Source organism: Argentina silus, assembly GCF_951799395.1.
Source record: "Argentina silus genome assembly, chromosome: 17".
Lineage (NCBI taxonomy): Eukaryota > Metazoa > Chordata > Actinopteri > Argentiniformes > Argentinidae > Argentina > Argentina silus.
In genome coordinates, this window is record NC_139671.1 from 3,334,851 (window position 1) to 3,386,251 (window position 51,401).

Below are 51,401 nucleotides of genomic sequence, written 5' to 3' on the forward strand. Positions count from 1 at the left end.
TCTGCGAATGTTCCATTTGTCAGCCGGGGGGCAGGCTGCCCTCCAACTGATAGAAACGCACTGAAAACGCTGTGGTTATGTATGGTTTATATCAAATAAAACCACTAGTATCTGATGTAATATGGTTGAGGACAGTCGGAAGAGATTTCCCACATAGGCTACAGGTCGATAAAAGTGGCACTGGCCTCTCTACACATAAGTTCAACATGCCCCTAATTATGACACTTTTGATCATTAAACATTTTCGGCATATAGTGGCTTCTGTAGCCTATCAAAAGTTATCACTGCCATATCTAATCAATGACAAATGAGGCTAAATCAGCTGGAGGTTTCTGCAGTGGATCTGTAGTGAAATTCATACAGGCCATAAGTTCACTAACAAGCCATTCTCTGTTAGTTGAGAGAGAACATCCACTTGGCCAGCTTGCTCGGCCACCTCATGTTTACTTCAAACCCTTAGGCCACTGTTAGCTGGTTTAGGCAGCTAGCCTGAACTTCAACTGTCAATAGTGGATTCGTCAGTTATCACTGGCTGGTACGCTATTTTTGTTCACTTATGTCACTTGTGACATAAACACTCCCTGTAATATTGAGGCCGATATGAAATAACAACCAAACTTACTTCCCCTCACAGTTCAGCCACAACTGGGGATGACATAAATTGCCACAGTGACACGCGTGTTTGTTGACGTTGCTACATTATAGTAGTTGTTGTTGATGACTCTCCCTCGGCAAATGGGAGGCAATTGAGTGCCACAACATTAGCAGCTCCATTGGTTTTCGTCGGGGACTGACACCTTGCTGAATTCCTGCAGTCCATTTGAATGGATTCCTATTACCCAGAAGGCCCTCTGCTTTCGGTAGTGATGTTGCTGAAGCATGTGAGGTCACAGCTGAGGTCGTTATTGTGCCACTGCAGCCTGAATGCATCTCCCCTCAGCCTGAAGATACACACACACATACAGACACACAGACATACACACACACGCACACGCACACACATACACACACACACACACACACAGACATACACACACACGCACACACACACGCACGCGCACACACACACACACGCAAACACACACTGACACACACACAAACACATATGTATGCTCACTCACACAGACACAGACACAGACACACACACACACACACATACAGACACACACACATACAGACACACAGACATACACACACACGCACACGCACACACACACGCAAACACACACTGACACACACGCAAACACATATGTATGCTCACTCACACAGACACAGACACAGACACACACACACACACACACACACAGACACAGACAAAGACACAGACTCAAACATGCAGGCAGACTCGTTCACACAATCAGTCCCTCATAATTTGGTCTGTATGTTTACGTGCTTCCCATTCAAATCAGTAGTGTACAATATGTAGCTGTGCGTGTCGCTGCGCCCGTTTTCTAATAGCGGCAAACAGCATATCCTTGTAAACAAAATCAGCACGTAAAGGCCAGTGTCATACCATGACACCACTCTTCACTGAAAGTTCCTCATCATGTGATCTCATTCCTTGATGGCTACCGATGTATTGTTGCCATTTAGCACTATTTTAAGGCTAAAACCTACATCCTGGACCTTTAAGTAAGATTCCAGACAGACCTTGTGTGTGTTGCTCTCTCAGATCCCGTGCACGGCGAGACGACTAGACGGGGTCTCCCGCTCCCTGCATCGCCGGGGTCCTAGACGGCCCTTTAAAGGCTGTCACATCCAGCCCCCTGTACGGGGCGACGCATGAGTGTTCAGAATGGCCCAGACCGTCTAATTGCATTACCTTCAAAGGCCACATCTGAGGATGGGATCGGAGCATGGTTCAGAGCATTGCTCATTTACATTCTCCAGTCGCTCTCGTTCTCCACCGCACCCCCCCCCCATCCCCCCCCCCCCCCCATCCCATCCCATCCCATCTATCCTTCCTCCAATCTCCACTTGGAGTTGACATGCTGATGATTTTCTACTTGTAGGGCAACGCTATCTTTTGTCTTATAAATCACCTGTGAGGGGGTCAGTGATATTCAGAGTCATGTGTTTGTGTTCCCTGACAAAGGTCTGTCAAAAAAAGTCCTAGAAGGAGCCATTTTGGTTGATGTTGCTCTTGAAGTCCTTCAGCGGTTAGAGCAACATCTGCTTCATTAGTATGGATGACTTCATACAGGGGCCATACATTACATGGATGGGACCTGTGTTTCAATTGGAGTTGCATTGGAGCAGACAACAACAGATATTAAATCACTACTAGGTCAAAAATATGGCTGCTTTTTAAAGGAATGCTGTCATACGGTACACTAGCAAAACACACAAACAAACGCACGCACGCACACACACACACACACACACACACACACACACACACACACACACACACACACACACACACACACACACACACACACCTCTTTGATTGGCATACAGCTTCACAGCTGTCAGCTTAATTGACCTGCGGCGGCCCTGTGATAGCAAACAATTTTCCTTCCGAAGGCAGCCCTTTGATTGACAGCAAGGCCTTTCTTTCATGGAGGAAGGAGCAGCGGGTATCACCGGGCCATCCATCACCGTTTGACGTCTTTTGGGGAAAGTCGCAGCGTCTAATGAGGAAGCGAATATTAAATTCGGGGTTGGCTCACGTTGACACTTTGCTGATAGGATGCTTGATTTTATGTTTGGAAAAAGGCAGCAACAGCTTGGTATGATTCACAACTGCTTTATTGCCTTTTATTGACACTCCGTTCTGGGAATACTCCTTTGCATCTGGTGAGGCCTAAGGATTTTTTTGCCAAAATGTATGTTTTGGTGAAGGTTGGATAGTGAGAAAGCAGCATGGAATGGCCCATTGCCCTAATTACGAGGCTGTTTTCTTCTTTTTAATCTAGAGATCTCCTTTTCTGACCCAAGCCTTGTTTCTGCAGCTTTTCATTCAAACTTATTTTACAGTATCTTACTTTGCACTCAAAAAGTTTAGATTTGAAATCAAACAATTACTATGAGGTTAAAGAGGATGAGGAGATTTGATTTCATGGTATTTGCGTACATCTTGGTTTCACCATTCAGAAATACACCATTCAGAAACACCTTTTTTAGGATAACTAGTGGTTTGCAATGAAGTGTCCGTAGTTCGGGGGGGGGGGGGGGGTGCAATAAATTACATTCCAACAATTGATGAGAATTGATTGCATGGCAAATAAATAGTCTTTCTTTCTTTCTTTCTTTCTTCCTTTCTTAAATGTATTACCATTGTCATGAAATAAATGGTTAAACTGATGTGAGCGTCCAGACTGAACCATGGGTGACAGTTTCTCCTGGCCAATGGACTACTTTCAGGGTGAGGAAGCATCTGACTATGAGATTTAAAAAAGTGAACTATCCCGTTAACGTTATGATCATCATATTTTTTGTGAGTTCAAAAAGATGGACCTACAATGGAACAAAAATCAACAATACATAATATTCAATTGTACAATTTTATTTAAAACTAAAAAAGTCAGCATGTTGCAATTTAAATTAGTTCAATGCACAAAATACAGTGCCCTGCGTAAGTAATGGGACAGTGGGACATTCTTTCTTCTTTTGGCTCTAACTCCAACAGTTTGGATACTGTGAGGTTAAAGTAGAGATCCTCAGCTTTTATTTGATGGTAATTGTGTACGTATTGGTTTCACCATTCATAAATGACATCAGTTTGTACGCATAGTCCCCCTATTTCAGGGTACCCAAAAGTGATTGTGTAATTGTGAGTGTAATTGTTTAATTTCCAAAATCCAAACTTTTGGAGTGTAGAACCGAAAGAAGAAAAAATGCTTAAATGTCCCATTACTTACGCAAGGCACTCTATTTGTTTAATGTTTTGGTATGAGATGCATACATTGTGCAACAACCTTTATTTACTCCCATGTACACTGATGGCTTGTTCCAGACACACAACATTTACTCAACTCAGATTTTTAGCATATCAACGTTTTGTCTTAATATATTTAATCCTATAAACATATGTTCTTTACTTTGTACAGATGATAGACAGTCAAGAAGGCAAATCTTTTAATATTGATATTTACATCCATGCAATACTATTTCAGACTTACTTTGTACATTATAATACACAGTTATGTTCATGAAGTGGTGTTTTCTTGTAGGTTTATGAGCTAAGATGGGCAGACCTGGGTTGAGATAGTGTTTGATTTTCTTCAATTAGGTGAGTTGCACTAGATTTAGTTTACCCAGCACGCCGAGTGGGCCGTGTTTGCACTCTTCAGACTGTTCCATCGATTATGTTGCTAAATCAAGTGCACCTTAAGTACTTGAAAGGGATGGGCCAATTACTGCAAGACTGACAGGGGCATGATCGCTTGTTAAACCATGTAAATGTACAAAGATCACAACTGAAGATCATCTCAAATTTTGCCAACATTTTGCCCGTTCTTAAAGCGATGCTCCACTACATTTACATCTAATAGTTGTTTTTCTCTAGGATTTGATGTGGTTAATGACCTTTAGTCAGCACGTTTTGCCCATTGAAGCCCATTCATTCCGTAACAGACTAAAACAGAATCCAAACACTCAAATCAAGGATATATTATGACAGTGATGCTTCTGAATAATTTGTCTGTATTACTTTATCAATAAGTAATTTATAAACCCACTTTTGAACATCATTTTGTTTAAAGAAGTTCCAATCCAAATTTCGTCGGTCACATGCATCACTTGTTTTCAGTCCACACGTCTGACTCCTAGCCAATAGGAAGGGACCTCTGATATCCACCTCCCGCCAATCACAACTGCTGCACGAGAGGCAGCTCCCTGCGCATGTCAGGAAATAAGTCCGACGTATTTCGTACTGCGTGTTTAAAACAGAACAGAGCATTTTATTTAGAAACTAAAACGGACTAATTTTACATTACATGGTTTCAAAAGTATTTCGCAGTTGAATTTGAGCGTTGTTATGGACCTTTTTAAATGATAGCGATTCTGACAGTAATTGAGAACATCGAAGTATACAATTTATCTCTAGGCTCGTATGTTGGAGCATCACTTTAAAACTGACCAGCATTTGAGGTCTGGGTGAAGTTGTTCCTGATTGCTGCCAACATTTTATTTAATTTTTTAGCGATATCTGACCCCAAGTGGGATATAAGATAGGTTAAAGTAAACCAGCTATTTCACCAGACTAAGCATTTGACAATGAATCACCTCTATCATAATAAAGTAATTCCTCTTTTACCATTACATTTCACTCAGACAGCTTATGTCAAGATATGGTAGAACCTCACAAGGAATTATTGTTGCATTTAATATTCATGTCGGACATTTTCAATTTTTGCCAAAATAGTTAACATTAGAACAACTTAGATTTTTCCTGAATAACCTCTTTTTGACTTAACATTTCAATTGTCTGAATATTCCACCATAAATTTGGGGGGTTAATTTAGGTTATACGATGCAAACTTGATACCTGATAATTTCACATACCATTGATCTCCTATTACACAGGTTTAACTAATAAGATCTTAACACACTTCTCTATGTGTAGTCAGCTTGTTTAGTTGCAGCCCCCCCCCCCCCTGTATATGTTCAGCATGCTTTTTAATGATGGAAATATAGTTTACACATACGGCAGCCCTGTTGTCATTGTATTTCACTTTACTTGTGATGCATGTAAAAATTGGGATTTCATAGAATTCAGCATGCCAATCTAATTATGATTCCCTTCCTCCATCAATACAAGAACAATGCCATAAATATGCTCTCCTCTTAACAATCTTTAATGACTATAGGACCTTGTGAAGACATCTTATGTGAATTTGCCTAATAGTGGAGGTGCATACTGTATGTCACTCCTCAATGGCCTCAAGGTCACACAATCACTCTTTTACGATTTAGCTAATCGCCATGTCAATCAATTCGAACTTAACATATAGCCTATGCAAATACTCCACATTAGCTCAGGGTAGAAGTTGTCCCTAAACCCAGATCTACCATACTGTTTCCCCAAACCTTAACCATTAGGAAGAGGAAAAACATCTGATCCTGTATCAGTGGAGGAACTTACAGTGTACCTATTCTTCCGGGTCTCTGCAGTAACATTGAAGTCATGCTCTCTCATTGCATTTGCTACTTTAGGGAGAATCTCATATTGCTTGGAAACCAGAGACATTGAATTTAGTATTTTTATAGCATAATTGTTTACACCAGGTGTTACAATTATTCTGATTCTGTAAGGTTGGATGTTTCTGGCTATGTATAGATAGGGAAAGCCTGTTTTCAAATGCATATCTGGATCCTTCTTGATGAGATTTCAAAAGTAAAAGTTGTTTTTAAGTGCCACAGTTTGTTTCTTCTTCACACCAGGTTTAGACAAGGTCCAACAGTATGGAGATGTAGATTACAAGAGCAACTACAACGATCCACCAAAATGATACTAGAATATTATTGTAATCGACCAAAGCAACAGTACAATAACTGACCTTGTCAACAATGTGGTACCAGAAATGAATACAGAGTAATTTACTGGGGTAGCTGTCAGCTATATAGTAAACTGCCTGTTTGACAGCAAATGCTAGGACAACATGCTAAGATAACATGATGTCCTCAGTGCACATACTGTAACACGGAGGTAACAACCTAAAACCTTGATTCCTCTAGCCAAACTGTAGACATGTATAGAGGGGGGGGAACCTTGTTTAAAATCAAAATAAATACAGAACCAATTTAAAGGGGAAACGCTTGCATATATCAGACATACTGTAAAGGCTTATTCAGGGGTATAATTTAGCTGTCTTTCGTAGCAAAGCCCTAAGGTAACAGTCTTTGAGTCACTTCTGTGTATTGGAGTTCTATAGGCTGTCTGTGTGAAATAAGAGATTGGTTTGCAGTGCTTTAGTTGATTAGTATCGTATAGTATAGCAGAGTACACATACATCAACAATGGCAACGCGGATCCAAATTGGAAAGCACAAAACGATCTTTCATTGATTGACAGAAGGACACGCTCACTATTTTCATGTGAATTAAACACCTTGGGTTCATATCTCATTCTTTCAAATTGCATAGTCAGAGAGCAGAAGCAATCCACTCAACACTTCAGGACAACCAATTTCAAATATTCCCTTATCATATTTAGTTTACGGGCCACTGGATTCTCTGCTTGCTTTTTTAAGAGAGTGTCAATTTATAAAAGGCTGATTTGTCCCTTGGTCATCATAAAAACGTTCAGAGGGAAAGGGGTGGGGGGGGGGGGGGGTAAAGACATTTAAATTGAGGGGGAAAGTGCAGAAAGAGAAAGACACAAATCAAGTCATTGCATTCAACAGAAAGTGCATGCAGTTTTTTTTATCATCAGTATTTACGTATCTCCTCTGTCCATTGATGGGTCTCCAAGGTGATTGATGGACTGACATATTCAGCCAATGCGCTGCCAGTTGTCACCGCGTCCCCACCAGACATCCAGTCCCCACTAGACATCCAGACCCCACTAGACGGAGCCAGCACGTGAAGGGTTCAGTGCCAAGCCCTGCAAGTAAAGGAGTCCCTGTGCTCCAAACCCAGCTAAATATATGATCAATGCTATGCTCTCTCAAGGGCCCATTCTATCTCCTTTGTAATTTTACCACAATGGCTGAAGCATGACTTGCTATTCTATCTCCCTTCTACGAGCCCCCCAGTCTCCTCAACCTTCAGGAGGATTGCTTGTCATTTCTAGTGGGTTGGGTTGAGGTTTCCGTGTCGTTCAGTGTGGGTACTCTCTACACCCCTGTGTTGTTGGTGTCCACGGTCTTCTTGCTGCGTGAGCTCATGGCATACTCCCCCCGGCTTGTTCCATTCTCCTCCTTCCGTAGGGGTTTCCTGTGACACGTAGTACAGAAGAATAATCAAATGTTAACGTTTGAACAATGTTGCTGCTGTGACTGCATCTTAAAGTGGTTCTCTGTCTAGAAATGATTGTCTTCTAACCCCCTGATTGTTTTGAAGGGTAAGCCTTGTAATTTATCTGCCTTTAAATCAACCAACACCAATCAATCAATCAATCAATCAATCAAACTTTATTTGTATTGCACATTCCATACACAAATGCAATAGGCAATGGGCGTTAGAGGAAGAATACACAGGAAGAAAATAAAAACAAAATGAGACAAATAAACTAAGTACAATAATAAATATATGATAGCCATAGAAGTTCAAATAGTAAAAACTAAAAATGCCCACTTTAAAAAACGTTACGATTGACAATACCAAACATGCAATAGGGGCTACGAAAGCATGAAATCTCATTTGAAGCATAGCTGTACTATGAACATAGTCTCCAAGGTACTGGCTGTGTACAATGATTTAGTGATGGAAAATATGACCAATACGCTTCCCCAAGGAGGTTTATTTCCCTGCAGATAGTTAAGACATACATCTACATAACAGCTTTCATTTGTAAATATTAATTAGAATTCCCAGGGTGAATTTGAGAGAGGAAGGCTGGCCCACAGCTGCGAAGGGTAATCAAAGCGAGTTGTCCTCCTCTTGAAATGACTTTCTGTCACCTTTAATGGTGGACTGAGTGAATGCAGTGGCCTCCTCCCCTAACTCAACCGACCCGTCCTGCCTCTCCTTAATTAAAGATCCAAGATATGTGACCTTTTAAGGCAAGGACCAAAATAACTCAATTAAGGAATTGGCTGCTTGATCAATGAGACCAAAAGGACCTATGAGGGCTCTGGATTCATTTTCCCCATGATGTCACTTTTGGACATTACTTGAAGATCTTCCGTCTGATCGTACTGCAGCATAAAGACTGCATACTGTACCACCAGGTTCAAAGCGTGTTTCTACCCCTAAGCTGTAAGATGAACAGTTAATTCTCCCATATAACACTCTACATGTGTACACTCTAAATACATTGTGCTACTACTGTGTTCCTGCGCAACTACTGTGTTCTTCTGTGTTTTTGAAGAGGAGGGCTTGCGAGTGAGAATTATTGTGCTGTCATACATTCCCCTTGTACATACGACAGTACAACCAGACCAGAAGGCTTGCTCGCATAGAGGAGATGTCTGCTTGTCAATCCACTATTCTACTGTTATAATCTACTATTGCACTATTATTTGTACACAGAATACACAGTATTTGGCTGCTACTTACTGTCTTTACTGACTGTTCTTTTTGCACTGTTTAAATTATTTTTATTGAATGTTTTACTTTTAGTATGTCTTGTCTTATCTGTTGTGCCTGGGCACTTTATCTGTCTCACCGTGGGAGAGTGAGAAACGTCCTCTCGATGTCCTTTGTATGTCTTGACATGTGAAGAATTGACATTAAAGCCACTTTGACTTTGACTTGCTGCTACAGTACATGGAGAGCACTCACTGTCAGCCCAAACCTTGGCAACCAGTCTCTCTCTCTCAAGTCAATAGCTTCATACCCGCGAACTTTTATACACTCCAAATATCCCCCATCCATTATAAATGTGCATTCTCTCATTACCATGGTAGTCTAGGCCTCACTTTAATGCCTGGCTCTTGACGTGAAGAATTGACAATAAAGCCACTTTGACTTTGACTTTGACTTTGTCAGGGAAGGAGAAGCAAACAGAACGAACCACCTCTGTTGGGGTCATAACATGATCGGGAAATCTTTCATATTCCATTTCTGTCCATATACTTCCACATGCTTTGTGTGAAGAAGCGTCGGGTCTTGTGAATAGCCTGGTCTGTGAGAATGCTTTACATGAATAATAAAAGATTAGGCTATCTATTTTCCCTACATTAGACACCTCAAATGCCTTCTAAAGAAAACAAGCAATGCCAGCACTGCAGCACTTAATAATGAAGATGTTGAGACACAGGGCCTCTCAAAACCTTTAATCAGAGACTTCTAAAAGGTTTCCTCAATTTCATAACCACACAAACCACATAGGCCGACTGTACAGATATTGTACATCTCACAAGAGGGTCACTTTTTACACAATCTAGTGGGACCGGTTAGCTCCCCTATGAATTTCAGTAATTGTCGGAATGCTTTAGCTACTTTATGTTGTGATAAACACTCTTGGTCCCTGGGGAAGGGTGGAGGAGACATTTCCTGTGGGGAGGCCATCTGTCGTGAAAAACAGTGGGAGCCGCCTGGGGCTGGAGGGCTTTCCTATAAAGACATCCCTGTGTGTGATTTACACTTGGGCAACATCCTGGCTCCTCTGATTTACCCCTGGAAGCAAAGACAGAGAAAAAGAGAGAGAGAGAGAAGGAGAGCTTTGAAGCAATGTGTCTCTGTCATCAACACATCGACAGATGACACAAAGGACCCAACTAGATCAAAACCATAAGAAGTTATTTTTCGTGAGTTTCTGGGTTATAGCAAAACAACTTTTTCCCACAAGAAGATTTGTTTCTTTCTGTTCCACACTTTGAGCGTAATTTCACTGATGACATGAATCCTAAACATGCTTTTTCACAACATGAGAAGAAAGTTAGTTGTGTGTCTCACCTTTATTTTGTTGGGTCTCCCTTTTCAAAGACTTCCTCAAGATGCAACAACAACAAAGATAATTGATTGGCATGTTAAGAAGGTGTAACTCTTGCTCAAAACTGAAAAACTCTCCTCTGATGCTATACATTTTTTGTTCAACTAGAAGTTACAACAAGCTATTGTGAAATGGAAATCCTTTGTCAATAGTCTCCTATACTGTCTTAAAAACTCATGTGAGGGACCCCAGATGCTTACATACTCTATAGTGACAGATTACCGGGCCATCCAGGGGTCATTACCTCAGTCCATGCAGCAGGGGTCCATCAGAGAGACAACAAGGATCATTGCTGAATGTGAGTCAGGGAGCCAACTCACAATCTATTAATGTCAAGACAGACGCTAACTCCTTTTGCTGACCATATACTGTAGCAGCCTCGAGTCTTCAGGGTTGTCACTCTGTGTCAGAGGAGTCGGTGACACCTTGATGGGGGGAATATTCTTGAAGAAGCTATGGGTTCATGATTCATATTCTATCGTCACTACCTCACTACTGTCTGATGCCTGCAGTATACAAGCAGATATAAAGAGCTTTGAGAGTGATTTGAATAGACTAGACACACGCTCAGACAAACACGCAGAAACACACAGAAACCTGACTTCATGTCTGAATGATTCTGGCAAGTAATTTTACTTTCAGTTGAATCACACATTGATTCCCACTCTGTTAGTGGAAACAGTGCTTGGAAATTGAAAGCCTTCCAGGTACAGCTGTCATACAATCAGAAGGCTGTCATTCTTTGTCCTCCAGAGGGGGTGAGCGACAGAGTCATCAGAAGGAGGGTGAGGAGGCAGCAGCCATTTCTCTGTGATCTCCTCTTCAGTGTCTCACTGAGAAAAAGGTCACGTTTGTATACATCCTAAGGTGAACAACAAGGAGGTAGGCTGTACTGTTGATTGTTATTGTAGGTTTCAAAGGGTGCATTATCACATAAAATCTCAAGAGTACAGAAAGGCAGTGGTAGTAGTTGTTTTGGTGCATGGTTGTAGTAGTTCTTGTTGTTTTTGCTTGACACTGATCAAGACATAGGCTACCCTGTGCTTCTGAACATATTTTAGGGGATAGTGGAGAGGATAGTGATATATCTGTCTCAAAGTAAGTTTGTGTTTTAAATTAACTCAAAGATTAATTCAAAGGCACCTCTCAAAGTGTGATCCCCAGAAACAGTTTTCTCAACAAGGCTCATGACCCACTGTTATGAAATTGAACATTTCCAGGCAGACGAAACAGTGGTTACACTGTTTACAGAAGTGAGCTTTGCACAAACCTGTGAACTCCTCAACTGTATCTATCCACATGCTAGATTAGACTGCAGACTTTTTAGGTACTTTTTAGCAAACTGTAACCTGACCATCCTTTTTGAGGATATCTAGTGGTTTGCACCTTGCAGCCTCTGTAGTTTGGCTGGTGACGTATTCTGCAGATGGTCTCTGGCACATTCTCGCCTACCTCCTGCAGAGTATTCTTGATCTTTGGGACAGTTGTTTAGGGGTTTTTATTAATTACGGTGAGCATTCTTTGGTCATCCACTGTAGAAGTCTTCCTTGGCCTACCAGCCTGTTTACGATTGCTGAGCTCACCATTACTTTTTTTTCTTTTTAATGATGTTCCTAACTGTTGATTTTGGCAAAGCTTAGAATCAATACTTGACTTTGGCAGTTCTCTTATGCCTGCACAAATGATGTTACGGAACACAGCTGGCTAACCAGAAACCTGCCCAGCCAATTTTCCAGTACTTTTGGTGCCCTGAAATAGGGGGACTATATATAAAAAGGGTTGTCATTTCTACAATGCTTCCTCTTTCCAATATTTATGGAGGGTATGTATGTCTATGCTTTGAATAAAAAGCATAGACAAAAAAACCTGCTAAATGGCATATATTATATGAATACCCACAGATATGTCTATTTATTTCTGTCTTTCCTCCTAGCCTGGCTCATTTTGGAATTAAGTGCTTCTATTTTTAACCCACTTGCTAGTACCTGAAATAAAAGCATCCATGTCATGTGTGTACTACACATAATTAATGTTGTGTAGTACACACATGACAGGTGGCTCCACAACACATTGCAGGTGGACTTGAATATTTCACACACAGGCTCATTTTAGCAGACCCTCAGACTGGGTTTGTAATATTGTGTTTTCAAAAAAAGGTACTGCAAAGGTTGCTCAGGTAACAAACTGTGTACCTACATCATTACAAACACATACTACAACACATACGGTGTGAGTGTAATCTCGTGTGATTCATTCCAGGAATACACTGTACAATTTAAATCCTAATGTCTGTGAACATATTCGTCTTGAGGTTTTCAAGGTCGGTAGAAAGTACACACTGTGCAATGGAGGCTTTCACATTCCAACATTTCATGTTGACAAATGCGCCAACGGATAAGAACCGTTGATAGTGATACAATGAGAAATGACAAGCCAAAACGAGCATTTGATCGATAGCTCATACAAATGAGAGGAATATACAGGATGATTGAACGTGCAACATTGAGCGTTTGACAAACACCAGAGAATAGTTTAATGCCATTTGATTTATCTCAGGTAAAACCAACGGTGCAGTCTGATTTCTTCTTTTACCAGTTCAGTTTACCATCTGCCAAGGGTTTTTATTGTGACACTGGCCACATTGCATGAGCAACAACAACAAATTCAGACATCCTGACAAAATTCAGAAATGTTGACATCGCAGAGTGGTCTGGACAATCATTCTGATTGTTGACCCTTGCACACTGTGCTAGTAACAATCACGCAATTCTCACCAATGACAGAATTTCATCCCTCTCTTGAAAGCCGGTCGATGACAAGTGAATCTTTCCGAAAACGTTATAAAATCACCCTGTGTATTCCCGGCATTAGATATATCTAAACATGTTATATCTAATACTGAAAACACTCCATAACTACTCAAAAAAATGTATTAGCACTAAACAGATAAAGTAAAGTAAAAAACTCAAAAGAGTGCCTGTTCTGTTTTGTCTGGCCTTCCCTACCAACATAAGTCAATGACAGCACAACAACAAATGCCTTTCCAAGATGGAGGGGGTGGGTTTGTTTACCTCCAATAGCCCACTGCCAAGAAGAGGGATGCCCTTATTTTGTGTGTTGGTATCAGTCCCCCAGGAGCGAGTCTTTTCATGCCACCTCCACCCCACCAATCAACTCCCCTTTCCCAAGTCTGTCTCCACCCTGAACCACCCTCTTCGTCAGGCTGACAAATGGCTTGTGGGAGAGACAACACATAACAGAATGAAAATGGCTAGAATAACAGTGATCATACTGCCAGACCCAGACAGAAGCATCCTTCAGCAATAACCTCTCCTCCCTAATCTCCTTCCCCCAGGCATCTCTCCCTCTGGTGCCCTGGCAATAGCCTGCTCTGTTTTCACTGGGAAAGCCCATGGCTGAGGTGCTGTGGAAAAGTTATATACAGTATAACTTGGGGCTTTTTCCACGGCCTAACCCTCTCCATACCACACAAGCAGGATTTTTGAGTGATATTTCAATTCATGAATGAAACTTGAACTTGGAACTTTACAGTATGTTGAGCATATCTAAAAAAATTCTCACAAAAACAAAGAGTACACAACCTTACAGTAAAGTGTGTCTTCAGTTTCACATGACTATATAATCAACACAACAAGCAGAAGCTCATCTGCATATCAAATGGGGCCACAATTCATCCTTAAAGTTATTTTAGGGCTTTAAATGTAGGCCATGTATCTGACTCTACTGTATCAGCGTGCAATAGCATTCAGCTTGTACAAGCATTTGGGTACATTCAAGCTACATTCAAATTACGTTCACCAGCTTGTTAACACAATATAATAAACAAAATAATTTATGCACAAACAAATTCAAACTTCTGGCACCTCCAGGCTCATCATTAAATCATCCAGAAGTCACAGGATACAGCACAACACCACTCTCTAACACTTTGTGTCACAGTCCAATAACACCAGAAAGTGTGCTTTGCTGCCACATACAGTAATATACTTCAATACATACTCGGGAAATACCAGTTGATTTAGAACAGCAAAACAAAGTGTTATCCAATTCCCTTGTGACACTTTTGATTTTTCCTCACCATTTAATTTAATGGTGGCAATTCACCCAAGCTATTCACATATAGAAACAGTAAAACAGAGTATACCGTATCGCCAATGTGTCTGCTGAGATAGTTTGTCATCTGTTTCAGACACTATAGCTCGGCGCGATTTCCATTGCGCTGTTCATTGAGCGTCACTGAATAATGGTTTTAAATGCCCATAAAGGGAGACATTAAATATGTTTTTTCTGAGTATGCTAGACTGAGCATGCTCATTAGCGAGAAAATTGCTGCCAGCTGGGGTTCCCATCCAGAGTTTATTTGCCCCCACTTCAATTCTAAGGCACGGAGAGACTACATATGAATGAACGCACTCTAGCTCATTTCCATTGGATGAATATGTGAAAAAGATTGAGCGTTTTCTACAAATACCTTTTCTTAAAAGGTATGCATAGAACATGTTGTGAGAAAAGTGTAGGCTACAGTACATCAAGTAGGTAGCTACTAGTAGTAGCTGCTAGAAATACAAAAAAAACATCTCTTTTGTGTCTGTAGAGACCTAAAGAAAGGATATATTTAGCATCCTCCTGACCCTTTGCGGAAGAGAGTTTGCCTGTGTTCCCCTTTAATTTAGAAATGAATTCCCTTGATGGAGCAGTGATGAGAACAGGGCTGTGTAATATGGGGTGTAATAGGGCTGTAATATGGGGTGTAATAGGGAGAGGGAAAAAGCTTATGACTAACGATAGGCCAAACAAAGGTATGCTGTCACTGATCGTCTCAATGCTTGAAATGTGAAAAAGAAGGCAGAAAAAAAAAAAAAAGGGTGTTCCTCCACCTAACACATAGAAAGGTTCTCAGGGCATGGAGAAGGATATGTCTTGATGGTTGATTCAAGGCAAGCAGGCTGAGGTAGCTGACATTCATTGCTCTTTTAGGAATGGTTGCATTTAAACAAATGGAAGTCCGATAAAGAGAGGTGGGGGACAGGGATCTAGCTCAGTGGTAGAGCGCATGTTTCACATGTATGACATCCTGGGTTCAAACCTCAGCTTCTCCATAGGAATCTCTTTACTTGTAGATCGCAAATGTTACAGGAAACATTCCAACTGAATGACGATCTTAGCAGCTGTCAAAAACAGATCCTTATCAGGATAGCGACATTTGTTTGAATGTTTTCAACCTCGTTTCAACACAATAGGGAGGACAGGGGAGTGAAAGGATGTTTTGTTTTCCCGAGGGGCTTCGTACGGCTATGTTAGGCAGCCTTAAACTCTATGTGAACTAGACACTGATGATACAGTTGTGTCATTTTCTTTTTTTGTATTCAATAACAAAAAAACAAAAAAATACACGCACTTAAGCTCTGAACTCCAATGTATGGATGAGAATAGATAGAAAAACAATTCATTTGAGTATTGCTTCACCTGCAATTGGAACTAGGAAGTTTAGGGAGTGTAAGGTGATATACTGTACCTACAGTACGTCTGCAGATCTCCACCTGATGTCCCTCATCACCCCAACAACAAATTCCCTGCATAGCCAAGAGTATATGAATATACAGTGTAAAATTCCCGAAAACATTGATAGCTTCAGGACATGACCCCCTTGCATATAAAACTTGGCATACACGCAGTGATTATGCAAATTAATTCATAAAACATGACTTGGGTCTGGGGCTGCAGTGGGCCATGTTGCTGTCAGAACTGGAATTGCATTAAACACACCCTGCCAGAAGTTGGCACAGACAAACACACTGCATTCCTGCCACAGTTTTCAAGCTTGTCATCTTTTCACCTACTTTCTATTTTTTAGTAATGGGAGGGGAGTCTCCCGATGCTAACGTTGAGTGACACATGAGTTGTGCTGGTACGCAATAATGCACACGGGCTCTCCGCGGTGTCTCCACTTCGAGCAAATAGGGCAGGAGACCAAGCGTCAACCACTGGCGCGGCTCGTAGCCTACAGCCCCGAGCACAGGCGCAGCATCTTCTCCTCCAGCCACCTCGGAGCAGCGCCGCGACAGCGGGGGAGACTGTTGAGTAACCGCAGGTCATAAACAGGGTTGAGCAGCTGCAATAAGGTGAAGAGCTAGCTTGTGCTAAGCTACAAACTCGTTGCAACGAAATCCCACCTAACCGTTTGTTGGCAACTGTGTTGTCGGCTATGTGGTCCTAGCAAGATGATGGTTGTTTTCGATGCGACTTTGCTCGCTAACACAGTTCTTCAAAGTGATGTTTAGCGAGCATATCAGTTTAAATCACGATAACACTAAAGTTGGGTCGAGCGAAACAAAATCTTCTTGATTGAATTTTCAGGTGAGTTTGTAAAAGTGTTTCTCAAAGAAGAGAAAGATTGCCCCTGATGATGAAGAAGCTGAGAATAGTCATGGAGGAGGAAGGGGGGGGGGGGGGCTTGGGGCTCTTGAAAATGCCTGTGAAATTTCGAAGGGATACAAAGAAATGGTACCCTTTAAAATATTGAGTGGCAAGTTAGCTAGTTGCTACAGGAATTAAATGTTCTTAGAGGTTGCCTAATAAAATACTTTACTGAATTATCCTAGACCTGTAGGGTTGAGGCGATTGCAGCAAGGGAGAGATGAAACAGGAGAAGAGGGTGTAGAAGGAGAGGAGAGAGGAGGAGAGAGACCACCTTTGTCTGGGAAGCACAGACTGAAGATCTACGCATTTGGGATGGGACCCCAAATGGGTGGATCTTCCAAGGTTTAAGCCATGGCTCTGCTCCACTGATCATGGTGAGTATTCAGCATTACACCATGTGTCTTAAATGGCAATAAATATACAGTGCCCTACGTAAGTAATGGGACAGTGAAGTATTTTTTTTCATGGCCTACATTTGACCGCAGAGAGAATATCATTCAATGACTTTTACCTTTGCAGTTGAAATGAGCATTTCTCTCTCTATGTTTTCTCACTGTTGACATTCAAAGTCTTTTTGACATTAAAATACCTGTTAGTTTTGCAGCAGCCCATGTGTAGGCTAGCAGGTACCCCCAACTACCAGCTTACAGCTGCCTCTGTATCTCGCATTATTTTCATGTTTTCATTGATTGTTGGGTATGTCTTACCAACAGCTTTTCAAAAGTTTGGTGTGACTGCCGTATGTTTTCCACTTAAGGGATAGTTCAGGTTTTTGTATGTTATACAGTAACTCATTTTCCACTTACTTGGGGTGTTGACTCATCCATATACTTATTAAGTTCACAGTCACATTCTTGAGTAACGTTTGCTGGGCGTAGCCGCTAGCATTAGCCATGCTAGTGGAAGTGGACGGAGACAGCAACCAGTGCTCTCAGTATGTGGGGTGTAATAGGGCTGTAATATGGGGTGTAATAGGGCTGTAATATGGGGTAAGAGGGCGTGAGGCCTACCTTTTTATAGCTTTATAGCAGATAACCGTTAGCAGGAGGAAGGCAACCGCGGCACAGCCCACTGTTCCCAGCACCACGATCTCCTTCCACCATAGCCTTGTTGGGGGCACCGTGGAGGGGGCCACTACAGAGGAGGCGAGAGGGAGGAGGAAAGAGGTGGGGGAGGACAGAAAGATACACATTAGAGTGTGGACAAAAGAGGCCCAATAATGGAGGTATTGCTAATGCTTCGTCTTCACAGTCCTGTCTGTTTATTTATTGCAGAGTGTGAAATGGAACATGATGGTGCATTTTAAATGAATACTAAATGTAAAAAAAAAAAAAAAAAAAGTGCAATCATGGTTTCTTTCATTCACCGGCCCGTAGAACAGTCTCTAACCTGGCAGGTAAAAAAAAAAGGAATCACATTTGTTACCTGGCCCAATGGCACAGACACAGCACCCCACTCCCAGACCGTTCATCAAGCCACAGCCCCAGAGCCCCATATGTAGGATCATTACACAGCCAGCTCATCCAATACCGTGTTATCGCCTTAGGGTCCTGCGCATCCTGTGCCACTTCAAAGTTTAGATTAGTTTTTCCTTTTCGGGGGGGAAAGCCGGTGTGTTTTATCGAGCATGCTTTTGAATGGAACCATAAAAGAGCACGATCATCCACAATGAGATGACTCATCTGTAGCTTAATAGCCTAGATGATCAGATGGGGAAACAGCCTGCTCAGCAGTCACATCACTGGCTGACTGAATGTCTGGCTATGGCTGATAGCCATAGGCATAGAGTATGGTGAGGTATTGGCTCTTTTGCCCCCCCCCCCCCCCCCCTCCCTCCCATAATTTTACTGGGGCTAATGACCCCCGAGTGCATATGCAGTTCCTTTATATTACCTCTTTCTAAGACACATCTACTCCCCTGTGGGCTGAATTTCGTTTATGGGCGCTGCACTCGTCAATATTTTTTTCGTTGAAATAGAGCAGTGATTAACCAGTCAAGCCATGGTCCCTTTTGTGTCACAGCACAGTCCTTCTCTTTCGTCCGTTCATGTTCAACATCCCCTTCTTTCCCCTCCTGCAATCCCTACTGCAACAGAAAATGCACAGCAAGTCTAACCCCCCCCCCCACACACACACACACAAAGTGAGGTACTATATAGATTTTTTTTATTTCCACAATGTGCCCTTGCACCATGCCAAAAATAACTCCACTTGTTTATATGCCATTGTATAAATGTAGTACAGCAGTGATTGGAGGGTAAGATGGATGTTGAGGCCAGCCCTGCCCAGGGTTAATTGTTTCCGGGAACACTCCTAGCTTTCTGGATGATAATCACCTCACTGGGTGGATAAGTCATACATCTCCATCTCATCCCTGACAGCTGATAAGATCCCTCTGATAAACTGGAAATGGAAGGAAAGCCTTAATCAAGTATGTGACTAACACACCTGTTGCTTATTTATGTCATGCCACACACACACACACACACACACACACATACACACACACATACATGCACGCACGCTTACACATACATACGTGCATGCACACACACACACACACACACACTCATGGGGAGGATTTTCAAAACTACCTTGCCTGATTGTTTTATGTTGATTAACAACATTACTTATTCGGTAGGGATCCGATACAGCCAGACTGCATGCATCCCTCCAGTTAATCATCAAAATGGATTTTGACAGTCCCTGTAATAGGAATGGATTAAATTACACAAATACAACTTTTGGTAATGATTCAGCCAAGGTACGTTTTGCTGTAGTGCTTTTTTTACCATAAATGTTCCTTGTATTGATCTCTCTGGGCAGAAGGACCCTTTTTTCAGAAGGAAACACACAATTGCAATGTAATAGTAATGTATGGGCTGATATCATTGCCAGCAGAAATTGCATTTGAATTCAACAGATTGGGATTTGCATTTCTCAAATTTAAATAATGCCAACAGAAATTGAATTATTGAGTGATTGATGCACTGAATTGTTGCTATCTTTTCTCCTCCACTGTTCTTCGATTGAGAAACACCCTGATGTTTTTTTTGGTATTTAATTTCAAGCACAATATGAAACTTGGGTTAAACTCAAAATGAAACTTTGTAATCTTGGATATGAATTACATTTCAATATTCAAATGAATTGGAATTGAATGACAAAACTTGAATGCAATATTCCGTCAATTACATTTAAAGAAGTGAAATACAAATACAACGTATACATTCAATAATACATTTCGAGCAATACAAAATCATAACTACTGAATCAAAATTCTCTTTGCTGGCACAAATTCAACTTGAGTGATACAAATAAAAAACTATTCAATTTAAAAATAATTTCTGCTGGCACCAATCTCCGACTTCGATTTTTCTCAGTAAAAGTGTATATTAATATCGATTTGCTATAATGACCACCAAGATTCCGCTCCAAATTTTCAGGGTCAGCCCAAAAAGTAGCATTGTTGCTCTTTGCTATCCTGTCTGTTATCAAATGCATTTTGTTGACAGCTGAAATGTTATGAACATATTAGACACTAATTAGGGTAAAGAGAAATTCCACTGCACGTGTAAGGCATTCCGGAATCTCCAATGTGTTTTTCACATTGCACCCCTGCAATCTATTGCACAAGGATGGGTATAACTTGAGTGGACTCTTCGCAACTAAAACAATCGTGGCAATCCTTCCTACTGCATCTCTTTGGGCATTCTCAAATGTTAGAATGAGGAGACTGGGGACAGTCTAGTACTAGAAATCAGTTACACGCTGTGTTCTTCAGGCTGTCACAACAAACTGAGATAATGGAGAGGAACAAAACTGCCTCAAAGTTCAATGGCTGAGATGGAGGACTGTTGATGGAATTTTTACTTATGATAACTTTTCTTTTTTTTTTTTTAAATGTCTAATCAAATTCAGAAAATGTGTAGAATTTATTTTCACTTTAAAGGTGTCCGGTAAGCTATGTATATCAGGAGGACAAATTTCATGTATTTGAATATCAGGCTCTGAGGCAACAACATGAAGATTGTGCGGGAGGATGAGTACTTTCACAGCGCATTATAGAAATGGATCCATACCTCAAGTACCACCTAAGCACACTACTTAGGGTATGACACATCCCTGATTCCATCTGCATACAGGAAATCACCAGATGGTTCTACTCCCGGGTGATGAAAAAACACACACACACACACACACACACACACACACACACACACACACACACACACACACACACACACACACAATCACATGCAAGTGCACTTGAATACATGCACATGGATTAGATAAGAAAATCAAAAGTTACACAACCACAGAGAGGGAATGGCCTGCATTTCAAGCATTCGAGGGAGAGAGAGAGAGAGAGAGAGAGAGAGAGAGAGAGAGAGAGAGAGAGAGAGAGAGAGAGAGAGAGAGAGAGAGAGAGAGAGAGAGAGAGAGTAGGAGAGTGCACAAGCTAGCTGAGATCTCCGACACCGTCCCTAGTCCCTAGTCCCTAGTCCCTAGCCAGGCAGGGATGTCATTGTCCATCTCATCCACCTACCACTAAAGACAATGCCAATATTCACACACACACACAGTAAAATTCTTTCTTTCTCTCACAAACACTCACTCATCCACACACACAGACACAGACACACTTGCACACACAAAGACTGTTGTGATTCTGCCAGTGCCCGAACGTACACTTATTTGGAGTGACTTCTGCATATGCTGTGGCTGGGGTGAGAACCCAGAGCAAGGAGTGAACTGAATAATATTTGGCTAATGAGAGTGGCATGGCAGTCCCTCTGGCTGCAGCCTATCAGACGGCGCCACACGCCTGGCCCCTGTCCTCGAAGGACTCCTCCACCTCAGACGCCCTAACCCTCACACTCAGTCACCGCCAAAATAATATGGCTGCCCATGGCGCAGAAGAGGACTGCGGGGCTACGTGGCCGTCTGGCTCGAGTGAACCCGATAATTGGGCTGTCTCAATTCTCCAGGGAGGGACGTGACCAACGCGAGAGACACAACAGGAGCAGCGGGAGTGAGAGGGGAAAATGCACACTGCTAAATGATTGGTTCCTGCTTCCAAAACATTGTCATAAACATATACATTGGCTAAACCAGTGTTATTACATCCCCCGCATTCAAAATGGAGCGTCATTATGTGAGTGTGTAAGCCTCTCAATATGTACAAATTACACTTTCTTATTGATACTATTTCACTTTTTTCTTTCATGTTACTTGCGGCTCGCTCATTTGAATGATACATGCCTTCAGATAAGACAAGCTACTGTACACAGAGAGAGAGAGAGAGAGAAACTTTTCACAACACAGCTAAATATGAAAAGAACATCCCTTATTTCTTTCCTTCTGAATTCACTCCGGGAAATCACAGTGTAAACATGGACAAGCATTTCCTGTTAATGCAACAACCATTATCTCTTTCACCCTCCGAGGCCCCAGAGAAAATGAAATCACAGAGTACACAACCCACAGGAGATGCTTCACACTGTTGTGGGCTTGTTCAATGTCTGCTAAAGTTATATGTGAGCATACCATGAGTGTGTGTACAATTGTTAAAGTTAGCAGTCTCTCACTAGCAAAAGTCATTTTTCTTCGCCAAGCAGGTTTGTCTCCGCATCCTGTAATTTACATTGTACCATTACCACAGGTACCTAAAGTTGATGAACTGACTCGGGGAAAAATGACCTTGTTTCCAAGGATTGCCTCATTTTGCCATACTGTACACACACACAATTTACAAGGTTCAGTTTTCTCAAAAATGCATTGTGGTTTAGTTCAAGAGCAATTAATTTAATTTTCGTCCTTCATCTGCTGCAGTCAATCACTATGATGTCAATCGTGGTCAATACCCAATAGAATGAAAAACACAGACAAACATCGGATTGCTCGACCCCACTCCCCCACCTCTGCACAACCTGCACCATCCTCCCTCCATCCTCCTGGATGACACACTTGGTAAGGAATAACTGTGACATCTTCCCCTCTGTAAGGGCACAGAACCAGGACTTCAGCGAGAGAGCCAAGGTTATTAGATTAGGCTATTCTTATACGTGGCCTGGAGGTTAATGGAGTTAGGAGGCTCTGGATTGCCCTGGACAAACTGATTGCAGAACAAGAGGGACTGATAGCACGCAGGATACAACAAAAAAAACAGTCCTCAGCCAACAAGGATTTTTATCAACAACATCACATGCAGGGGCTGCTTATTTCAACTGTGTCCTTTTTGGTCTGCTTTAACCATAATTCATGAGCCAGTAAGTGGATTTTAGTTTAAAGACCAACTCCAGTGGGGGCCGTTTAGAGCATTAAGAGACACATTTTAGTTATTTTCTACACAGTAGGCCAGGGTTTAGAAGTTGGCCGCCGGTGTGACGACGTCGCAGGCGTACTGTGACATCACAAGTGAGTTCTATTCATTCATAGTTGGCTACAAACGAAGTACTTTCATAGAGGTGTAATAGAAGCCTTGCTGTAGCCTTGGACAGTTGTCTATATGTGTGAAATTCATGATCTGCAGCCTACACATTTTGATTCAGCTCCTGTGTGTGTTTGCATGCTTGAGCTCCGCTTACAAACCCATTAACAAACAAAAGCATGACAATTTATCTCGCCGCTAGAGAGGTACGAATGAGAACAACCCAACCCGACTCCTTCCCTAGAACAGTAAAGTTATTCATTTAACGAATTCCATAGTTCATAGCAGATTGACATGCAAACACCCTTCCGATGTGCCTGGTTGTTTTCATGAAAATGTTGAACACATGGCAACTGTATAACCCTAACCCTAACCCTAACCCTACAGATTGACTGAGTAAACCTCCAGCTGATTAAACTATATAAAGTTAAGATATACAAAATAAATTATTATTATTATTATTATTATTCTTACATTGTGTGAACAAGAGAAGGTCATGCCCTTGCTGAAAATATGGACGTTCACACTCTAATATGACAGTTTTAATGTAGGCTACTTTTCTATCTAGTCTCAATCCCGCTGAAACCCAACATCCTTACTCCTGTGTTGCATGGAAATTCCTAACTTCATTCTGTAATCAATACGTTATATTATAAAAGCCCACTCGGGCTCATTCATGTCAGACGGCGCTAAAACATTTCCCCGTTTCTCTGCGTTGAGAGAATGGTTGATGGTATGAGAGGAGATAGGAGTCGGTCCCATTGCTCTTAAAATAACCTGATATTTCACCTATTTCCACTCTTCATCTCTGCAATTGATGAGCTGCTATAATAAACTTGATTTTGCCAATCTATCTGAAAGGCAAGCTGATAAAGCAAACCATTCTCTTTTCAAACATCCTTCACAGCTCTTGTCACCACCTTGTGGTGGCTTTCTGCAGCACCTCACACCGTGTGTCTGCTGCAGCAGTGGCATTGAGGTATAGATTCAAGAAGATTCAAGATTCTTTATTTGTCACGTGCATACAAGTATACAGTGAAATGCAAAAATGTACCCCACTGTGATGTCGGTGTGCTGGTATTAAACACTGGCCAACTGTACCAGGTGTTGACAGACGTACTGTGATAAGATTGTGATCTGATCATCAAGCCTGATTGAAGTGGCTGGTGTACACATGGCCAATCTTACTCTGTTACAGATTCTTATTATTATGTGGTAATCAAAGCAAAGCAACAGGATGGGGCAAAAGTCCTTGCTTCAGCAAGCCCACTACTCTACTCGTGTCCTCATTTCGTTGAAAAAGCCAACTTTATGGAGGACAACGTGTCTGTCCACTTCATAGTGAACAGAATCATGTTCCTCTCCACAAACCGATGTCGGTTTCACATGTTAACATTGGGTCAACTGAATAACAACATTAGAACAACGTAAATAGCAATTTTGCCCCCCCAATTTTGCCCCTGTCTGCCAAACCAATACATCAATCAGGGCATCTGGTAGTTCCAATGCAGAGCCAGGGTGGGTGTGGCATTGGATGTTTCAGTAGAAACTTCCAACTGCAGTTGGTTGAATAGGGGGCTGTCTGCCCTGGGGGTCCAGGGTCGAAGGTAGCTGGACTGGACTGAATACACCCCCGGGGGTTCCACTTGCCAATCCCAGAATCCCTTGCATCGGCTCAGGCTCCTTGACCGAGGTGGCTGATCATCGGGCTGACAGGGCTCCAGCCAAGCAACTGAGTCAGCGCCACGGGGTTGGAGGGGGATGTTATGTAGCATTGTCCCAGCAAACAGTAGACGTTTGTTTAACACTTCTATATGTTTTCTTCAGGTTTTCCTGGGTTACAGTTGGAATGTTGACATGAATGTTCCAAAACCGTTTGGAGGGCGTAGCAAGTAGACACAATTGTGATTAACACTGCAAGAACATTGCCAGGATAAATATTGTGTAAAAGATCTAAGGGTGCTTTTTATGTGTTCAAGCCAACATTATTTGGGTCACATAAAGTCCTGGAGATGTTACAGGAATGCTATTTACACGGTGTTCTAACTGCAAGAAAAAGTGACATAATTGCAGTAATTTCTGAGAATATACGGCAACCTTTGGCAAGTATCTGAGGAACATCTTAAGAACCTGCATGGAAGTACTTACAGTACTGTGGCATAATAACTCATAATAACGTTTTTTACCAATGGCTAAATGGTTGATACTTTCAGTTTTCAGAATAATAACCTTAAGCCAAAACAAAATAGCCTCCCTACCCTATCTCATCTTCTGTGTCCATCACTTTGTCTGCTCATGGGGAGGATGAAGAGAGGATGAAGAGAGGATGAAGAGAGGAGGAAGAGAGGAGGAAGTAGGGAAGAGAGACCTTGTTTAAGCATTTCCACATATGGAGGAGGGGCGTCATTGTCTCGTGGGTGGCTCATCTACACACTCCAGCGTGCAGCGGAGCAAAGGTCAAGGCAGCACCCGCGGCTCCGCAGCTTACCTCCCCCAGCCTGGCGAACTCTCTTAGTCATCACACGGCGGAGGAAGAACACTGGCTCCATGATCATCATCTCCCTATCCACCATGGTCAGGAGTGGGAAATACTGTAGTGAAGGGTGAACACACTTGAATGCCATCTACCTACCATTTTGGAGGGGTGAACAGCGTTTACCCACTTTATATGTAAAGTAGTGGATTTACATTTGCGTGTCCAGTGTTTACTACTACTTTTTTTCTACCACTACATCCCCGAGTGGGACCCATTGTCTACTGCCATCAGAGATAGGGGGAGACAGGTCTTTTTGCTGCAGGAGCCTCTAGGTTTCCCCCTCCAAGACGCTCAAAGTACTACAAGTTGCCCTGAACCAAAGATCTAGGTCTACCAGATATACCAGATCATCCAATCCCAAACGCTTGCCTTAACCACAAATGGGACAAGGCATAGGATAAATGGGACAGGGCAGAGGACAAATGGGACAGGGCAGAGGACAAATGGGACAGGGCATAGGACAAATGGGACAGGGCATAGGACAAATGGGACAGGGAAGAGGACAAATGGGACAGGGCAGAGGACAGAGCTCAAAGGACCGAGGCCACTTCCACGGCTACCTGCAGGGGATGGAGGGAGAATGATGCAGGTTGTGCAAAGGTGGGGGAGTGGGGGTCGAGCAAACAATGAAACATGAAATATTGCCATCAACCAACCAATAAAAAAAAGGTTCCTCCAGAGGCTGTGGCTGGCAGGGGCAGCAGGAGAGATCCAGAGCACAGGCTCAGTGAAATCCCTGGCCCACCACTTAAATCCTGCTGTAATTAAAGTGAAAGTCCCAGAGCGGGGACAGACCAGAGCACTTACTAAAGAGACTCCCACGGCTGCATTGAGCCATTTAACAGAAGAGAAGAAGCGAGTTGCTAACTAGACACTGATGTGAGGTCAGTCTTGTGTTTACCCCTGTATGGTTATACTAATATTGAGGAGAGGACAGGCTGATCCCAGATATGTGCCTATTTTACAATAGTTAATACAGAGCTTTTGAAAGAACTCCAGGGTGGCAAGGCACCATTCAGACCCTCACTGAGGTACTCGTAAAATAGGCAACAGGGGACTAGGGTTGCCCATATTTCGTCACCAATCTTGCAGGGGCCACTGCGACCCCTGAGTGATATGCGCACGTGCACACACACACACACAAACACACACACACACACACACACACACACACACGGCTGTGGATTCTTTTAGTTGTGATGACTGTGTCTGCCCAGAGTACCTGAGGCCTGAGAGCAATAACTACGACATGACAGGGGGGAAATCAGGGCAGCAGGTGGGGGATGAGGAGAGAGAATGAAAGGACAGAGCAAGAGGGAGAGATGAGATGAGACAGGCACTTCTGTTGCTAGTGCCGTGGAGCTCTAAATCAACCCAGATAAATCTCCAGTGTGAGAAGATTCAGGGCTTCACTTCTAGCCTGCAAGCACTAATGTAATGCACTGCTCAACCTCCACGATATTATGTAGTGGAAACAGTGAAAGTTTGAACTGGAGAAGATATAGCGATGGTAAACGTCATATGCATGGCACTCCCTTCATTCCCTTTAAAAGTCACTCTCATTTGCTTAACCCATGCTCATCAGTGCTTTTTAATGATGATTGTTGAACTGTTGATTTTGGAAAACCTAAGGTTTTGGCTATGTTTCTGATTGATTTAGCTATGTTTCTGATTGATTTAGCTATGTTTCTGATATTTCAGCCTCAAAATGGCTTCCTTGACTCTCATTGAAACCTCACGTTGACAGACACCAATAGCAGACTTAACAGCTCTCTTATGCCTGCACAAATTATGTGACGGAACACACCTTATTTCCCAGAAACACCTTTTCAAGGCAATTGGGGCAATTGGGGGACTATGCATGAAAAGTGTTGTAATTTCTGAATGGTGACTTTTTTGTAGTGTAGAGCCAAAAGAAGAAATGCTTCGCTGTCCCATTACTTATGCGGGGCACTGTATAAAATTTAAGATACTGCAAAATACATTTGAATGAAAAAGTGCAGAAACGAGGCTTGGGAGATGGTTTGAAACCACACTGGTGTGATAAGTAACCTTGCCAAGTTCGGACTTACTAGACTAGTACGTCTGAATGTTGCCTTCAGGGCACAATGATGTCATCTCGGTCTAAAAGTAGACACTTGAGTTTGGTGAGCAGAAGACCGGGTTTCAATCCCCACCGGTTACAGCGGTGTCCACAATGATCTGTCTGACCCCCTAGCAAGATGTATCCCTCCTCATGTCCAGCTGACTCCTTCACCCTTGGGGGAGTCAAAGCGGGGTAATTGTAGTGGAAATGGTTTTGCACCATGACCGAGTGATGAGTAGCCATGCCTGAATCCTGGTCTTATGGTAGACACTGGGGTTTAGCGAACAGGAGACTTCCTTGCCACTGGTTACGTGTGTGTGTGTGTGTGTGTGTGTGTGTGTGTGTATGTGTGGAGGGTGTGTGTGTGTGTGTGTGTGTGTGTGTGTGTGTGTGTGTGTGTTTTGTGTGTGTGTGTGTGTGTGTGTGTTTTGTGTGTGTGTGTGTGTGTGTGTGTGTGTGTGTGTGTGTGTGTGTGTGTGTGTGTGTGTGTGTGTGGTTCAAACCGTTTGTGGTGCAAATACTCCTCATCTTCTCTAATCTGAACCAACTTTGTTTACCACGCTTTTCCCACTGAAAGTGGCATAGATTAGTAACACAGGAATGAGCGTAATAACATTCACAACTAAGATTTTATGTTACATTTTTAATGGTAAATGCTATTACATGTTACTTGTCAGTAACTTAACAGACAATAGCAATCAATAATGTATTGCTCTTGTTATGAAAACAACTACGTTGCTACATATTTTGCACAAGCAAAATAATGCAAAGTGCTGCTAAACTAGAGTGCAATTAGCCACATCCTGCTAATGCTTCCAGACGTTTTTCTCTTGATTACAAGTGACAGCTGTACACAGAAGACACGGAGTCGCCTGTCTGAGGCGGAGAGAAAGAGAGAGACGCAAACTGATGTTACGAAGCACTAAACTATCTTACTGTTCCACACCTTAAGGCCTATTATGCATTTATGTAACCACGCACTGGAGACATGTACACCTTGCTTTCAGCGGTGCTGAGTCTTCTCATCAGTGTTCATGACATTTCCTACACCAGCCAAACACTTCATTGTCGTGGGCCGCATCGTCAACATACAGGCTCGGAAAGAGAATCGTGGGCTACCGTCACTTCACTGAACACTCCACCACTGCAAACGCAGCGTCTAACTTACACCGTTGCGTAACAGCGCTGTCTCTGAGGCGTTCAAGTGCGGCGTCGTAGCGTTCCATGTTATCTCTTTTTGCAAATGCGAGACCATTTTCCACTTCTGAGTCTGCAGTCTTCCACTTTGCTGCTGGTGAAGGACCAGTATCCACCTTACACATGATTGAATAATTCAACAAGGAAGAGCGATTGGAGGGTTGGGGGGGTTCAGCAATCAGTTGGAAGACAGCGATGGAAACGGAGAATATCAGATCAGCATCCGGCACTCTCTGCAAACACTCATGGATGTTTTGAATTGAATTTCCATTCATACAAAGAGAGACAGCGGGGCATCGGACTGACTTTGTGAAGAGATAGTTGAGGAAAACCAGACCCCCCCCCCCAGCAGTTCAGTTTGTTGGCATACAATGCATATTTTGTTTTGGCCATAAGTAATTACTTCCTACCCAAGATGGGTTTTTAATTTGTCTGAATTAGCATTAAACAGGCGTATGAACGCTCACACACTCACAAAGCCCAAACAGCCCTGAGGACACACACACACACACACACACACACACACACACACACACACACACACACACACGTTCTCACTCTTTCACTCACATACACACACACACACACACACACACACACACACACACACATACACACGTTCTCAGTCTTTCACTCACTCACACACACACACACACACACGTTCTCACTCTTTCACTCACACACATACACACACACACACACACACGTTCTCACTCTTTCACTCACTCACACACATACACACACACACACACGTTCTCACTCTTTCACTCACTCACACACACACACACACTCACACACACACACACTTTCTCAGTCACTCACTCTCTCTTTCTCTCCTCTCTAAGTTTGACTGACAGGAGGGGGAGTCAAGCTGACAGGCCTCCAGGGGAGGAAGCTGACAAGTTAAGAAGAGCACTTGTCATATCAAAGCAGTGCGTGTCACACCGTAACTTATACACGCATCTCAAATCTCATCATTTCCACCACGGGATGAAGGCGGTTCAGGTTTCGGCTGGGTCTGAGACTAATTGAAAATAAACAAGGACTGAAGGGTGACCGTACATTTTCAACACTCCTTTATTTGGAGGGGTGTACGACAAACCCTCAAGGAAAGGATGGGATAAATATAGATAGCCTACATATCTGGAACAGACCAAACTTTTATCTTGAAATTGCTGGAAAGATGAGAGAGATTTTCAGATGAATGCTTATTTTTTCAGGAAAAGAACACCTTGGATGAATTAAGGCTGTCTAATCCGATCTATTAATAACCACTTTAAAATCCCAGACTTAATCTTCCCATTAAATCTTCCATAATAGATACTTTATATGCTCAGTCTGAGAAGCACCCCATACAGATGCAGTCAGTAAAACTGGTCCTGGAGTGTTGGTTTTTGTTCCAGTTCCTAACCCTAACCCTAACCCTAAACCCTAACCCTAACCCTAACCCTACCCCCCTAACCCTAACCCTAACACTAACCCTAACCCTACCCCCCTAACCCTAAACCCTAACCCTTCATTCAAGAGATTCAGCAAATAATGGTACTGATGAGTAATTGATGAGTCTGCTGGGATCTCACGTTTAATTACACAAGCTTTAGCACCCCGACTTGAAATCTCAACGTGTTGGTTCAAATCGGGATTGGGACACAACATTTTCTTTTTTTTGCTCATTGTTGTTGCTGATTTTGCTAATGCCTTCCCCCGACAACTTACCCTGACAACTTACCCTAACCTTAACCACTCAACGCTAATGCCTAATACTGCCTAACCGTCACACAAGTCATAATTCACGTACCTAACCTTAGTCACTCAAAGTTAAAGCCTAATACTGCCTAACCACCATGCAAGCCGCATTTGTAGCTTTTCATACAAACCAGGTCGTAAGATTTCCTACGAATTGGGCGTTCTGCTTTTTGTATTAATTCATAGAAATTAAGCTTGAGGTCCTGTTGTGTTTTACTGCAAGGCCAGAACAAATGCCTGCACAAACTGTAGCTCTGCACAACCAGAGTTAGTGACCACTGCCTTACAGACGTTTACCGTTAACCATTCACACATAGTCTCCAACGGAATACGTTCAGGGGGATTGCTTCTGCAGACCAAAGAATACATTCTGTGTGCACATATTATCTGGCTATACCAGCGTTGACCACGTGTAGTGCTGTAAGATACGTCAAAAACTAAAGATACGTGAGAGTTACGTGAATTGCAAGATGACGTTCGGGTTCATGTCTGTCGCAGTATGAACGGATAGATTATGATGAAAAGTTATCTCATTCCAATCAGAGAGTTGAAGATATCCCCCAACCTGACACAGGTTGTAAAGACTCAACTGTTGCAAGGTCAAATGGACCTTATTTTGGACAAACCGTTTAAAACACAAAGTTATCCAGCTGTTCCCTTCCCTCTCCCACAATCTACAGTACATCCATACAACTTCCTCTGAAACTGAAAACACTCCCAATCTGTTAGCGTCTAGAGACAAATGAGCAGTTTGTTTAGGTTTGATCCTGGGCTGTTTCAGCTGGTGGCTGGAAACACAGCAGCACCAGTCCCCCTTCCCTCAGTGGTTTTGCTATGCTTACGCCTTGCAATCACAGTTGCTGCCTCACTGCTTCCACTGAGCCAGGGGAGGAGGGGGGGGGGGGGGATAGTGGGAGATGAGGTGGCCGCCGTGCGTAGACGCGCCTGCGTTTGTTTGAGCTGAAGCGCTGGTTTCCGTGGTCACCCAAGGGGATGCACTCATTCCGCAGCCGGGACACTAGGCAGTGCGCATGACAAGGCACATTCCCTCTGAGTTAGCGGGCCGCAGTGGACTGTACTGTACTGAAAGTCACTTTGGATGTTAAAATTCACTGCAGCCCTGAACCAAACTTCAGTTGTAATCCTCCGTTTTTTGGGGATGGCTGTAGGATTGAATACAATCCGGGCTAAGTAGCCCGGTCGGTTGGTGGTAAAACCTTCCCTTTTTTTTTCTTTCAAGCGATTATTTTTTTCTATGGTGCCTTCTTTCTCTTTTAAATCTTTTATCACTCTTTCCATGCAGACAGGTGCAAGAGTCCTCAGTGCCCCTCTCAACATTTTCATGCATATTTTGAGGCGTTTGTTTTGAGACAGACTTATGTTCCTACACCCAGAAAAGCCTACTGATTCTATTTAGAAAGCCGGTAGTTAAAATGTTTTGAATTACCTGATTTAATTAGACTTAGAGAATGCCATTGTTCTGTCTAGCACTCAACCTTGTTGTGTCTACCACTTAACTTATCATACAACATATTCTTATCCCTAAATACATCCCTACAAGTGGTAGTGATACTGTAGTCACACAGTGGTGAGGAGGAAAGCTTTCAATGTTTCTCAATGGGTTAACTGAACCTTGTTTGTTTACAATAAGTGGTATCCCCTCAAAGTCACAGACTTGGCTCGGTCAACAGCATAAAATAAGGTTGTCTTCTTTATGAACGAGCGAAACAAAGAGAGAAGATAGATGACGAAATTTCTCTTGTTGCTGAGTTGGTGCAGGAAGCACTGTCAATGAAAACCCTTGCTTCCCACTCAGTGGCTTGTTTGCTTTCTTGCTCCATTGCTCAAGGTTTAAATAACAGAACAGCCGCAAAAAGCATTAGGGTAGATTGATTGTGCTACCTTCACTGTGCCGTACACCCAGGACATATTGATCTACTGTCCCCCAGTGAATGAGACCGGCCAGAGGCTGGAGTGACAGATTGAAGGTATAAACCTCTAGTTAATAAACGGGATGGACCTCCATGTCACTGATAACAGCCACATACTTTATGGCTGTGGCTACAATTCAAAGGGATTGACAGTTCTACGGAAATTAAAACTGTTTCAGAACCAAAGCAATTTGCTAATCTGTTGACTGGCCAACACTGGTCCTCGTCAGGCCAAACAGGGCTAGGGGTATGGATAGAGGGCGGGATTTTTACTCATCCAAGTGCTTTAGTTGGCTAGAGAACTTGGTGGGTGGCTAGCATAATCCAAGTTAAAACTTGCTGTTACCACACAATCAAATTGATTTGAAAACCTCTTTTTACCAAAAAAAATGTTCACAATGTGCTTAAAAGTTAAATGTGACCAGAACCTGTTGGGTAACCAGAGGCTATTTGACATGTGGACTTTCACAGTGCAGCTGTGGAAATTCAAACGGGCTTGTTTCTTAGGCTTGAACCATCTGGCTTTGACCACTAGCTGGGCACACTCGCACCACTGTCGAGAAGCAGCTAGCAAAGCCCCAAGCCATGCTTACATGAAAGATATGATCTCCAGCACACCATCATAAAGCAAGCTTTGTGGCATTAGGGCGTAAAAAGGTAGCATGTAAAGTTAATGCACAATGATATCTTAACTACCCTTCCATGCGCCGAACTGTGCCAGTATGCCCATCCTATCAGACACTTGGTACCCTGCCTAGGATATATTTGAGGGGATACACTATCCACACTCTGTAACATCATTGCCAGCAGCACACAGGGTCCCTGCTGTGGCCACGCTGCGTTCTGCTTGCGTCATCCAGCTCGGGGGGACCATAGTAGCCTTAAGCTATTGATACACCCCCACCTGCTTTCACAAGCTCTGTTCAGCCCACATCACATCAGAGTACAACCTGCCCCATGTGCACAGTCAAACTGACACACAGGAATACCACTACTTTAGAGAACATTAGCATAAACGCCTATGGCTGGTGAGATTGGAACAGGGCATTTTAGGCATCCTGTGGTGAGATTTCTTCTCCTTGTTGCCTGGGATCAGAATATGCTAATGTACAGCGCCTTCGGGAAAGTATTCAGACCCCTTCACTTTTTCCATTTTGTTGTGTTATAGACTCAATTTAAAATGGATTAAATTAAAAGAGTTTGCTATCAATCCACACACAATACCCCAGAATGACAAAGTGAAAACACGTTCTTAGAAAGTTCAGTAAATGTATTAAAATTTAAATACAGAAATACCTCATGTACATAAGTATTCAGACCCTTTGCTATGACACTCTTAAAATTAAAATAAAAAAAATGTCATCAACAAATCACTCAATAAGGTGAATTGAGTCCATCTTAACACAAAGATAATAGCTAATGTAATTTTGGAATCAATATCATAGGGTCTTTTTAACTAACGCATAGAACTGCCATCTTTGTGTGTGGTCTGTCATTTAGCCTTCCACAGCCACATTGACCACGGTATTACTTGTTATTGGTTTGCCATATTGTGGCTATCATTGACCACTGTATTACTTAGGGTTAGGTAGGTTTGCTTTGCCATATTGTGGTCCAGCTGATGACGAGTCCAGTCAGCTGAATCCCACTGCTCGCCTCCGTGAGCCACTTGTCTAAAGTACGCTCGCTACCGTTGGTAAGATGTTATCTGTATGTTTCCTGTTACCAAGTGGTAGGATACAAATAGTGTGTTGGTTACAACAAAGTTCAAATAGCTTCTGTCACAACATGAATTTGATCGGCTCAACCCATTAAAAAAAAAACACGCAAAAAAACAACTGGGTTAATGATAGCACTGAACTAGGTAGAAGTATGTTGTGAGCTACAACACAGGGACTCATCTGGTTGTTGTTGTTTTTTTTATTTGAACTGGCACACGTTATTTTCAGCAACGCACAGACCTCCAGAATAGACCATCAATCAAGTACAGCATCCAATTGCTGAGGGGTGGGGTGGGGTGGGGTGGGGTGGGGTGGGGTGGGGTGGGGTGGGGAGCTTCCAAACCAATTAGGAAAATGGCTCAACTCAGCATCGTTCCTCTGATTGGTCAACCTCATTGCTTATGTGATTATCAATGGGATGTTGAGACAGCCAAAAGGTCAAATCAACACAGCTCAAAGCAAACAAAAGACCACATAGTTGCAAATAACCTCAACCACCACTGATGTCACAATAACAACACAATTGGAGTGCAGCAGGGAACCTAACATAACACATCCCAGCTCTGCACTGTGACGCTACAGAACAACTGGCACGGCCTCTTATACTGTATATCCAGGTTAGCCAAGGTTGTTGTACTTTTACACAAAAGGTAAAACCACGGTAGCGAAATTGGGGCACAATGACTAACACAATTAGCAATCAACTAGCAACATTCGCCACGGTTGCTGATCTGTTGAATTTGGAGTGGGGGGGTGTAGACTGAAAAAAGTTCCTGTACTTACCGGTAATGACCAGCAGTCTGGGTGGGGGCGGGGGCGGGGGCGGGGGGGGCAGTGGAGGGTACGGTCTACATTGGCACGCGAGCTGGCAACTCCCTCCCACCTGCTCCGCGGCTGTCCGTGCGCATGACTTCTGGAGCTCTCCCTGAGCAAACTACACAGAGGGGGGAAAAGAGGGGGAACCAGAGAAAGAGAGAGAGAGAGAGAGAGAGAGAGAGAGAGAGAGAGAGAGAGAAAGAAAAAGAGGTGGGGGGGGGGGGGGGGGAAAGGGAGATTAAAACATAGAGACAACCAGAGGGGAGAGTTGGGGAAATATTATAAACGCAGGAGGAAAATACCACAACCCAGTACTAGTTCTCTCAATATGGACGATGTGTAGGCTAATACATACGATGCAAACATCTACTGTTCTCTGGTTTTGTATGTCCCTTTAGATAATGATGACTGTATCATTAGCATTCTGGCTCGTGGAGGACTCAAGAGGGAAAGGGTGGATGGGAGGAGGTGGAGCTCTGATTGGAACTCTCCTGGCCGAGGGCGTTTCATTAGTCTCCCATGAGGCCGCCGTGGGAGATCCATCCCGCGGAGGCCGCCGTGTGGCCTGCTTTCTATCACAGATGCAGCGAATGACTGCCTCCTGCACCTTAACTCTACAGGCTGTGATCACAGTCTCTGTATCTGTCACATCATTACACACACACACGCAATCTCACTCACAAACACACTCGTGCCGACACCCCCTCTTTCTCGTCAAACGGTCGAGAGGAGTTTCCCACCCACCGAGGGTGGGGGAGAAAAAAAGCAAAGGGCTCCTGTAAGAGCAATGCCCACCCACTGAGTCCCCCCCACCCCCCCCCCCCCTCCCAGAGATGAACCCTGACCCTGCCTCCCCCTGCGGTGAGCCTGGTGGGCAGTTCCATGGAATGGAAAGCTCAGGGGCTCTGGATGGAGTAGAGGTGGGTAGCGCACGCTGGGACACTTGAAGCTGAAGCTCCCTCACCCACGCCTCTAAAGCCATAGCAGTGGCGAGTATACTGCAGTGGCGAAGCGAATTAGCTCTCTCCACTCAGCCAAATGAAACTATTACCACCATACCCTCCCCCCCACATCAATGCTAGTCATTACTGTGCACAAGATGTATGCATTCTTTTGGATTTTGGGATTATTATGATTAAAGAATGGAAAACGTGTTAGAATGGAAAACACTTACTAACACCTTTGCTTGCTTGTAGAACTTATACAGCATGCATGATGACATGGGGGAATAATAACGGTGACATAACCCACATGGCCTATCATGATCTACATCTTTCACTTTGTCAAGAATGTTGTCTTATTCTCCCTTCTCAACTTTCAACCCCCTTTTCTCTTTCACTCACTCTCTCTCTCTCTCTCTCTCACACACACGCACGCACACACACACACACACACACACACACATTATACATACACATATACATACATACATTCATACGCAAGAGCAAACTCATGCAACTCAAGCATGCACTCTCACTTACTTACACATGTTAGACAATAGATTTCTATACTAACAATAGAATTGACATTTTGAGATTCTCATATCTGAAAGGAGCTACTTCTACTACTGATCCAGCGTCACTACAATACTCACAGTACATATAGCGATAACTCAGCGCTTACCATCATTTGTGCCACACAAAACCTTTCCAACATCACAATGCAAGTGGTCTGGAAATGGACAATAAAGGATTGGCCAACAATTCGTATCACATGAACCCACCTGAAATAAAAGTAAAAATGATGTAAGAAAGCAGTGTCCAAAAACTAAAGGCGAAAAACCTAAAATGAGCGGCAATATCTCTCGGACCAGCATTCCTCCTCCGCTCTTCCTACAGCCCTTTACGCATGGGACGCATACAAGTAGTTTATTTTCAAGAACTTAATCCAATCTCTCCGCCGTGACAACGAAATCGGACGTTTCCAAAAAAGGTTTCTGCCACATTCTTCTACTGTTTTCACAGTTGTCGGTGGCATGGGAGAGCTTGAGAAAACATCCGTCCTGCATCCACAAACCTAGTTCACTGAATGACTAGAAAGTTGAGACCACCTGCAAATGGTGCGTCGCTTTTTGGTTGGTAACCACTGCTAAGGTATAGTCCAAAGTTCTCCGATATGAATTAGTGGGCCGTGATGTTTTAGGTGGGAGTAACAGATTTGGAATCATCCCTCTCCTAACATCAACTCGAATGTGCGGCAAAGGAGACGCTACCAAAGTTGGAAGTGATGGAGCTATTAACGCACGTAGCTTATCCCCTATTTTTCCCTCTGAATCAGCTAAACGTTCCTCCTCGGTTATTGTCGTGGTCTATCTAGGCAAAATGTGCGGACGCATCTTCATTAGGCACCGAGTTGACATCCTCCTCGTCAGTCTTCTTGGAGAAAAGCGCATGAGGCAAAAAAACCGTCAACATTGGTCTGGCGCGCAAATGCGATGCTGAAAACAACAACCATTGTCCCTAAACGAGTCCTATTCGTTCTAATGACATGAAATAGACGTTGACTTTCGGCAAAGTGCGAAAGAATATGTTGAAGGTTTGATGTGGAGACGAGCGTCGCGGTGCGGGTATCAGTATCCACTCCACTGTTGTCTTTATGGGCTTCTGCGATTGCTTAGGTAGGTCACAGTGTAATTCAGTCAGCGAACACACACACTCAGCGACTTGAGAGAGACAGACAGAAAGAGGTGTGAAGTGAGGAGGATACTGTAAGACCACTTTTTTGTTGGTGGGGGGAGTCGGGCGAGGGGAATAGTGTAATCTGGGTTTCGTGAAGTCACAGCAGACGATGACTGTCCATCAGCACCACAGCAGGCAGTGAGCTTTGAGCTTTACCGCTTTCTGATGTTAGCTTTGCTTTGCTGGTTTTAGCCTATTTGCTCTCACAAGTTTATATTTATTTTAAAATTAAGTCTGGAGGTATTGCATGAAACATGCATGTATTGTAGTTCTGTACCATTGAACTTGATGATGGCAGAGAGAACAAAAAAACAAGTTGCATGACTATATCAGCCACTCGTCCAATTTAAAATGCAGCACGGTCAACTGAGAGTTTTGTTTCCTCAAAATGCAAGTGCTGCTGACTGGAGTAAAGGCGGAGCGGAATTAGAGGCGGATCGAGGCTAGAATCTTGGCTTGAGTTCGGTCAGAATTGTCACACTCTCAGTCCCAAGGGTATTGTGATGCATTATTTAAAAGATCAGACTGTTCTCTGCGGTTTCATGTAATTTAATTCTAAACTACTCACCTCCGTGAATGAAAATAATACATGAACATGTTGGTTGAAGAGGATATTGACACCATACTCTCCAACTCCTTAATATCCCCCTTTGCACTCCCCAATAATTGTTGCGCATAAAAATGAAACCCTGTCTGCTTTTTAAGTTGAAGTATCGGTAAAACAGCGGTAACTTGCACAAAACTGGTTAATCTTAAATTAAATTAGGAACTTCAGCCTCTCCAAAGCAGTATTATTTTGTATATGTGTATTAGCCCAGTGACCATTATCTCCTCTCTACCTTTTTAGGCTAATACAGTTGTTTTTTTTCAGCCATTCCTGAACCTTAGACCAAAAGTCCTACACCTGAGGGCAATACCAAAGCAGATGACCTATTGCTTCGGCTTTCCTCACGACAAAATCTGCATAGTGGCGATTGTTCAATGACCCATATGGTGTGTTTTTGACCTTAAATGAAACTGGTATACTGATCTATTTATACTAATCTTTTTCAGCCATTTGTGATTTATAATATGACGCAGACAAACTAAATCCCAGTAGAGCCCGGTGTTTGAATAGGCTTAGATCATAGAGAGAAAACCTTGGTCTTTCATTTAACGTATAATATTTTCTGGGAACTGTGCGAAGAAGTGGTCAAAAGAAGCTGGGAGTGAAATTAGACTAAATACCTCACAAAGTGACTTAATGTTTCAATGATTTAATGTTTCATGATTCAAATGTGATTTTTGCTTCCCATTGTGTACCACAAAGTAAGTACCACAAAGTGCTAATGGTTGCTCACCACATGATTTTGTAGTAAGTACCACATAACAGTTGAAACAAGACTCTAAAATAAAGGATTGGCAATAACATTCATTTAGAACCAGTGACCCTGCATTCAGATTTAAAGTGCCCGTAGTTTGTGGTCGTGTTAGACTACGGCTTGTTGTACCTGAACCAGCTGCCATCTGGCGGTGTGGAGACTGTCCCTCAGGCTCAGTGGCTTTTCATGACTCTGAGGTGGCGCCACCCGCCCTGCCAGATGCCATTCTCATCTGCCACAAATAATAATCTCTGGGCCACACAGCAGCAGATGCCAGCTAGTTCCAACCTCGCTTTACCACTCCACAAACACTCCCTCGACACCACTACATATATCTTAACAAAAGGCCTTACTTCACTTCAGGATGAAAGGGGGATTTGAGAGTCGTCACTGAGTGGATTTTGGACACGACTGAGCTTTGAAGTCAAAGCAGTATAGAGCGACGGCTTAAATAAATATGCGAGAAAAATAATTGGTTTGTACGTTATCACTAATGACAAAAGCACCTGCCCCTTCTTCCTCTCAGATATAACATTCATGGACTAAGGGAGGTGGAGAGATTCATCAGATGAAGTCAACCTTCCTCCTCGCATGCTGTTGCCAGCCAAGCAGACAGCTGAAGAGAGCGCAGACAGCTGAAGTTTTACAGCACCAGGCTGCAACCTGTCCCCCCTTTTAGTTTAATTAGACAGAGGCGCCCTCCGATGTGATTATCCCAGACCAGGTTGCTCTATTAGATAGCAGTGACAGTAAATCCTCGCCGGAAGAAATTGAATCTTAATTTATTGGCCTTGTTTTATGGGCAGAGAAGTGGGGCCGCCCACACCCAAAGAGCAACATCATGGAAATGTGTTGTTTTCTACTAATGGTTGTGATCATTGAGGGACAGATTTACTATGACTCCACGAAAAACTGTAAACTGAGATAAACACACACACTGCGGTCAGTTTGACTAATCAAACTCCACGTTCAAGTTCAGAAGCTTGAAGCTTTGGCCCTAATCAATTTGTCTCTTTTCCAAACATCCCAAATCTTATTTGAAGTTACCGTCTGCAGTTCGCAAATTGTCTGGCCCACCATTTTGTTTACATCGCAAAAAGCGGCTTGTAAAAGTAACTCAGACAGTTGTGCTGAGCGACTGCCCTTAAACAATTAGTTCAAAGGTAAACTCATAATAAGGTTTGACATAACAGCAGCACACAGACAAACTACACCGCCTATTGTTTATACCCCTCCTCTGGGACCGCAGAGCAGCAAGGAAGATGCATACTGCCCTCAGGTAACCTTATTCTCTGTTATCTCCCAACAATGTCTCTATATACCTAAACTTTTCAGGGCTGTCGCGTCGCTGATAAACTGTCTCCCCAATTACTTTTACTAAACGCAATGCCATGTTTTCCATGTTGTTTACCCACAATGGTGGGCCAGACAATTAGCAGACGGTGTCTTTATCAAAGCACACAACTGTACTGTATTTTTACTTCTCTACCACGGTATCAGGGACTATGCAAAAAAAAAACATAAGCAATTGCTGAGCACTTCCCATGAGAATGCTTGAGGACCGTAGAAGGTGGTGATTTGACCGCTCTGAGAACCGTGAAGTCGATGCCCATGCTGACCTTCATCAAGGCGATTGAGGGCCTGCCATTAGCAGTCGGCAAGGGGCCGAGATGATGCCATTTTATTAACAGAGGCATGGGGGACTCCAGCGGAGATTAAAAGCTGGCAGAGTAGAGGAGGGAAACAGAGAGGAGACGGGCCGCTTGGAGCTGCTTGATGCCAGGAAACCCGATTGGGACAAGCTTGATCTGCAGCATGGGCCTTTTTGTCTCTCTTCTATCCGTCCCTCTATCCGTCCCTCTATCCCTCCCTCTATCCCTCTATCCATCCCTCCCTCTGTGCTGACCAAGCTTAAAGGGGTGTAATCCGATTTAAGAGTGATGTGTACATTAAGGTAGATTTGACTGATAGTTCATCCGATTGAGTCAAGGGCATTAGGCCGTCTCTCAATCAAGATCATCTCTCTTCCTCTCACTTTATTTCCTTCCTCTCCCGCTTGTCAATCTCGATGTTTTATCACACGCTCTCTCTCTCTCTCTCTCTCTTTTTAAAACGTCCCTTGACATCACTTGAACGATATGAACCGAGTCTTCTAAACTGATGGCTGCACCGAAAGTGACCGTAGCTAATGCAGATGACGACAGGGAGAACTTACAAGGCGCCAGTGTCGGTGTTGGCGCCGTCTTCGCTGCCATAAAGCTGCCATCCAGGTCGTTTGTGAGAGCTAAGTGAAAATGAAATCATTGTGGTAACTCACACGAAGACTGCCCCCGAGACCATACTTGTCAAAGATGTTTACTGATAGTAATTAAAAGGTTTTAATGAGGTTGATAATGCCAACATTACAGATGGGAATAGTTGAAGTAGTGGCGCAGGCTCGATTGTTCCCCAGTGACATCGTTAACTGTGAAATGTGCATTAGCTGTTAAATGAGATGCCTGGTCCACCAGATTGTCAGAACCTGCCTGCTAGTTCATCACGAGGAGGCGGTCTGTCGTTCCCCTTGTGTTGTAATAAAGTCATGAGGCACTTATCTTCATGCAATACCCTTGAATGTGAATCCCTGTGAAACATTTTGGAGATTGGATATTCCTGTTTGCTGAGTAAGCCTCTTCATCAGCGGGACCGCTACAACTCAGACATGTCACCCAGAGTGGGGTCGGCCTGAGGTCACTCCCTGACAGTTGCTGAGCACTCTTTATTTTACACTTCTCATGGATCTTTCACTGACCGGCTACGACACCCAAATTGGAAAGAGCTGAATGGCCTCACCAAGCTCAGCACACTGCATTTGTGTTCAATCAATACTCCGGTCCACCTCAGCTGCAGTTCTGCCTCTCCTAACCGCTGGCTCTGAGTGTCGGCAGCTCAAGCCTTAAATGGCAATCTGATCCCTGCTCTGCCAGATGAGCTGCTGGGGAAAAAGAGTGCCATTTTAGGTCCTACTCAACTGTATAATCAAAAAATAACGCAGCTCTAAGCTCACTCTGTCTTGTGAGATCAACGGTCTCGCCAAACCTAACATTTAAGCATACTTTTCTTTTTCTTTTGAAGATGTTTTTCCGTCCACTCAAGCTTGTTCTGATAGCACAGTCTTTCTTGATGCAGTAGGCTACAATAGGAAGGATAAATTACATCCGCATCGCCCGGTGACTGGTGAACTGAATTGACCACCAATGCAAAAGTAGGGCAAAATATTTTGTTTCTTCCTTTTTTAATGAATTGAAACATGATTAAAATGTGTCTGTGTGACAACTGGAACAATAAGAAGAGAACTCCATTAAGTCAAACATCAAAGCGAGGCGTTTATCTAACTCATCTGAAAAAAAAAAGAGTGGGACTTTTTGGTACAGGCTGGCAGACGTCAACTGGAGTTCTGAGGTGTCGGTTGGTTTGCTGGTTGCCAGAGAAACCAAGTGTTGGGGACCTAAGGTTGGTGGAGCAAATGGTGTCATATATTACGACTGGATGTTGTCACAGGAAGGGGCTGTGTACTCCAACAGAATGGCTCCTCATTCAACATGGGAACTTGCATGTACCTTTGGCAATGCTACTCTTTCTTCTGAGCAGAGCTTTTTTTGAGGGGAGAGGAGTCACTTTTCAGTGGCTGCTGGCCGCTCCGTTCCCCCCGCCTCAGAGATCGATACCCGATGAGACCCGAGACCCTAAATCACAGAGCCGTTGCCCTGCTGACTTCCCTCATAACTGAGATTCGGTGGGAAAAAAAACCGCAACAGAAACGAAGGCCTGTCACAACATCATCCATCACCGCTGCACATGCTGTCCTCAAGACACTGTCTCCCCTCACAGCCCCCAGAGGGTTCACACAAGGTTGGGCTCCCTGCCTCCGCTGAGATAAGCTATGGGTCTCTGTGGGCCGAGACAGAATGTTATATCACAGAGTAATGGAATGTGCAGCTAAGCTCACTGCTTGCGTTTTGGCATCCATCACCAGAGGTGCAGTTTTACGTATCTCACTTAAGTTTACTCCAGTAGTTGGAGGATCACTCATAAGAACACAGCATACGTGTACCGGCCTAGTTAAGTGGAACAAAATGTGTAATGTCGTGTGGTTTTGCATTCTCTCTCTTAGCTCCTTCTCCTAAGTGGCAGTAACAGGAGAAGGGGACGTGTCCCCAACGCTGCCCGTCTCAATCTGAATTCATTGCTCAGCCCAGAAGTTATATCTACTGATATGAGCTTTTCTTTTTTAAATCATATCCAAGCCTAATTTCACTCTCTGGTGCTGTTTAAAGCAAATGGGATGGCTGGGGGCTGGAACATCAAAGTACCTCATAACAAATAAAATTAGGGGCCCTGGAAGTGAGACTGAGCAGCCGGAGGCTACGGGACGCAGTGATCATATCTGCTGAGTGGGCGGCTCCCTGACTGCAGGAAGGGGGTGACTAGCCTGCATGGGCCATTGTCGGGCCTTTTGACAAGCACAAGCTCCGCCAGTTTAAGGAGACAGTTGAACAGGACCGAGGGTGGAATTACAAACTTCCTTTGATACTATAAATCCGTGCGTAGCAGATACCTACTGTGAATGGATTCCAGTGTGTATCCTACTTTTTTTCAGCATCCATTGTTAAGATGGCGTCTGTCCTCGGCATCCTCACATGCGGTGGAGGGCAACTTGTTTATATACATGGCTTATGGACATTTGTGGCCTTGTGGAGATTTTCAACCAAGTACACACACTCTTTTCTAAAGGGGCCTATGCATAGGGTTTCTATGGCTAGCTGTATCTTCCAAAGTGCTTTTCCCTAAGCCCCTCTATCAAGCCATTATGCTCCCCAATTCCTACTATCATGACTACACCCTAGAGTGGGTTTATCTATCTGTTGAAGGTCATATTTCAATGACATCTGAGCAGAAAATGGCCTCCAAGTGCGCCACAAAAGCCCTCCAACTCCTCTGAGTTGGCCAGGGGAGAGATAGATAATGGGTCTTTACTGACAATGGGATCTAAGTGCTTTCAGAATTACCATGGTGGAGAAGGGTATTATCAACACCCCAGACACATCCAACCAGTGCTCATATCTGAGTCAATACTTTTTTTTTTTTTTTTAAATCTAGTTTGTTGGTTTCTGACTGCCAAATTTGTGCACCCACCTTTTTTACAACATGGTAAAGAAAAAGTGTTTACCTCTCTTGACATTCCCCTTGTTTATTGGCCTAAAAAACGTACTCAGAAATCATCTCTGCACGTGTGCAATATTCTAACAGGCCTTTCAATCTAGCCTCACTGCTAACTCGATGATACATGATACTATGATACTGTTTTATCTCACTGGAAATTACATCAGTCCCTCAACCCTTGACTCCTCTCAAGGATCTGGGAGGACTAAGTAGTAATGTGACATTAGTTCTCTATTGATAGTGACAGGACACAGCACTCTTAGCTTACAGTACCAGAAGACTAGCACCCAGCCAGCCACTGATACGAGATAGGGTCCATTTTCAACAGTAGGCCAATCTGAGCTATGGCATTGTAATATTGTTCTTTACCAGCTAATGTCTTCATCCGTTTTTTCTTTTATTGTTTGGATATTGGCTTTATTGTGTGTTCACTGCTTTGGATGTTGGCTTTATTGTGTGTTTACTGCTTTGGATGTTGGCTTTATTGTGTGTTTACTGCTTTGGATGTTGGCTTTATTGTGTTTTGCGTTCTGGGCTCTGTTTAATGACAAGATGTAAAGTTGGAGAAAGGCTTTAGCTATATAGATACAACATTATTCTATTCAGGCCAGCGTGCTGGAGTGATGTTCTTTCAGGTCAAAGAACGCCAGTGTTTTTCTCGTTTAATCCTCCGCGGCGTTGCCCTGGGCCGTTATTGTTCTTCCAGGTCAACTTGCAGTGGTATTATCTTTCTAGGTCACTGTGAGGCATTAAAACGCTGTCACTGGTCAAGGCTGCCGCTATTCTATAGATGATCCACAGCCCAGGCCAACGAGTAGCCTTCTCTGGATGAAGAATGCTCTTCGTTCAGGGAGTTTTCCTATATTGTTGCAATTCCCCTGTTTACAGCTACAAAGTCAGAGGGACTTACCGAACAGAACTGCAGGTATTTTGAAGACACCTTTGTACTAGCTGTGCAAAAGAAACCAAGCACTTGCTGTGTGTACACGTTACTAGTGACAGAGCGAAAAAAGGTACCGGAAATCATTCTCAATGAAAGTCGGTGATGTGAGGAGACATCCGTGCCAGGATCATCGAGCGATGATACCAAAATAGGGACAAGCACTATCTTACAGAAATGATGAGACCAATGGAGAGTAGTCGAGGGTCGGTCCAAGGTTCGGCAGGCGGGCGGGTAGTCAGACAGGCAGGGGTAGTCAGACAGGCAGGGGTCGGGCAGGCAGACGGGGAGTCAGACAGGCAGGGGTCGGGCAGGCAGACGGGGAGTCAGACAGGCAGGGGTTGGGCAGGCAGACAGGTAATCAGACAGGAAAGGGCTAGGTCCGAGGAAGGTAGACGAGGGGAATCCGAGGAAGACGAGGGTTCTGGAGGGGCACAGGAGAACGCGGTGAAACTGAACAGAATGCGACGCCAGCAATATAATGTAAAACTCATTTTCCCTTGTATCTCTCCTCAAACTCATTCCCAGGTTGTTGCTTTAAAATTTGAGTACAGAATGTCAACTTATACGTATACAGCAAAAGAAAAAGAAACAAATCTAATTAAAATATAAGACGCACATGCACTCCCACCACTGCACTTGGTGTTGGTGCTCCCTGACTCATGGCAAGCAATGTGAGGGAGTGGAAAGGTCACAGACGAGGAAGATGCAGAAGCCATGGGCTGAAATGTCAGAGTGACCTGACTGCAAATAACTCACACCCTGAAGGACAGTCAAACTGACGCAAGACATGCACACACACACAAATGCCCAATACTATGTCATCTGTATAATCATGTATTCAAATAAAGTACACATTATTATTATTATTATTATTATTATTATCACCACAGAGCCACATACAGCGCCCTGCGTAAAAAAAAAAATCTTGTTGATATGAACATAGAGATTAAAAGCCTTGAGACGCAAAAAAAAAAAACTTTTTAATTTTTTTTACACAGAGCTGAAACGAAAAGGACCGCAATTAAACATTTGCAAACTCCATGAAGACTTAAATGTAAAAGGCCAGATTTGCTGGTTGACCATTGGTAAGAACCAATGCCTGCGGAACAGATCAGAGTCAGGATCAAAGCTCTCTCTCTTTCAGATTGTAAATGATTCAACCCCCTAACTACCATTTGCATCAAAGAGCAACCCTTCTAATGCTAGAGCACAGGAAACAAAATCAATATCTCCTCCATTGCCAATTCACAAAACATCAAACATGATCTAGATTTACATTTAGATTAGGAACTGTCCAACTGTGTTGCGTTTGTTGCTAGATATACTCTGAAATGTATTTATTTTATTTGAAGGTGTGACCTTGTTCTCTTAGAATGTTAGACTTGGATATACTGTATTATTCATAGGACCTTGTCTTTTGTTCTTTTGTTTTGGTTAATAACCTTCAATTAACACCTCTCTTTGGTGACGGAGGACAGCTAAATGCAGGTGGACTGTTGGACTCTTGATTGGGACTGCTTCTGCTTTTGGGCTATGGCAAAGCACAGGCTATTTAGTTGTTATTTAAAGCCTAATGATAATGATGAGATTACAGTTTTATCCAGAAGGACTGCTTTCAAAATAAAGGTTTTATAGCCATAGGACATAGGAATTCCTCAGACAAATCTACCTTGAATTGAACTCATAGATGATTTATCTTGGCCACCAGAGGGGTGTGATTCTCTAAGTGAATTAAGTTTGGAATGCCTGTTTGGTGAGATACACACGCAACTTTTCAAAATGGGAATACCAAATCTTGGAAAGTGGGGAGCCAGAAGTGCGTAAAAAGGCGCAAAGCGCAAGGGATTCGGAATACTGAAAGAATAAAGACCCATATACTGACAGAATAAACAGCCCATAGCCTAGTATTGAACGTATTACAAGATATTGTTTTGTATTATGATGCTGCCAATTGGCAACAACTCTCTTGCATAAGAATTACCTCTCAATAGGAATCACCTAGATAAAAAAATTAATCTAATGAAGTATACTTACAGTAGACGATGAAATTGATCTACTTAAGAATCATTGATGAATAATGCCCCTGTGGGTTGATGTGTCGCTTCAATCATTTGGAAAGTCCCTCTCTTCCTCCTACCAACTCTACTGAGCACTTGGGCCGAAATGTTGCTTTCCCCATTTAAGCCCCCATATGCTTCCCTAACCATGATCGAGGATGTTTTGGGAAAAACAGAGTGTTTATCTGACCTGCGTCCCCCCGTCTGATGGGGCAACAGGCCACAAGGCTCACATGGGGACAATGACAAGGCACCGCTTCCACTCAGTCCCTTTGTCTTCATTTAGGTGTCTGCTCTACTGCGCCTTAATCAATGAAACCCTCCACCCCCCCCCCCCCCACACACACACACACACACAGAAACTGAGGCAGAGAGATGCATCATTGTTATGTACCTGGCCCAAGACTCTTTTCATGTTTCTCCAGAGACCGACTTAAACTACACAAGGCAAAAACGATTTTGCATCTGGCTGTGCCTGTATATTCATTTTTGGCTTGATTTCTTCATTGTAGATAATACTGCATGTATTGCATTACAAAGTCACTCCTTGTAATAGCAAAGGATCCCCCCACAAAACACTGACTGAAAACTTTGGTGTTGCAATAAATTCTGTACCTGTAGTCAGTTACTGGGCAGGATTGAGACTGCTAGCTTGGTCAAGTCTTAATGTTTTACCCCTGTAGACCTGCCTCTAATTGAGCAAATGGAGTGCTAGAAAGAGCTAAAATGTTTCTTTTCCCCCCATTAAGATGTCAGAACAAACTGCTGAGCAGGTGAGGGGAAGAGGGAGTCTGGCTCTCCAAAATTAGATGAACAGAGCTTTTCCTGGTTTCCCCGCCATTGCTCATGTCTATTCTCATTTTCTTGTGCACCACCTTACGCGCGCGGTTCTAAGCTTTACGTGCCAAATGTACGTGCGGAGCTCTAGCGCGTATTGTAATGTCAGCCCAGTACGTTACCATTGTGCCAATTGCGCGTTTGGGGCTGAGAAACTCACATTTAAGGGGTGTGTCTCATGAATATCATAGATGCACACATCTCTTGGCCACCAGAGGGGTGCGTAAAGTCTGGAACGCCTATTTGGTGAGATATGCACGCACCTTTTCAAAATGGGAATACCAAATCTTGGAAAAAAGCTGAGCCAAAGTGCGTAAAGGAAATTAGGAAATCAGAATAGACCCCAGTGTGTATTGCTAACAGCTGCCTATATTGAGGCACTGCTAGTAAAGATGTTCAGTTGGGAAGTTTAAAGGTGAAGCATGTAGTTTCACATTGCTGTACTCACTGGCCACACTGACAATGTGAAAACATAGAAACAATACTGTATGCTAAATTTTCTAATACCAGCAAACATGCATATCCTTTTAACAAACACAACTCGAACTATGTATGTAAAGGCCAGGGCTCGACCTCTACACCAGAGTTTAGAAAGCACGTGGCTTGTTTGTGGGCCAAAACAGCGCTCTTCACTGAACGTTCTTTATCACGTCATCTCATTCCTTGATTGCTACCGATTGGCCATTTAGCACTATTTTAAAACTCAAAAATACATGCTGGACCTTTAAAGGACATGGCTTTGCTGAATATGTACTGGAAAGGCCTGTAATCCTTGGAAATACTTCAGAAATGTCAAATACTTCCAAGATGTATTCATGTTTCAGAGATATATTATAATGCGGAAAGACAACAAATCGTTCTACTACTCCAATGGAAGATGTGTCCACTCCACTTCTTTACAAGCATTTATCTTCTCTATGTAAGTATTGTTTTTGAATGTTATGTCGTGGTAACCATAGTCTCACCCCACAGGCACTGTTTATGAGTCTGGTATGTAAGACTGGTATAGTAACTAAATGATTCATCACAAAATGTTATTATTAATAAAATAGCATTTTTTTTACATTAGTTAATTCTCTTTGTCTAATACATAGAGGTCAGTGGAACTATTGACCATCATATCCTAGTTTCTCTAAGCCTGCTGTACAGCCGGCAACTACTCAGATACTGGCCAAGTTTCCCTTGCGCAAGCACTCACCCTGCTGGTAAAATAGGAAAGTACAAGAGCTGTGGTTCATTCTCATCTGGTTTGTGATTTAAAGGAAAATAAGAAAACACACTTACAGTACGGCCTTCGAGGACTGAAGTTGCCAATCTCAGAAGGCAAAAATGATCTGACGTTACGGTACAATGATCCCTTTTAGACTGAGTTTTGTATCAATGTTTATAAAAACTTTCAGATCTCTATTTTTAGAGGGTATTTTAAGAACAGAGCTCTAAGATGATTTATACAGATATTTATACATGATTTATACATTTTTTAGAACTAACAATAACTGGATTGCCTTTTTAGCTGAGCCGTTGGGATGTCTGGTTTTTGATATGGTTCAAAGCTTCGGGTTTCCAAAGTAAGAATCAGAAAGGACTGTCCCAGCACTGCCAGAAAAGCTGTTTGAACTGATTTGAAGTTTTGTCTTATTTTTCCACACAGTTAGCATTATTATATTTTAATATTTTTACTTTTGTACTAAATTAGTATAAAAGCACATACTCATGTTGAAAGGATGTATTTTTAATCTTGTCGCAGAAGCCCAGCAAACGGTTTTGATTGAACAGGGACTGTCTCTAAAATTAGATATGGTATTAGACAGGTATTGCTGTACAAATAATCTGATCCACAATCAGTGCATTAAGAGTACCTCAACCATTGCCTTAAACAGACAGGCCTAAAAATGCTAGCCATTACTATCCCACTATATCCGAGAGACCCAATGTACATCTGAGAGACTCAACAAACCATTCCTTCCTGCAATGCTTGTGAAGCAGACTTGCTCGTGCATGAGAGCTTTTAACCTTTGCAAGTAAGATTAAATGTATAATGCTTGTACCATTTATTACAGTGTTGATGTTCTTTTGTGTCTGAATGTTTTGATTGTATGTATTATCTTATGTAAGTATTATCTTATCTTATCTCAGGAAAACAAATGCATTTAAATTCATCACCACTAGGTGACAGTGGAATTCTGTGTTTAAGTGCTCGCTTCTTGTACCGTCAACACCACAAATCACAGAAGACAATAGGAAGACAGTTAGGGCTCTACATTCAGCTGGTGTTATGAGATATCTTGTTTACAGAACAACTAGTGGGCAAACATGCGCGCTCATACAAACACACACGTTGTCGGCAGCATAGAGCAGTACGTTCGCAAGCAGTAGTGGATGCGAGCAAGATAGGATGTAAAATAGAGAAATGATCGACAGTTTTCTCTGTGTCGCTACATATCTGCAGACAAAATCAACCTGAACACAATTAGGTACACAAATATCCTTTCTCCTGTGTTCATCATCCCCCCTTATTATGGTGTTCGCGGCCAAATTTGGCCGGTCTGTTTTAATTGCTCTTATATAAACACAAAAACCATAAATCATCACCGAATTTTGTTTAACACCTTTTTAAGCTGTGAACCAATGTCTTCAGCTAGTGGTTAACATGAGTAACTGCAGTGAATGTGTCTACATTTCTATATATTTCTTCCTATTTTTATGTATTCTATTGTATTTTTACATTTCATCACCCATTAATTTCCTATGGCGGTCATTTTAGACCCGGAACCCCACAGGTGTGACAAAGTTGACTAAACCACTCAAAATTCAATGAAAGTGGTGATCAGAAATGTTATGTTCAAATGCCTAGTGTGGAAGAAAACAAAGTC

At 42.9% G+C, this 51,401-nt stretch overlaps 1 protein-coding gene across 1 annotated transcript; it reads right to left on the reverse strand.

Moving 5' to 3' along the window:
- Positions 1 to 6,811: 6,811 nt before the first annotated feature.
- Positions 6,812 to 37,294, reverse strand: prima1 (proline rich membrane anchor 1). The gene is made up of 4 exons (XM_083688546.1): positions 37,174 to 37,294; positions 35,418 to 35,568; positions 17,995 to 18,118; positions 6,812 to 7,881 (listed from the first exon to the last, which is right to left on the reverse strand). Exons 1-4 carry the CDS (start codon positions 37,264 to 37,266, stop codon positions 7,782 to 7,784), a joined length of 468 nt encoding a protein of 155 aa, XP_083544672.1. The 5' UTR covers positions 37,267 to 37,294; the 3' UTR covers positions 6,812 to 7,781.
- Between the last annotated feature and the right edge of the window lie 14,107 nt (positions 37,295 to 51,401).

Bases quoted from the DNA above. Each gene is read 5' to 3' on its own strand.
- prima1 (XM_083688546.1), bottom strand. From the start codon at position 37,266: ATGCTGGTCCGAGAGATATTGCCGCTCATTTTAGGTTTTTCGCCTTTA. The intron at 35,569-37,173 runs GTGGGTTCATGT...CCCTCTGTGTAG, and splicing joins CATTTTTACTTTTATTTCAG to TTTGCTCAGGGAGAGCTCCA. The intron at 7,882-17,994 runs GTAGGCCTCACG...TACGTGTCACAG, and splicing joins TGCTATAAAGCTATAAAAAG to GAAACCCCTACGGAAGGAGG.